Here is a 72,089-nt window from a genome sequence, read left to right as displayed (position 1 = left end):
TATATCTATATATATATATATACCCGCCAATGGGCACTATTAATTCATTGATTTGGAATTCAATGCTACATGCATTCAGATACAGAACTTTAATTTTGATTTTGTTTGCTACCAATTTGTTCCCAGCCTAAAACTCTAAATTCCTTCAGCCAGAAGCATTTATTGCAGATGTGACTGCCCTGGACCATTATCTCTATTATCTGTTAACTAATTAAATAATTCGCTTTTTAACTAATTATTTTTAATTACTACAGGCTACACCATCTAAACTTTTTTTGCATTGTTAAGTAAACTTTGCAATACTGACAAAACGCTACAATATTTACAACACTGATAAAGCTTATTGTTCTCAATAATTCCGAATTACCCAATACATCTGCTGCTCAAATCAGAAATTTAAAAAAACCTTTCTCTCCAACCTTCACAGAAGTCTTCACTCAGCATATTTTAAATTTGACAGTAAACCTTACTTAAGGCACCTCTTTTCTCGATGGACTGAATTCCCACTTTGAATGCAAATTCCCAGATATTCTCTCTTGGCTGCTGTCTCACTCGGGCAAAGTTTCCCTTACAGAAACCATGCCCTCTTACCCATATGTTGTCCTGTAATATTGCACTTGACAGTGTTTATAACACGCACTGGAAATTTTGAGAAGCGTAGAGGTCGTACAGTCAGGTCATACGTGTGCAAGAGTTATCTAGCATCTAACAGTCGATTGAAAATTAATCTTAAGTAATCTGTATTAATCAAGGAGGCCTTCAGCTAACGGAGATAATTTTTGTATTTAGAAGAGTAAATTCACTAATCTGCTACAGGGTTTACCTCAAAGAGAAAACAGATCAGACAAAGAAAATAAAACAAAGAAATGGGGATGCTGGATGTGCATGAATCATAATGTGTTAATATGCTGGTACAGCACATAATCAGGAACGCTAATGTGAAGCTAACTTTTGCTACATTAAAGTAAGGATGTTATGCTTCAGTAGAGCATTGGTAGGACACATCTTGAATATTATGTGCAATTTTGGTCTCCTATTTATGGAAAGATATAAATTTGTTGCTGGTGGAAGTGATTTATTGATACTCAGAATGAGTGAGCTACATTATGAGGGAAGATTGGACAGGCTTGACTTATTTTCACTAGAATTCAAAAGATCTGGATTTGTTGGCAAAGTTTATAAGATCCTGAATGGTCTGATAGGGTAGACAAGGGCAGAATATTTACTCATGTGGGTGGGTCCAGAGTCTGTGGACACTGTCTCAAAGGGAGGGACTGCCCTTTTACAATCAGGACGAGGGGAATCTATTTCTCTCCAGAGGTTGTGTGACTTTGTAACTCTAGACAAAAGTGAGGACTGCAGATGCTGGAGATCAGAGACAAGATCAGAGGAGCAGGAAAATCGATGTTTCGGCAGTAGTCCTGAGAAGGCAATGAAGGTGGGGCCACTGAATACCTTTACAGTGGCAGTAGATGGATTGTTGTTAGATAGGGGGAATCGAGGATCACTGGAAGCAGATGAGAAAGCAGAATTGGGACACAAACCTATCAGCCATGATATTAGTGAAGGGTGAAGCAGGTTTGAAGGGCTGTTGGCCTATTTCTAATTCATATTTTCATAGATACGTAGAAAATTAGGAGCAGGATTAGAATATGTAGCTCTTTGACCTGCTCCATATGATCATGACTGATCTTCCAAATCAATTCCCTGATCCCAATTTCTCCCCATATCCTTTGATTCCTTTAGTCCTATATCTATTTGTGGGCGGCACGGTGGCACAGTGGTTAGCACTGCTGCCTCACAGCGCCAGAGACCCGGGTTCAATTCCCGCCTCAGGTGACTAACTGTGTGGAGTTTGCACGTTCTCCCCGTGTCTGCGTGGGTTTCCTCCGGGTGCTCCGGTTTCCTCCCACAGTCCAAAGATGTGCAGGTCAGGTGAATTGGCCATGCTAAAGTTGCCCGTAGTGTTAGGTAAGGGGTAAATGTAGGGGTATGGGTGGGTTGCGCTTCGGCGGGGCGGTGTGGACTTGTTGGGCCGAAGGGCCTGTTTCCACACTGTAAGTAATCTAATCATATCTATGTCTTTCTTTAAAATCTTCAATGTTTTGGGGAGACTTCCACATCCTCACCACTGTCTGGGTGAAGAAATTTCTATTCACCTCTGTCCTTAAAGGCCTACCCCAAATCCTTAGACTGTAATCCAGTCATTGGGAAGATCCTGCCTACGTTTACACTGTCTGGTCCTGTTTGAATTTTATAGGTTTCTATGAGATTCCTCCTAATTCTTCTAAATTCCAGTGAACATAGTCCTTAACTGATATGGTCTTTTCCTTAAGTCAGTCCCTCCACCAGGAATCAGTCTGGTAAACCTTCTTTGCAAGCCCCTCAATAATTGGAACGTCCTTCATCAAATAAGGAGACCATCACTGCACAAAAAACTCCAGATGTGGTCTTACCAAGGCCCTGTTCAACTGCAGCAAGACATCCCTGCTCCTGTAGTCAAATCCCCTCACTATGAAGACCAAAATATTTGTATGAATTAGTGAAAGAACTTCATTATTAGAAACACTGGAACAAGACCAGGCCATTCAGCTATAGGTCATTCTGCTATAAAGTAACAGTTGTGACCCTCCGCAATCTTGCACAATCGAAGATTGTGCTCTGCAAAGCTGCTGCAGAAAATCACATTGTAGAAGATTGCTAATAGAAAATCACCACACCCATTCAGTAGAAAGTTTACGAAGTATCCAAACAATGTCTACAATTCGTCAAACGCGTTATAGCTAATTTGCGCTGATGAAATGTGCATTACAAAAGATTTATAAGGATGCTACCAGGTTTGGAGGGTTTGTGCTACAGGGAGAGGCTGAATAAGCTGGGGCTGTTTTCCCTGGAGCGTCAGATGCTGAAGGGTGACATTATAGGGGTTTATAAAATCCTGAGGGCCATGGATAGGGTGAATAGACAAGGTCTTTTCCCTGGGGTGGGGGAATCCAGAACTAGAGGGCATTGGGTTAGGGTGAAAAGGGAAAGATTTAAAAGGGACCTAAGGGCCAACATTTTCACGTAGAGGGTGTTGTGTGTATGAATGAGCTGCCAGAGGAAGTGGTGGAGGCTGGTACAATTACAACATTTAAGAGGCATTTGGATGGGTATATGAATAGGAAGGGTTTAGAGGGATATGGGACAAATGCTGGCAAATGGGATTAGATATATTTAGGATATCTACATTAGAGTGGTGCTGGAAAAGCACAGCAGGTCAGGCAGCATCCAAGGTGCAGGAAAATTGATGTTTCGGGCAAAAGCCCTTCATCTGGAAAAGATGAAGGGCTTTTGCCCGAAACATCGATTTTCCTGCTCCTCGAATGCAGCCTGAACTGCTGTGCTTTTCCAGTACCACTCTAATCTAGAATCTGGTTTCCAGCATCTGCAGTCCTTCTTTTTACCTATTTAGGGCATCTGGTCGGCATGGACAAGTTGGACTGAAGGGTCTGTTTCCATGCTGTATATCTCTATGACTCCCTGACCTGTACCCATATCTACTCCACTACTTAATTTGATCATGGCTGACTTGTACATCAAATCCATTCAACTTCATATCCTTCAGCATCAAAGGCTCAGTCTTGAAAACTCTAATTGACAGCCTTCTGGAAGAGCTATTTCCAAATTTTGACAAAATCAGTCCATGCTTCATTTTTTTGTAATAGTGTGCTTCTTAACTTCACCTTTGAAGGATTCAGCTCTAATGTCATGCATGTGTCACCTCATCCTTCACTATGCACTAGAAAGAATCATTTTGCTCTCTGCCTACCCTGTCAAATGCTCATAAACATTTTAAACATCTCCACTCAATCTCCTACACTCAACAATCTGTCCTCATTACTGAACCTGCTAATCTCCAGTATAGTTTTGATGAATATCCATGGCTTGTACTTTGTACTAATGTATCTTTTAAAACGGGACACCTCCAAGCAGAGGGCACAATAATCCTATTGTGTGGGAGTAATAGTAATTGCTTGTTGTGTGCAAGTGTACTTGTGCGAAAGCTGAACTGTGAGGCTGGTTGCTTTGCGAGGGAATCTGATACCCTCACATCCATTTTGTTTGGAACTAAGTGCAGGCTATCATTTTGAAGCTATGCAAATATTATTGAGCTTTAACCCACAAAGTACTTCTAAAAATATATATATGCTGCTACACGGATTAAATAATTTTCAAAAATCTCCCTCAGCAATGGCCACTTAAAGAGGTTTAGGAAAAAAAGGACGGTTTTGCTTGTTTATGTATCTAGATCACTGTTGATGCAGTCAATCCATTAACACCATTATGTTTCAATGTGAGAGATGTCACACAGGGCAATTACAGCACCAGCACAAAACAGCTTAACTGTCAACATAACAATGAGGTAGAATACGCTCAAGTGAGAGCTGGGGATAGAACTGAGATCATTGCAGTCAATGTCCATGCTGGTGCAAAGTTTAATTTCCCATGGAAACCTCTGACACACTTTTCGATTGCAAAAAAAAAGACTAATTATGGAGCCATTATCTCTCATCCTGTTTGTTTGCTAACAGAGATTGTTTGTTTTGAAACGGAGTAATTCCAGTCAGCGCATGGCCTTAATGTGAGGCTTGTAATGTATGTCTGATTTATGACCAAACGAGAAATCAAACAGAATTGGCTTCCCAGATGCCAGGTACTTCAGTCATCTCTGTTCACTTGAACCTCATTTCCATAGTGACGAGAATCTGATGCTAAGGACCTTTCAGCAATAATAATATAACTGAGAAATCTCAACGCTGAGCGGCACACACTGTGACTGCAACTGTTCCACAAATCTAAAAGCAACAGAGGCATCACCCAGGTGTATGTGCTCCTTTGTGTTCACTGCGCTTCAAAACTGCCACAATATCGAGAGATCCTGTGAAAGAAGCCATGAAAAATAATCATCGGCTTTTACTGGAGGAATTGGTCTCGAGTGTGAGTTTGTGTTAGTTATCACTGATTATTTGTCATTAATCATTAAGTATCATCATGTGTAAATTTAGCAAAAAGCTTATGTCCACATGACTATTTTCTTTTGGACATCTGACTGTTTCCTGGCAACCAGGTGGTGCTATGAATTCAGAAAATGCAGATTTACAGTAATATGACTGACAAGGGCATTTGTGTTATCTGCTACATGTCTGCAGGCATACAACTGTAATTGGAGGTCAAAGATCTAGACTGACGCTGCAGTGCATGACTGAAAGAATGCTGCGCAGTTGGAGTCACCTTCTTTAGGAAGAAGGGACATTAAACTGAGGCCTTGACTGCTCTCTGAGATAAACATTCTATGGCAATATTTTGAACAAGTACAGTAATTTTACGTCTAGTGCGCTTGTCAACATTAATCCCCCAATCAACATCACTGAAACAAACTATCATATACTGTCTTTGGGGGTTAGCTATATGTGAACTGTCAGTTGTGATTTGTATGTTAAAACAGTGACTGCATTTCAACAGTCCTTTGTTGGCAAAAAGATTTTCAGGATGTTCTGAAGTGGCGAAAGGTGCTGCATATGCAATATTTTCTTTCCTTTATTATTGTTGTACTTGAAGGGTCTGTTTCCATTTGGTATGACTCTATGAACTGTTCTGTCCAAACACCTTTTCTTGTGACCAGCTGTGTGAACTCTTATAGTTAACAAGCCTTGCTTCCAAAGGCTCCCTGTATGTAGGTCAGTTTTCATGCACACTGTAAATGAGACCAAGGGATTATGAAAGGTAGATAGGCCTTTGATCCCATTGCTATGGAATATACAAAGGGAACAGTCTCTCTACATTTCTTGGCTGTCTTTATGAAGCCATTGCTTGGCTGTTCCTTGACCTAGGAACATAGGAAATGGAGTAGGCCCATCAGGAGTCTGTTCCACCATCCAATGAAATTATGGCCGATATGTGACCTAACTCCGTATATCTGCCTTTGACAATTAAAATTGTATGTCAATTTGTGAGATAGTGAATGTTGCAGCAACTGCTTTCATGAAGTTTGTACCACCATCTCAAAAGATCTCCTGCTTTTAATCCCAAAGAGACCTTCTATCTGGATCTTATTTCTGTTAGGAGGGTATGCATAGAATCATCAGTAAAATTCAAAGACCTTCCTTCTGTTTCTTCCCCTACTGCATGCTCCATGTTCCTGGACAGTTCAGCCAAGGATAACTATATGTTTTTATTTTAATCAGTGAAACCGCAGTTCCATCGATCCCATCAGCTCAAGAGAAACAGTGGTTTTATTACAGTGATCTCATCCCATATAAAAGATGGAGGCCAGTCCAGCAAATTTGATCAAAATGGGGGTAAACTGGTGAATGGACATATTGACTGCCCTCTTACTAACCAGCTAATAGTAGCATACAGTGCTGGGTATTCCCAAGACAAAGGGTGATTGTCACCCACTCCAAGTGAACCTGAAAAGAAATGTAAAGGAAAGTTTACAATTTGTGATGATACAGCTCTCACAACCCACAAACCGTGACTTCTCACTTCTCATTGAGGCAGTCACAGCAATTTTCAAGACTCCAATTGGAGTCACACTGGGAAGGCATGTCCAATTCCACCCCCAAAAAACTCAAATTGTAGCCTAGAGGAGAGGCAAAAATAGGCTCCAAAATAGTTCAGAGGAATAAGCTTATGAGTGATGTGTCACGAGGTGAGAGCTGAGTTAATTTGCTGGCCCAAAATTTCCAGGATCCAATAGGGATTTGTTTGTGAGTGACGAACATTTGGCATGGCTGCTGAATGTAACCGAGGCAGTGCTGCAGTGTCATAGGTGCGTTAAAGTAATAACCCTTCTATCTTCTCAGGTGGATGTAACAAAGCGCATGAAATCACTTACAGTTAAAAGGAGAAGGCAAACTGAGCATTGGGAAACTCCAATGGAAGAGAATGGAATGAAAGTAATTTCAATGAGGAACATATGTCTGGCAAATTTTTTGTCACACAAAGAATTCCTTTACTGGTTTCTGAGAATTTTGTGCTAAGTAAATTTGCTTATTTCACCCTGATGACTCAGTAGTTGGCACTGCTGCCTCACAGCGCAGGGATTTAGGTTTGATTCCACCCGCTGTCTGTGTGGAGTTTGCACATTCTCCCTGTGCCTGCCTGGTTTTCCTCCAGCTGCTCCGGTTTCCTCCCACAGTCCAAAGAATGCAGGTCAGGTGGATTGGCCGTGCTAAATTGCCCTTCATATCCGAGGATGTGCAGGCTACATGGATTTGCTGTGGGAAGTATAGGGTGGGAGAGTGGGTCTGGGTGGGATGCTCTCAGAGGGTCAGTGTGGACTCAATGGGCAGAATAGTCTGCTTCCACACTGAGGGGATTCTATGAGAAAACCTGGTGCGGTTTCTTTCCAAGTCCTTTTTTTTTAACCAGCGTCTCATCCAATTGTAACCCTCGTGCATCAGCACATCCCCTGATCGGCCATGAGTTTATCCACAATGAGGGAAGTGTTCCATCTGCCAGCTTGTACATCTCTTTCCGTAACAACTCGGTACAAATTAAAACTCTTCAGTAGGCCAAGCATCTTGGGATAGGCGATCAGATTACTATGGTGATCACTTAAAAAGCTGGAGTGGTTTGTAGTGGCTGTGTGAAGGAAATCAGCTGACAATTGTGAAATACCTCAAAGATTCAGTAGCTGCTGATATAAAACGACATAATCAAGATGACAGTGAAGTGAAATTAAACGCCTGAGTCCCTGAATCCCTTACAGTGACTGCAATTATAATTGCGGGCTGACTAACAATTGTGAAGCTCAAAAGGAACCAGGGCAAAATAATACGGCTGGAAATTGAGACTGTGACAAATGTCTGTGAAGCTATTTAGTCCTTAACTCGGCAGAGACAGAAATACTAACAGCAATCCCGCAGCACACCCCACCCCAATTTACCCAATGGACTGCAATAATTGCACGGTGACTCTGTTTTTTGCTGTGAATTTGTTTGAAGGTAAGTATGATAATATCCCTAGCATGTATACCAGTAATAATAATATCAGCCCTGCTGTATAAATTGGATTGTAAGCCTTTGCTGATTAAAATGTATTTTTGTTGGGTATTTTCTTCATATAAATATTTTCATTTTAGAAAATTCGCAATAGGCGGTCATAAATTGTTGAGAATTCATTTGAAGGCAGTCTTGAGAAAACCCTACTAAATTTGGAATCATTCCAGTATAACTGATCTGAGCTGACTATACTTTCTAATGGTACTGGCTCGTGGGTCATGTTAGATTGAGCTGCTACAACATTCATTAGTCCCTGTCTTTTACCCTGGACTTGACCACTCAAACATTCTCTTGGCTGAGTTCCCATCTTCGATCCTCCATGAACTGGACCTCATCCAAAGTTCAATTTCTCATCTCCTTACACAAATCTAGTTCACCCATCGAGTTTGCGCTTGTTGGCTCCCAGTCCATCAATGCTTTGTTTTAAAAAAAGTTTTAGCCTTATGCTCAAATTCATTCATAACTTTATGGCTCAATATTTCTCCAGACCTGCCTGCCCTGCAAATCTCCAAGATGTCTGAGATCCACCAACTCTGACCGGTTGTACATCCATCCTTGTCTATGCTGGTCATGCCTTCAGCCCTTTCTGCTATAAGCTTTGGAATTCCCTCTTAAACTACAGAATTTATAGAGGTTTACAGCATGGAGAGAGGGCCCTCAGATCAACATGTCTATGCCACAATTCACAAGTAGCCACGTCCCATTTACTGGCATTTGGTCCATATCCCACCATACTTATCCCATCCATGTACCTGTCCAAATGTTTCTTAAAAGACAAAATTGTACTCACCTCCACCACGACCTCTGGCAGCCCTTTCCAGGCACTCACCATTCCCTGTGTGAAAAAGGTCCCATTCTGTACCCTTTTGTAACTCTCCTCTCTCATCTTAAACCTATGCCCTCTAGTTTTAGTCTTCCCTACCATGGGGAAAAGCTGTCAGCTATCTACCTTATTTATGCCTCTCGTGATTTTATAGCCATCTTTAGGTTAACCCCTCTGTCTCCACGCTCCAGAGAAAAAAGTCCCAGCCTATCCAGCCTCTCCTTATAGCTCAACCTTCCAGTCAAGGCAATATCCTAGTAAATCTTTTCTCCACTCTTTAATTATGCTCTCGAGTTTAATTAGGCCCTGTCTATAGTAGGGTGACCAGATCTGCAAGCATTACTCCAAATGTGGTCTTACCAACATCTTATACAGCTGCAAAAAGACATCCCAACTCCTGTACTCAGTGCTGTGACCAATGAAAGCAAGCATGCTGAAAGCCTTCTTCACTACTCAATCTACCTGTGACTGCACTTTCAACGAACTTGTACCCTTGGATCTCTTGTTCTATAATCCTCCCCAGAGCCTACCATTGATTGACTTACCCTGGTTTGACCTACCAAAATGCAACACCTTGTGTTTATCTAAATTAAACTCCATCTGCCATTCCTCAGCCCGATGGCCCAGTTGATCAAGAACCACCTCACCTTTATTTAAGACACAGCTTAAAGCCTTTTTTTGACGAATCCAGGGGTATGGGTTCATACACAGAACTGTTTTAAGATCTCCTTCCTTGAATTTTTTTGTCTGATAATGCTCATGTGCAGTGTCTCGCAATGTTTCACTATTTGAAATCATGGAATAAGTGTGAGTTGCTGTTGTCGATCGTTTCTCCCACTGAAGATGATGCCCTTGGCGGTTGCGTTTCTACTTTGAAAAACATATGACAAACTGATGTTGTACGACTGAAATCTTATTTGTTAACCAACCCCACTATCACCCACATGTCAAAACAGCAATCAAATTGTTTATAGTCTTGTTGCTCCAAAATGACTGTAAATTCAGAACAGTTGTTTTACTTTATGTGTCAACATATCTATTAATGTCTCATATTAAAATATTAAACTCTTCTGTTTGTGCTGACTCCCAGTATAAATTCCTCTGTCCATATTTATAATGGAAATACCTTGCCATGCTTTAATTGCTTGACAATTTTTGCACTCTGATGAAGGCATCTCCTGTATCCTCAGCCTATACTGTACCCTCAGTCCCCAACAAACTGTACTTTGGTCTCTTTCTTTTGAAATGCTAAGCATTTTGTTTCTTGGTTTTGAGTTCTCAGCCCGAAGACAGGTCCAACTTATAGGATCGCCACATCCACCAGATATAGGGCAAGGAGGCAAGTTCCATATCCAACCAAGCAAGAACAAGAATCAAATCCTGTTCTGTTGGTACGAACCTGATCCAGACCACCTGACCAGCCAACTGACCATCTCCTCTCCAAGGGGTCCAAGTCACATTGTAGTTTGGAGCTATTATTAATGTTGGTAGTGGTACCAACCTTTGCTCCATTGCATGGTCAACCAAGAATCTCTCCTACCCTTGTCGCCTGCCATTGACAGAACACTCTCGATGATCCGAACATCAATTGTCCAAATTTCGGATTATCCGAACAAGATCTCAAGGTGCCGTTTAAATACTATCCATTATCTGAACAATCCATTATCCAAACTCTCAGTTATCCAAACAAAATACTCCCCGCCCGTCTCATTTGGATAATCGAGATTGTTCTGTATATATTTTGGAAGGAATTGCAAGTTGATGGCCACACTGTTTGCTTGCCTTATGAATGCACTTCTTTGAGCTGGAGTAGGACTTGAATGCCAGAGCAACTGACCCAGAGGCAGGGGCACTACCTCATAAACCGCAAGGTCTCTTAAGAGTTTTCCCATTTAATCATATCTAATAGTATAAAATCAAAACACCATTTAAGAATAGAAACAGAATGCCTGACGTTAAAATATGGTTTGAATTATGTCTACATATCCCTTTCTATTTAATCCACTTAAAACTCTTAAGGGCAGCAGATGCTTGGGAATCTGATTGAATTAAAAATATATGCAAACATAGCACGGGAATTTATGTCTCGGAGTGGAGACTCGAACCCCCTGGCAAAATATATTTGAAGTACTGTCAGCATGTTTTGTCTCTATACCGCAAAGAAGAACGAGGCACAGCGGAAAGTACAAACAAAGTTCTCGAGGTTGATGCCAGCAATGAGATTGCAGCAAGTGGAAGTGACTGGTCAAGTTGAGGAGATTTTGAAGGGGCCTGACATCAGTCTTTAAAATTGTAAATGGGTTTGGACAGACTAGCTGTGGAGACAAGCCAAAACCATGGCATGTAAATACAAGATATTTGCTAAGAAGTCCAATAGAGAAATAAGGAGAATTCAGAGCTTAGAACAAGGAGCTTGCTAGAACAGGAAGTGGTTGGCACTTAGCTACTTTAAAAAGGAAGCTCGATGAGTACATGAGAGAATGCCTTAGAAGAGGTAGATCAAATAAGAGAATACTTATGCTAGTATAAATACTTTGCATGCCCTTGTTGGGTCAAATGGTCCATTTCAAGGTTGTATATTATCTGTGATTTTTAAATACTTCTCCTCAAAGACGCCCAACTCCCTGACTTGGAAGTAGATTGTCATGTTTTTATTATCACGGGGTCAAAATTCTGGAACTTCACACCCAACAGCACTCCAAAGGTTTTGTTATCTTGTGGAAAACAGTGGTTGAAGGCCAATTAGGAACATGCAATGAATTCTGAAAATGGACAATCAGACAACGTACATATTAAGTTGGATTTTCATTTATGGAGTCAGAAGTTCAACATCAAGAGCAATTTTGGATCCAAGATCACATCATCTCAGTATCTTAATAGCCAGATGGCACCCCCACTAACCAATTAGATGTGGAAAGTATCCCAATTTAAAGGGAGTTTCGTTAATTTGTATTGGAAAGAAGAAGAGATAAGCAACTAGGTAGGAGGACAGACACCCCGTGCAAGAGCAATACCACAATTTATTGATATTTCTCTTCAGATCTTGTTTAGAGGCATTAATATCTTCAATTTCTGACCTCTTCTGTTTTGCCTAATAATGGAACCCCCTTTGTAAGCTCACTCCCTCCACTGTGTACTAATGTATGGGTAGTTGCCAGACTCTGTTCCCTCTTACACAGTGTTCTGAGTAGCATCTGTTCAAATGACTTGCACCCCACTGTGATTCAGCCTCCTTGATAGGCAAGCTGGAGGCCCTGCATGTTTTCCATGGCTTTTTTCAAGAATTGCAAACTGCTGTTCAAACGATACTCTGCATGTTTAATTCCCCAACCACCATTTCCCGAAAAGCTACGGCTTCCAACTTCCCGACTCGGCTTAAAAGTTTGTAGTGTGTCAGATTTGGTCCCAATGAACTTGTCCACTTCCATTTCCACCTTAACCATGTTGTGAAATTTGATCCATTCAGTCCACTCTAGCCTTGGATTGTGTGTCAGGATTTGGATTCTATACCGAACCACAAAGCAAGAAAGTTGATGAACAACCCTATTAGTGAAAAGGGCAATCATTCGTTTAGAATGCAAACTATCAAGATATGTTGAGTAATAAAAACTGATACTTCATATTTTACTCATCAAGGTGTGACACAATTCACAAGTTCAACATGCTTGAGTCTGCCTTTCCTGAATCGGGAGCCTTTCCTTGGTTCTCTTGATTCATCAGATTTTAGCTTCAGTCTGACAAACATACAAATGCTTTTGTAGCTTTAAGATTTCAATTCTGGTAGATTCTGCTTTAACACACAATTTATCAGTCTACGTTCACTGTTGGATCTGCACACCAGTCCTCTTCAAGTTACATGACAGTATTTAGCACTTAAAGAAATGGCAAATTGATGAGCTTGTTAACAGTATTCAAATACTACATACAGATTAAGACTTTTTGCCACAAAGCTTATGTACAAATGGATGATTTAAACATTATTAATTTCTCAAATATGCCAATGAGATGAAGTCTAATAGCAGATAAATGGAGTTGAGGTTCAGCTCAGTCATTGTCTATTTTAGCATCCTTACTGGATGGTCTAGTTGTCAGTCTCTATCATTTGCCTGATGTCAGGGGTAGGGGAATGTAGCCTTTAATTTCCACTGTTTTGCAACTCTTTCCTGGCTGCATTAGGTGGGAAGTCAACTTGTAAGCATTTAAATTGGTCTTGGAGTGAAAACTAAATCTGAGTGGTTCAAAATCTCTCTTGCGGGAATCTGGTATGTTGTTAAAATCGAGCCCTAATGCAGCAAAACTCGACATTTGTGACTTAAATATGCTTTAAATCCATGTGCACAAGTGCTCAATGTTCATTGGAAAAGCAATTATTGCTGAGGTTTTATTTGACCCATCAAAAAAAAACACTTGAGAGTGAATGATGCTACATAAATGTGTAAAAGTAATTGCTGCAGCTCCATTTATCTTTAATAATCACCTGTCACTGATGACACCGATTGTGGGACTGACGCAGTGGATGGTTAATGTATTTATTTTTCTCTATGAGAGGTATTTTGCTTATATAAGGTTTGCTTTGTGTGAACAAGGCTTGACAAGATGATGGGCTGTATCATTCTTTAACAGTGCTGGCTTGATGTTGCTGCTTGAACTGTTGCCGTTATAATTGTCTGTTTGCTCTGACCTTGTCTGTGCTTTCAGTTCTCAGGATTTAGTGCTTCCTCCTAATAATGAGTCACTTGCTTATTCCTCACCTTGTGTTCCCTGTATATTTGTAAAGAGGAATTGTTGGGGTCTCGCTGCGCCAATAGGCAATAGGTCACTATTTGTTGCAATATTTCACAAATATGGTGTTATTTATTAAACAGACGTCACTGAGATAAATTATACCCTACAAAATTGTTGGCAGCACAGCTCAGTAAGTGAAGGGAAAAAAAATTATATGGCCCTCTGACCACTGAGATGCAATGAATCTTTGCAAAGCTCCATAGCAACAACATATGTTTGACCGAATAATGGGACTTTGTTGGATACAGAGTGTCAGCATTGAGGAAATATCAACACTAAATCTTCAGTTTTATAAGTAAACATTGGGACAAAGGATTGCTTTCATGTAGTGAACCTGTTGACATATTTCATCACATTCATTGCGTAAATAGTGTAGGCTGTGACTGAAAGATGTCTCACCCTTATATTTATACAACAGGGATGTAATGCAGACCATATTTTAATGTGGTACAATAGGGATCACACACTCCTTGAATCTCATGTCACATCACTAAGTCATAAGATAGAAAATACAATGTAAAATCCCAAAGAAAGTATTCAGTAAACATTATGGAATTCTCATTTTAAATAATGGGTACGTTGAATATCTCTGGTTTTCTTAACTGCTGATATTCAATGAACAAATCACATTCTCATTAGGTGTTAAGGAGGTCTTCAGTGGGTAACTAAGCCAAATGGGTTTTGTGGTTTCTTGCTATGCAAATATATAATGTATGGTTAGTTTTCCAAAACAATTTGCAATCGGACACCAAGTATGAGGCGAGGGAACACTCAAGCACTGGTTGAAGTCATAGCTTTGGAAAAAGGATTTTTACAGCTGGAGAGAAAAAAATTAAAAAGCATTGAAGGAAGTTCCAAAGAAACGTGTAGGATATCTGAAGGCCTTGCCACTCCGGGTATGCAGAACATATCAACATTGACAGAGCGTTGCAGATTGGTAAAGGTCAAGGAGCTTTTAAAACAAGGACAAATATGAGACAGGATAAATGCTGTAAAGTTAGAGTGGGTTTCTGAGGAGATACGACCCAGGCCCTCTGATCAGAGTTGGAAACTCCATTTCAGATGCTGACAGGAAAATGAACTGCACACTTCCCTTTGGGGGTGTTCATGCAAACTGCTGAGCTAGAAGCCAGTTCAGGCCCGGAACCCACACAGGCAGCAGCAGAATAGATCAACCACACCCCTTTTCCTGACACTGGTTGGCATACGCTAAGATTTAAAGTTTCTGTGGACACTTTAGAGATGCTGCACGTATCAGAATTGGAAGAGGGAATGGATTGGGTGGCAGTTGGGTGTGGTGAAGTGCGCCAGGTCAGTGGGTGAGAGTATACAGTAGGTTGGGGTGGGGTCTGGTCAGAGGTGATCTTGGGGTCATGAAGTGGGTCTCAGGGTGACTCAGGAGGCTGTGGTTGATCTGAGAGGGAGTAGATGCTGGACATCCATGGGGGAGGGGTCAGAGGTTTTTGCAGGTGCCAGTTTAATAGCTATCTATGGTTAAAGTAAGTTTTAATCTCTGCAATTTTTCCTTGGTAAATATTAAGTAAGGCAAAAGCTCCTTAAATCTTTAACTCAAACTCAGCAGTGGAGACTTTTCCTGTGTTTCTAGATGCTGGGTAATTGCCCATTGGAAGTTTCAAATACCAGGGTGATTCCCACAACTCCTATCTTCATCGCTGTGATGATTATCTTCCAAACGACAAGATCATGCTCATCATTTACTCAAATATTATAAAGTCCTTTGCTCGCTGAAAAGTCAAGTTCTTTTTTTTTAAGACTAACCCCAAGCTCAAAGCTGAGGGGGTCCTTGGAAATTGTACCCATGTTAATATCACATACTTCCTTCCTCAGTAAAGGTTTTGATAAGCCAACTCTTAACTCAGACTTACAGGGGACAATTTTTGGAAATTCCAGGGTTGCATGCACATTGATCCTGGATATTTGATCACGGAAAGCAAAGTTCCCGACCAGGCCAAAGGATCAAAGAATTCATTTCAGAAATGAAGCAGAACCAATTCTACTCTAACAGTGTCTGAAACTAATGATTCACAAGCAAGATACTTTTGATTCTTCCTCAATGCTGCAATGATAACTGTAAGTTTCGGGGTAGCTTAGTGCAGCTCTGCTGATTCCGAGGATATCGCGTGCGTATGCAATAGAGATACTGTCAGGGTTGATGAGCCAAGCTTCAAGTACCACTATCAGTCTGGAGTGTCCTCCTTTGCAGCTTGTTCAGAGCTGAATATGACATACTTTTGCACAGAGAGGAGTTTTGTTCATGGAGGTTGATGAGGAAAAGGACCTTTAAGGCTCAACAGTTGGACCAGCAAGAGGAATTTGAGGAAGATGCAGAAATGGGAAGAGAATCCTTTACTGACAGTTCAAGAGATTGTGCTGCTTGCGTCCAGGAGACTCCTCAAATTTTTAATATGACCACCATCTTAACAACACTTGCTACATCTTCCCCAAACCAATGCTTCTCCAACACTCAAATCCCCTTAACAATAGAATCCTGAATCTCAGTGAATCCTTTTACAGGCAATATTATTGCAGCCCTACTGTAAATACATGAATTTTTAAAAAGTTACATGTTTAAAAGTAATAATTTATTTTTAATATTTTAATGCACAAATTTGTGGCCTATATCCTCCCAGATTTTTGTGGTTTTTCTAACTGAGAATTATGGTCCAATTCGACTTTTCTCACACCACCTTCAGCTGTGCAGCTCATTAATCATGTAACCAGCGTCTCTAGCACACAACTCACAAACACATGTGGTAGGAGAGACAGAAGTGCTTACCATGATTGGGACTTTGCAATGCTCATGCCTCAGGCGCTATGTTTCAACCCGACTCCACAGCACTACGAACACTACAAGGCAGGACCTGGCTTTTCACACACTGCTGGTCCACCATTATTAGCAAGTGAACTTCCCCGGAAAGGGAGCTCGGCACCCCAATTAGCCAAACAAATCCCCAAACAGAGATTTGAAGTCGCTGGTGAATGGGGGTGGTGGGAAGGAGGGCAGACTGCCAAATGAGGCAAGACCAGTGTACACGGCCAGCCTGATGGCAATAGCACTCTGGATCGGGGCAGTCTCCAGGGTGAAAATGCAATGCCCAACAGTGCCAGAAGAAGGTGATTGATCTTGTGTGTTGCCCAAGAGTGTGTCACGATTTTCTCTCTGCTCATACATACACACAGGGCGATCACTCACTCTAAATCTCCCACTACACAAATTTCACACTAAAACTAATAGATAGCAATTCTTATCATGATCTTCACTCACTGGCTGTCACCCATCCAATCCTCCAAAACTCTTCATCCTTCCTGTGCTTCCCACTCCCCTGTTGAGAACATCTCACCACCTGGCCTACCCCTGCATCACAACAAATACTCTTCATTTCACCTCCATCACTGTCAATTCCACACTTTGACGCACAGAGTCATAGAGATGTACAGCACAGAAACAGATACTTCTGTCCAACTCGTTCATGTCAACCAGATATTAATCTAGCTCCATTTGCCAGCTCCCATATCCCTCCAAATCCTTCCTATTCGTGTACCCATCCAGATGCCTTTTTAGTGTTGTAATTGTACCAGCCTCCACCACTTCCTCTGCCAGCTCATTTCATACATGGGTGAAAACATTACCCCTTAGGTTCCTTTTAAATCTTTCCCCTCTCACCTTAAACCTATGCCAGCTAGTTTTGGACTCCTCTACCCTGGGAAAAGATAGGGTAGTGGAGTTTCTTATATATTTGCCCTATCCATGCCACTCATGATTTTATAAACTTCTATAAAGTCACCCCTTGGCCTCTGTCACTCCAGAGAAAATAGTCCCAGCCTATTCAGCCTCTCCCTACAGCACAAACCCTCCAACCCTGGCAATATTTCCTGCACCCTTTCAAGTTTCACAACATCTTTCCTATAGCAGGGAATCCAGAATTTGAACGTAATATTTCAAAAGTGGCCTAACCAATGTCCTGTACTGCTGCACCATAATCCTCCAACTTGTTAGAGCCAGCCATTTCAATTCCCCCTCTCTCTCACCTGACGACACCATCAAAATAAGGCCACATGCAGACTGGAGGAAGAACACCTCATCTTCTGCCACGGGAGCTTACAACCATACAGCCTGATCACGTAATTCACCAGCTTCCAAATCTCCCCACACGCCCCCCCAACCTCATCCCAGGTCCAGCCCTCCCTCTCCGCCCCTCTCCCTTGACCTGACCTAACCTGTCCATCTTTATTCCCACCCATCTGCTCCAGCCTTCCCACTGACCAATCACAATCACCTCCTACCTGGATCCACCAGTTGCCATTCCACCTACTTTTCCCCCAACCCCAGCCCCTCTCTCCATTTATTCCTCAGCCCCCTTCCCCTCGCCCATTTCTGATGACAGCTTCTGACCTGAAATGTAAACTCCCCTGATACTGCTTGACCTGCAGTGCTTTTTCCAACTCCATGCTTTATCGACTCTAACTTTCCAGCATCTACAGTCCCCACTACCTCCAAGAGGAACAACTGCCCCAACCAGGTGGAGACAGTGAAGTTATCAGTTGGATGACAGACATCCCAAATGAGGAGAAAAACTGGATTTGATTGGAGAATGCCTCTGTTCAAGTGGGAACAGAGAGACATCAATGAGCAATCGAAGGTGTGATGCTGGAAAAGCACATCAGGTCAGGCAGCATCTGAGGAGCAGGAGAATCGACGTTTCAGGCATAAGCCCTTCATGAGGAATCATGCCCGAAACATCAATTCTCCTGCTCCTTGGATGCTGCCTGACCTGCTGTGCTTTTCCAGTACAACACTCTCGACTCTGATCTCCAGCATCTGCAGTCCTCACTTTCTCCTAGACCTCAACGAGCATCCAACCTTCTAATCTTCATTTGACAAAATGGCCCTGTTCTTCTATTAATGCCAGTGTTATCTCTATCTTGACCTGCACTAGCTCTTAGACCTTTTATACTACTAATCCCCTCTCTTCTCTTATTCAGGCACCACTGAGATTTAGCGAACTATTACAAAAGTGAGGAGAAAGTGAGGTCTGCAGATGCTGGAGATCAGAGCTGAAAATGTGTTGCTGGAAAAGCGCAGCAGGTCAGGCAGCATCCAGGGAACAGGAGAATCGACGTTTCAGGCATAAGCCCTTCTTCAGGAATCCTGAAGAAGGGCTTATGCCCGAAACGTCGATTCTCCTGTTCCCTGGATGCTGCCTGACCTGCTGCGCTTTTCCAGCAACATATTACAAAAGTGAGACAAGCACCACCAACCTGCAGTGATTGTGGCAGCTCTTGGCCAGCACATAGGACTCCATACTTTCACCCACCTTGTGAAAGCAAGTATGGAATCAGCAAGCCAGCTAGTACACTGTACACAACTGAATTTTTCCAAACATCTGCTTTTTGTTAAAATGCGAAGTAAAATGCTGGTACTATCACTGGCAGCTGCAAATTAGCCAGTGGATATGGACAACATAGACAAATGACCATTCATGAACAAAATCGTGATAATTCTAGTCTGTGCCACTTTCATCAGTGTCTACATGTGCATTTCATCCATTGTTTCTAAAACATTGAAGTGTTTTAATCGTATGTACACAAGTTGTTGTTGCTGTCTGTTCACCTGGACCAATGGCCAGTGTCTTTTAAAATCAATGGTTTGAACGTCCCAGCCCCTGAATGACATGGGCCAAGTGTGAGTCAGTTGAGGATAAAATGGGAAGTTTGGAAAAACGAGATTCTCAACGTTGGGAGATTAAAGTTCAATTTACCACCAAAGCCTCAAAAAGTGAAATGTCAATCTTGCTGGTGAATGGTGAAAGGCCTTTTGGATGTATTGACATCTTATTGTTACGTTCCAGTTCAGCAGAGGTAAACCTGACAGCGATAACTTCCCTATAAACGTCCGAGTGGGTACCTGGCAGCACTAACTTGCCATTTACTCCTCCTGCCCCCACCCTGAACAACAGTCCCCGTGCATGGGCCCATCCACAGAGGCTGACTCATTCAGAAAACACCTCATTACTTCAATGCTACACTTCAGAGCACATTGTTGCCTTTCATTGCAATGCTGCTGCTGCCAGGCTCCTTCGCACACTGGGACAAGTCCCCATCTGAAGTATCAGAACATGGTGCAACTCAGGGTTCCCAGACTGCTCCCTTAGAGTTCACTCTACTTTGTACTTACTTGAACGCTCTGGCCGGAACTGATTCTCCTTGACAGTTTTCCTCTTTGCGGCATCATTCAAAACTTCAAGACCTCCTACACTTCTGCCTTGCCTGACTGTTTAGCACAGACAGGCAGCTTGTCATGGTCATCAGCCCTGAGCAGTCAAGGAGGTGTAGGTGTTGCAATATGGCACATGCTCCATCAATGTTATACCTACACCATGTGCCAGCAGCTCACACACTAAATATACTGCACATGTTTTAGCCAATGACCAAGTCTCAAAATCTAAGGGAAATTGCTTTCAGATGGCACAGTGGCTCAGTGATTAGCACTGCTGCCTCACAACTCCAGGGATCTGGGTTCAGTTCCACTCTTGAGTGACTGCCTGTGTGGAATTTGCGCATTCTCCCCGTGTCTGCCTGGGATTCCTCCTGGTGGTCTGGTTTACTCCCACAATCCCAAGTTGTGCAGGATATGTGGATTGGCCCATAGTATCTGGGGATGTGCAGGTTAGCTGGGTTAGAGATGGGAAATGCAAGGAATAGGGTATGGGGTTGAGCTTGGGTGGGAGCAGTCTTTGGAGGGTTCTGTGTGGACTCAATGGGCTGAATGGCCCACTTCCACACTGTAGAGATTCTATGAAGACAAGGGAGACTGTTGTAAGAGGGTATTGCCACAGTCAGTCAAGTGCAGCATCTGATCTTAGTCTAAGGGATTGGACTTGGTCAGTCATGCATTTGAGGTGGTCAGGGTCAGCAGTTCAACATCACTGTGATAGGGAAGTTGAGGATGTCAGTTGTAGGGATTAGAAGCAGCATGCGGGGATGTAGAGGGGACAATATCTCTGAAGGGCAGTACCCCAGCGTATAAGGAAACAGTGCACTAGAGGGCCTGGGTAAGACCAGTGGGCAGGGGCAGGGTCGGGGTATGTGGGTGGGTTGAAAGGCAGTGGTGGTGGGCCCATGAGAAGGGGAAAATGCAGCATGGTGGTTGGCATGGATAAGCCTTAGGACTGGAGATTGGCAGGGACGTTGGGGATTCAAGACATAAAGGGAAGAGTTGGACGTGAATGTGTTGAAGCTCAGAACTGATGGGATCAACAGGGAAGGCAAGGAAGGAAGGATACAAATGATTGTCAGTGTCCTTTGAGCCTTTAAATCACTCTACAGGACAAGTTCGTGTGTTATCTTCCCACCTGTGTTATCAATGCACGAGAAAGAGAAAATAGTTACAACCACGTTGGAGAACAAGGAATAAAAGATTCTTTTTGCTGCCTGAGCATACAGGTTCAACTTGGGAGTGACATGAGGCCTTCCAGGGGGATTTGAATAAATCAAGCACTTCAGGTCAAAAATATCTATAATCATAGCCCCATACAAATGGACATAAGCAGTGTTCAGCCATGTGGGATACAAATCCTGGCCATTAACAATCTTTGTCATATCATTTGTCATTGCAGATTGATCATAGTCAGCTTTGTGAAGGGGAAATTGTTACAGGCGATGTTAAAAGTGTAAGCTGCGGACCACAGTCTATAGACAACCCAATATCACAAGGATGCACAGGGGCATGAACTGATTTCCTCTCACCTTAAACGGTGAGTATCTGCCAACATGCTGTGATATGCAAGGCTGTCTTTCTTGGGGATGGGGTGTGGAGTTGGGGCTTTGTGGAAAAACAAAGTTTCAACAACCTTGCCAAACTTACAATCTCCTCCTGCAACTTGGCTTGTACTGCATACAGTGCAGGACAAGTTTGTGTGTTATCTTCCCATCTTTGGTCATCAATGCACAAGAAAGAGAAAATAGTTACAACCACGTTGGAGCACAAGGAACAAGAGATTTTTTTTTGCTGCCTGAGCACACAGGTTCAACTTATATCAAAGGTCTATGCATAGACTTTCTAGTGGTCCCCTTTGTCAGAGTCCAACATGTCCCATTGTAACAAGGACAGATTATATGTGCACCTACTATGACTGTTGATTAGACAAGTGATGATATAAAATCTTTATGGAAGTGAGTTTTTATTTGCAATGTATCACCCTTGTGTACCCTCAGAAGCCTGCTCTCCCACTATATGTACTGTGAAGGACTCACAGCAACTAGCTGGTACGGAGCTGGTGATGAAAGATAATGATGGCAGTGAAAATCCAGAAGGTCCTAACAGAAATGAATACTTTCACATTGCTGAGTGAAAGATAACACAAACGCAATGCCGTGGGGTTGACATGAAGTGATCAGTGTAAAATTGCTCGAGACAACTCACGAGAGCTCATAAAGAATTAATCTCCAAGGCACTCCTCAAAATTCGACCCTGAGTCAATCTTTGGTAAAATTCCACTCCATGTCTCTGCTGGGTGGCTGATTGCATAGCTTGTCAAACTGTTGCATAGAAGTTGGTTCTTATTCTATGCTCAAGTATTATTCTTCCAGGAAGATACTCTAATGGATGATTAGCAACCTCAGAGCTTCTGCAAATGATGATATCTTCCTTGAGAGTATGTGTCTCCTCTCTCAGGTGACATGCTCTCATGGCAAGATCTCTTACCCCCTAAGACAATCCTATGTTTAATTAGGCATCTAGTGATCAAACCTCACAGGATTTTGCTAGTTGTGTCAGTGCTATTACATATGAATCAATCACTTTTCTCACTCACTGACCCCACCCCCACCACCAAACATTGGTTTTAAACACACAAATTGGTCGGAGACAAAAGATAGTGGTGGAGAGTTGCCTTTCAGACTGGAGGGATGTGTATAGCAGTATGCCGCTGGGTTTGGTGCTGGGTCCGCTGCTTTTTATCATTTATATAAATGTTTTGAATATGAATGTAAGAGGAATGGTTAGTAAGTTTGTAGATGACATCAAAATTGGAGGTGTTGTGGACAGTGAAGAATGTCATCCCGGAGTACAATGGGATCTTGATCAAATGGGCCAAAGGGCATTGGAGTGGCAGATGGAGTTTATATAAATGTGAGGTGTTGCATTTTGGTAAGGCAAATCAAGTTCTGAGGAGTGTTGCCAAACAAAGAGACCTTGGAGTACAGGTTCATAGTTCCTTGAAAGTGGAATTGCGGGTAGACAGAGACTTGAAGGAGGCGTTTGGTATGCTTGCCTTTATTGCTCAGAGCATCGCATATTAGAGTTGGGAGTTCATGTTGCGATTGTACAGGACATTGGTTAGGCCACTGTTGGAATGCTGCACAGCAATTCTGGTCTCCCTGCTATAGGAAGGATGATGTTAAACTTGAAAGGATTCTGAAAACATTTACAAGGATGTTGCCAGGGTTGGAGGGTTTCAGCTACAAAGAGAGGCTGAATAGACTGGGGCTGTTTTCCCCGGAGCAATGGAGGTTGAGGGATGACTTTATAGAAGTTTGTAAAATCATGAGGGGCTTGGATAGGATAAACCTGGGGTAGGGTGGGGGTCGGGGGAAGGTGGTGTGGGAGTCCGGCACTAGAGGTTATAGGTTTAAGGTGAGAGGGGCAAGATATAAAAGGGACCTAAAGGGAAACATTTTCATGCAGAGGTTGGTGCGTAAGTGATGGAGGCTGGTACAATTATAACATTTAAAAGACATCTGGATGGGTATATGAATAGAAAGGGCTTAGAGGGATGTGAGCCAAGTGCTGGCAAATGGGACTAGATTAGGTTATGTATCTGGTCGGCATGGACAAGTTCGACTGAGGAGTCTGTTTCCGGGCTGTACATCTGTGTGACTTTATGACTAAATTCACAGTAACAGTAATGTGATTATAAAGTGTGTCTTCGAAATCTTCAAAATCTCTCCTGTCTGGGTTTCCTCAGTGAGATTTAGGCTATAATGGGTTTATAGCACTCTTGATCCAGCAACTTATTTGCTGAGTCTTTTTTATTTAATTCCACAACTATTTTCTGGCTTTCCAATGAAAGTGTCTTAGCCCGTTTCATTTCTACAGCAACACAGAGTCAAATATTCACAGCCATTCTGACTTATACAGCACTTTCAAGCTGCAGACTGTGATTTTTAACCCTCTTGTATTATCTCCTTCCTGTACTTGGCTCTCTTGTGGCTGTGAACATGCACTCAATTTTAGCTTCTCAGTTCTGACACCATATTTTTCAATTAATGTGTTTACTGTCTGTCACAAACTAAAGTGGTTACAAGTCTTAGCAAAGATAAAGATCAAATGACTGCAGCAATTCAGCTAATACATCATGTACAATTGCATTTCTTCACACAGATATGGTTTCAAAAGCCTTAAGTTTTTCAATGTTTAGTGGTGTCAGAGATATTAAGCAATGGGATACCTATTGAAATTATTTACTGCGCCCTAGAACTGTTGAGGTTGATTCAGATATGAAACATTAAACTGAAATAGAAAAATCTTTGGTTTGGTAAGATTGTTAAGAGATGTGCGTTGTTTAACCATGATCTTACTGACTGCTAGAACAGACTTGAGGGGCTGAATGGTCTCCTTCTGTTCTTACGTTCCGATTCAATATTTATGGAAATAACTTCCAAAGACTCTTGTATCTAAAAGAAATTCAGGACATTGCCAGGGACTCCCTGAATGAGTGAGTCATTTTGATGTGGATTCTGAATTCTTTCAGTGTTAAAACAGGAAAGCAAAGAAAAATTTGCAGCACAGTGGGGGGCCATCATATCTATTTTGTTTCTGATTCCTGAGGATGAATTAATAACTCAAACATGATGTGGCTATCTACTTAAAGCTTTAGTTAGGATATTAACATATAAATTTGATAAAGAAAGTGACATATAATATGTTGATATTAACATGTCTTTACCTTTTTTCTTGAAGATAATGAGATAGCTGCATGCGAGATAATATGTAGGTTTCTATTATGAAAAGATTAAGGTACCTTTATCAGAAACAAAACCCAAAGAGCTCTTGCCAGCATGTTTTATAATGCCTCCCAGCACTATAAAGGCTGATGTGTTGTCACCTTCCTTTCTGTAATATTCGGTTCATAAAAGTTTCACTAGTGAAGTGTCTTGGGCTGGTAATGTTGGATTATAGCAGGGATTTCATTTTGTATTTTCATAGAATGTGCAAGGCCAGCATTTGTCACCCATCCATTGACCTGAGTGATTAGCTCAGCCAACACAGAGGGCAGTCAAAGGTCAAACACATAGATGTGGGCCTGGAGTCACATGTATGTCAGAGCAGGTGAAGTTGGCAGATTTCCTTCCCTAATGGGCATTTGTGAATCAGCTGAGTTTTTCAATTGATCAATTAAAGTTTCAGGGTGACTGTTACTGGTGGCATGGTGCCTCAGTTGTTAGCACTGCTGCCTCGCAGTACCAGGGACCCAGATTCAGTTCCAGCCTTAGGCAACTGTCTGTGTGTAGTTTGCACATTCTCTCTGGGTGATCCGGTTTCCTCCCACAATCCAAATGTAGGTTAGGTGAATTGGCCAGCTAAATTGCCTACGGTGTTTGGGGATGTGTTAGTTTGGTGCATTAGTGTTTTAAAAAAAATTCTCAAGGTCAGGTTCGTAGGAGAGTAGTCTGACACAGAACAAACGACCAAGAGGCGAGTCTGCTAGAATATGAGCATTTTATTCCCCGCAGCGTCGCCACAACCAGGTCTCATACTTACAACGGGTCTGGCTTATACTCACTCTACATGTTACCGGAACTGGGAGCCGTCAGTTCTCGTAGAGCGGTTGCCAACAACCCACGCTCGGCGGTTAAACGTAACCCCGGAGCAGACTCACCGAACTGGAGACTTTTCCAGCTGATATACTCTTTTCCAGATATAAACATTCATGTGAACAGCAGAGCAAGGCTAAAAAACACATTCCATTCTGGTTACATACAGATAAGAAGATTCACACGGGGAGGTGTGTAATAAGATTCACACGGGACTAAGCAACACCTCCATTCCGGTTAGATTCACACATGTATTGGGACATAATTTTTAACCGTTTCACCACATTCCACTGCTTGGCCCAATACATGTGTTACATTATGCTTAATTCAGTTCAATTCGTTTCAGTTAATTTCAGTTCAGTCAATTCAGTGTAGTTCAATTCAGCTCAGTTCAGGTCTGTTCAGTTCAATTCAATTGTGTTCAATTCAGTTCCGTCCATTTCAATTCAATTTAGCTCAGTTCCATTTTGTTCCGTTCAATTTGATTCACTTCAGTTCCACTCAGTTCAGTTCAGTTCAATCCCATTCAATTCTGTTAACTCCGCTTCAGCTTTTTGGACATGCCCACATCCTCCGCTGTACCCCAGGCAAGGGGTTCTTCGGCAGGACTGGGATCCTCTCAAGGGTGGACAGCAGCGACCCTGGGGTTCCTCCGGTCGCCCCCCACCATTTCTCAAACAAACTGCCACGTACATGCCCACATCCATGCCATCCCGGGACGGTCGGGACCTCCACAGTTTGTTCTTCTGGTTTCTTAGTCTTTTTCCAAAACATTGTTCTGTATCAAAATCTCTCCTCAATTGCGATTGACCCTGCTCGCAGCGCCAAATGTTTTAAAAAAAATTCTCAAGGTCAGGTTCGTAGGAGAGTAGTCTGACACAGAACAAACGACCAAGAGGCGAGTCTGCTAGAATATGAGCATTTTATTCCCCGCAGCGTCGCCACAACCAGGTCTCATACTTACAACGGGTCTGGCTTATACTCACTCTACATGTTACCGGAACTGGGAGCCGTCAGTTCTCGTAGAGCGGTTGCCAACAACCCACGCTCGGCGGTTAAACGTAACCCCGGAGCAGACTCACCGAACTGGAGACTTTTCCAGCTGATATACTCTTTTCCAGATATAAACATTCATGTGAACAGCAGAGCAAGGCTAAAAAACACATTCCATTCTGGTTACATACAGATAAGAAGATTCACACGGGGAGGTGTGTAATAAGATTCACACGGGACTAAGCAACACCTCCATTCCGGTTAGATTCACACATGTATTGGGACATAATTTTTAACCGTTTCACCACAATTAGTCAGGGGTAAATGTAGGGGAATGGGTTTGAGTTCAGTTACTCTTCGAAGGGTCAGTATGGACTTGTTGGTCCGAAGAGCCTGTTTCCATGTTGTAGGGATTCTAAAACCAAAAGAGAAAATGCTGGAAAATCTCAGCAAGTCTGGCAGCATCTGTAAGGAGAGAAAAGAGCTGACGTTTTGAGTCTAACTGACCTTTGTCAAAGCCAAATTCCAGATTTTCAAAAATTAAATTTAAATTTCACCCGCTTCAGTGGTGGGATGCGAGCCCATGTCCCTGTAGCATTGACCTGGGACCACAGGTCTACTTGTCTAGTAACAACACCAATGTGCCACCTTCTCCTCAACTCAGAGAATCAGTTGAAGGCCAACCTCCCTCAGCCTGCTCCCATTCCATGTGCCATATCATCTGTAACCTTTAACGGCAAGCTTAGGTTCACACTGTCGTTTAATATCAGAATCATTTTAATATTGTTAGTTGTGACCTTGCGAAAACTAGTCTCATGCTACATTTTCATTTTGCGCAAACATAAAAGATGATAGAGTAGAAGAATATTCTTCCATTGACATTTAAGTTGAGACTGTGTTTTTCAAATAACAGCACATGCAGAATTGGACTGTATCAGTGGGTTTGTGAGAGAGGAATGAGATTATATTGATTGGATTACACTGATTACATTGACTTAAAAAAGATCCCATTGTGCTTTTCAAATTCCAGCAGGTTGATGTAAACCAAGCCATCACAACCAAAACAAAGTCTTATGTTTGTTTGGATGGGTTCGCTTGCTCTACCTTACCAAAATACCATGCCCTGTGGTCCGATTTCAGCTTCATCTTAACACGCAACATTCCCAGAGTAACTCGCTGCTCACAAGATACCTCTGAATTCACCAGCAATCTGTGCACCCACACCATCTTTAAAAGCCTGTTGTTCACCCAAACAAGTATTGTCAGTCTGGAGGTGGACTGCACAGCTCCTGACATCTGTCTCATACATGGGAGGCAGGGGGAAATTGACACCACATTTTGTGGTCAGGGTTTTGGGGGTCCTGCTGGATAGGGTGGTATCAATGTGGAACTTTTTTCTCCTCCAAAGACCAGCAGCCATGACACTAGACCATTCCAGGCTAGCCTGAAGTTGGCACCTGGTTTAAAACAATCTGAGCCATCTAGAGGAATGGCTTTCTCCACATTATCAGGATTAGAGCAACCATCTTCTATCTAACATCCATAACTTATCTTATCGCTGCTATTGTCCCCACTTTACATATATCAGGAAAATTAAAATAAAAAACACACACTAAACCTGGATAAGTGAGATTCACTAAATCATCTGCACAGACTTGGTAATGATTTACACATATTTCCATAATGGACAGCAACATCCCATGACCTATAGACACTGGCGACATGTACCCCACATCCACAGACATTGGCATCCAATATGTGCCAGTCTCTAGGAACACTCACGGCACATCTCCAATTCACTTTCAGGATGCTTTTGCCCTTCCAGTGCTGCATCTCAGGCTGCACTGAGAACTCTCATTGTAATACTGCAGCAAGGATACTGTGTGCTCAGGGGCGAAGTTAACAGTCAAAAGTCTCTAATGGGATCTTAAAAAATGGAACAAATCTAGCACACCTTATACAAGGCAATGTTAGCGTGGAGAAAGATACCTCTGAAAGCATGGAAAGCAATCCAGGCCATTGAGTAATGTAAATGTGCACCCAAACTACCCTTCTAATAGAGAAAAAACCTGTTGAAGTCAGACAAATTAACAGACTTAAACAACAGAATTAAGGTTAAATGATAGCAAGGAGAAAGTGAGGTCTGCAGATGCTGGAGATCAAAGTTGAAACTTTATTGATGGAACAGCACAGCAGGTCAGGCAGCATCCAGGGAACAGGAGATTCGACGTTTCGGGCACAGGCCCTTCTTCAGGAATGAGCAGAGAGTGTTCAGCAGGAGAAGATAAAAGGTAGGGAGGAGGGACTTGGAGGAGGGGCGTTGGACATGTGATAGGTTGGAAATGATAGCAAGCCAGGTATCACTTCAGTCAACCAGCCAAATGTTTGCCAGGACTGATGACTAAGGAGCCAATCAGAGGGCAAATGTTCAATACTCTCAACAAGGTACAGCCCATGTGGCTACTTGCTGAGCAGTTGTCATTTCAATTGTATGTAGTGAACTTTAATGATGAGTTATATTGTCACAAACATATATGTACAACTGGAAAAAAATGCTCTTTCATTGCAAGCAGTTGATATGAAGACATAATATCACCAAGTGTACTCAGTACAGAACAGCCATCAACCCCAGCAGTTCACCATTTTCCAACCAGTGAACGGATAATCACCCTCAGTTATCAGGCATCTACATTTGTCATGAGAATAATATTCTCTGGAGATGGAACATCACCTCAGGAATGGCCAGATACCAAATTAACTGTACAAAAAAAGCTGCTTGAAGATCGTTACAGTGATTTAAAGGTGAAAAAATCAGAAACTGCTGGAAAAATGTACCAGGCCTGGCAGCGTCTGGGGAGAGAAAACAGAGTTAATATTTTGCATCCAGTGACTTTTCTTCTGAACCCATGTTATATATGCTTATAGGTCATATATGTACTGAGTATGCAGATAAAAGTGAAACTGACTGGAACTAACCAGTTTTGTTAATGAATTGTAATTGCCTTTGTTGAAAACTGAGAGGTACAAATGGTAGTGCATGCATTTTTCTTAATGAAAAGGGGGAATAATTGGAGGAATGCACTTTTATACAGTTTGCTAGCTGGCTTGCCGTAGCCATTTGAGCTGTAGCTCTGCTGTAAATTGTTTTTTATTTAACTTTGCGGGAGCCACTAAACATATTAATTTGTGCTTACTCCTCATCAGCATTTGAAAATCATACTAAATAGATCAACCTCTCAAAATCAACAATTTTTTTTTGACAAAACTATCAACGGCTCAATTTTTTCTCTGTGGCATTTGGAATTATGCCACAATGAAGACATGTCTGATAGTCTTTCAGTATTACCATTGCAAGATGAAATAATCAGAGTTTTGTTTATGGGGAGGGCCTGTGGACCATTTATTACCTACTATTTATTATTTCTGTGTCTTTAAGTAGGAAGGGTATTTCCCAGTAGTGATAAGGGCAATCAGAAAGCACTTAAGAGTAATTTGTATTACAATAACTCTCATCATTACTTTATTCACATCTAATTTCCAGATCTGTCCAACAGATAATGGAAGACATCCAAACAGTGCCAGCAATTTTAAAGCAAATGCAATTCTTTGCATTGCCATTAACACTAGTGAGAAAATATGCAGGAAAGATTAATTAATCTATCAGGGTAAAATATGAATTCTTCATATTACAAAGCACATTTTCTCATTATATTGATTAATTACTTGCAAGCACTTTAACCTAGTCTTTCATTTTACCATTGTACATCAGACAATTTCTTTGCCTTGTAAGACAAGTGAATTGGAGGAGCTAATTTCTTCATTCAAAATTAGAAGGCCAATTTCTAATCAGGAATACGAATGAATGTGTTATTTTAGAGTTGGATGTGAGCAGCATTAAGTGCTGGGCTTTGAAATAGTGTGTGCAAAAATTATTGCACAACTTGACATGCAAAGCATATGCTGTTAACAGTGACAAGTTCAGTTCTGTGTGGGATGGAACAAATACTGCAGGGTTGGATTTTCAAAGTCATTCTGGCTCCACACGAAGATGTGCAGTTTTGTACTGATATGAATCATAGTATTCCACGTTTATTTCTTTCTACCAGCCAGCCTCACAGCATTCCACAGTTTACTGAGTTTGAGTGAATTGATGTGAAACTATGATATGCGCAGTACCCCAGTGGTTATAACATGGGACTTGCAACACCAACGGTTGTGAGTAAAACCCTAGTGCAGAAAGTTGTCAAAATTCATTCAATAATCTGTGTAACAAAAAAAGACTGTGAAATGTGTTGATTGTTGTGATATCCCAATTGGTTCAATTTGGTGAATGTTTAATAGCTTGAAGATAACTTAAAACAGAAAATAAAGGCAGTTTTGTTGCATCAATTTGTTATTAGCTACTTAAAGCTATATAACCCTGGGAGCTGAATCATTTTCCTTACATTAACTAATTAGTATCACTGAGGTACAATTGATAGAATCTTCACCTCCCCATCAGAGTGCTTAAAACCTCTGGTCAGGAAAGACCATTCCTTTTCATTCACATGACAATGAGGTACAAAGGAAGTTTCAGAGATGCTGACTTTGAAAGGGGATGATGAACCAAAGGTCAGAGTTCAGGTGCTTGTGGAATCCTGTCAGATGCTATGAAGGACGAGGCATCCTCCTGGTTTCCTGACTAACATTTCTTCAAAAGTCATTTATTGACTGTGGGAGTGCCTTGCAGTTTGTAAGAATTCAGGGGTGAAAGGATATAATAACATGAATGTTTCTCATCAATATGCAGCAACCCCCAACTGAAAATGGGCGTAGAACATTTTGAGCTGAGTCTGAAAATTGGAATTGTGCACTCACAACCATTTGGTAAATCAGGGCTCAGAAAGGAGCCAAAGTTCACCACTTGCAAGCCTGAAGCCTGTGAAGTTAAAGTATCTCAGAAATTTGAAGCAAGTGGTTTCATGCAGTGGTGACGGAGGTGGTGTTGCTCTCTGACGGGAGGTTGCAGTTGGTTCACAAGGAAGTTTGGCCTACCACATAATTTAGCATCACTGCACATGAATTTCAGTGCTGGTGCAATGCCAGCTACCTAAATTGTATAATCCAATGACTGATTGATTGAATCAAGCATCATGTTCTTCCAGCTGTTTGCAATAGGCAGAATATCAAACATACTCAACGAGTTTGCTCTTGAAAGATTAAAAATAGAATACCTCTTGTTAGATGTGACTCGATGATTTACCAGCACTTGCTAAACAATCTAAAGCACACCAACAGCTAAATTCATAACCCGTTTAAGATAATCATTAAAAATGCATTGAGGCTTATTTGTCATTGGAATTGTCATACATTCATATGCAAGCACTTATTTTTCTGCAAATGAAAGGAAAATGTTCAGCCTTCGTTCATTTAAAAAAATTATTATCTGAAAGCACAAAGATCCAATAATTCTTTGTTGTTTTATCCATTGGCAAAACCTTGGCTCATCAAAGTTAATTTTCAAAGCAATCAGCAGCTCTTTTCTTCTGTGGTGCATTCAATCGAATCATTTAAAATTTAGCTTTCTAGCATTTGTCCTCATTAATACAAAAAAATGCTTTTGCAACGTACCTTCCGTTTTAATAAGAAACTTGAGTACAAAGACATTTAGTGCTGATAGAGTGCTGCATTGCCAGAGATGCCAGCTTTTGGGTGAGTTGTTGAACTGAAGCCCATTTTGCCCTATCAGATGGATGTAGAGGATACCACAACACCTTTTCGAAGAGAAGTAGGCAAATTCACCAGTGTCCTGGTCAATATACCTCTCCCTCATACCTCTCTCAACTGACATTGTTAAGAGAGATCCGGTTCCAGATCGCAAATTACGATGTCAAGATTACTTTGGAAATTTCTAAGCTTCTGAAAACGTCCTTATGAATGTGAGTTGGCTTTTTTCCTTCTGTGATGAGGTCGGGGCAGGGGTAGGTGTTGAGAACTTGAGAGTAATACCTGCAACATCAGCAAAGAGAAAAACTGCCATGAAACATTGGGGATAAAGCAACTGGCATTGGACCATGGTTTATGTTTCTAAATAAGCCCCCAGTTGGTTGAAAGTGAGAAAATTGCTTAGGAAGAGGCAGTACTGTAGTGGTAAAGTCAATGAACCTGTCATCTAGCATTTCAGACTAATGTACTGGGAACATGGGTTCAATTCCTGCCATAGGCAGATGGGAAAATTTGAATTCTATAGAGCCTGGAAAGGGAAAAGTAGTCTGACAGTAACCATTGCTTTCTGTCTTAAATACTGATTCACTAATGTTCTTTCGGGAATAAATCTGCCATCCCTCCATTGTCTGTCCTACATGTGACTCCAGACCCACAGCTACACGATTAACTCTTAAGGGCCCTTTGAAATTGTTTGGTGAGCCAATCAGTTCAAGGACAATTAGGGATGGACTATAAATATGGGCCACCCAACAATGCTCACATCCCATGTAGACATGTTTAAAAAGTCAATATTGTTCCATTATTTATGATTTATTTTTGATATCCAGATCAATTACTTCAATGTGTGTCCCAGTAGCCCATTAGATTTCCCTGTGCTGCTTGTCTGTTTTTGTAGGTGACGATTGATATCCTTTCCCCTCTCTGTTCCTTTTCCTGTGTGAGGGGGATCTGGACCTGAAATGACAGCATTTTATTGCGTCACATCAAGCAATGCAATTTAGCAGTAATTCAGATGACTTTGGGAAATGTCAGAAATAATTGTTTGCCAATTTATCACACAGACTGTGGGGGGAAAGAAATGAACTCAGATGAAATGCATTAATGTGGTCTGCAAATTCTTGAGTGATAGACTTCGCATTTAATTGTTTGTTATTCACCGATCTCAGTCACAATTGCTGACTGTTCACCAGTTAGGAACATAAATGGGAACAGGCCATTCAGCCCTTTGAACCTCGTCTGCTGTTCAATTTTATTTTGGCTAATCTATAATTGAATTTGTTTCGCTCTCTTAACTTTACAGCCCTAGAGGCTTTAGTCAATTGAAATTTATTGACTGCTGTCCTGGAAACTCCAAACGTCTGAATATCTTCAGGATTTTCAGTCGAGAATACTAGATTTCTCCCACTCCTTGTATGATTTGTAATTTCCCTCTGAAATAGCCTAGCTGTGATTTAAAGTGATGTCCAGGTACTGTTCACACCTTTCCAAGAATAATTACTTTCTCTATAGTTAGTTTACAAATCTGGACGAAAATGGAATAGTGTTGGTTAGATGGGTTTCAGATTGGTTTTACAGATTGGTGCAACATCGAGGGCCAAAGGGCCTGTACTGCATTGTAATGGTCTATGTTCTATGTTCCAAGTTTATTTTACCATTTTCAGTTTCACAATAAGCTCACCCCTTTGCCTTCAATCAAGGGGAATACAAAAAAAACCTTCAAGTGGTTATGGGCTGCCACAACCCCACAGACACGGTGTTCCTCCTGGCATGTGCTGTGAAAACCTTAACGGTGTTCCTGACGGAGTCTAGAGAGGGCTCCACTTAGTTGAAGCACCAATTTCTTCACTTTCTGATGTAAAGGCTTTGGTATAGCTCTGAATCCACTGAAAGGTAAGAAAATGATCTGGTATGAAGAACCAACTGGGAAGAAATCTTCCAAATAACTTCATCAAGAGGTGAGGGTACACCCTCCATTTGGTGGCTGGGTCACTTCTGGTTAGGACTGGTTACCTCTTACAAATGATTTACCAGAGGAGACATGCAAGTCACAACAAAAGTTCAAAGTTCAGTGCTGACTTTCTTTTGAATTTTTCTTTGGGTAAATGACATGGAAGCTGTTTTTTTGTTTACATAATGATAGACTTGATGGCAATTCAAAACCCTGAGGTATTATGGACAAGTTTTAACTTTTAGTTTCAAAAACGTTTTTTGTTTTGGAAAGAGGACTGGTACAGACAAAACTAACTGGGAATTCATTTCCTCTCAAGCAGTTATATGGGAGACCCATGGAACATTACACATGTAGAGTGTCAGGCAAACTTCAAACTGTGTGAGAGGGATAATGAAAAAGGCTGAACAATGTGGCCATGATTAAACAAAAGCCACCTCTTGCAGACTTTCTTTTGCGTTTTGTCCTTCAGATATATACAAAGCATGAGTTAAAAGCCAGCAGCAAGTGTCTGCATTAGCGGGAGAAGTTGGGTTAATGGAATAAAATGTATTAATTGTTTAAAACACTGGTGTGTTGTGTTATGCACAATTAAATAAACACCTAGTACTCACCCTTGCATTACAGGGAAAAAGTTTTGAAATAAATCACTACTGTATTGGTTCAAATGCGACTGCGCTGTATATACTGCGAGTTTGTCACACCAAGCTTTTGTGTGAGCAAGTTTTGTTGGGACAGCATGGTGGATTAGTAGTGAGCCCTGCTGCCTATAATGCCAGTGACCCAGGTTCAAATCCAGCCTCGGGCAACTGTCTATGTCGAGTTTGCGCATTCTCCCAGTGTCTACATGGGTTTCCTCTGGGTGTTCCAGTTTCCTTCCACAGTCCAAAAATGAGTAGGTTAGGTAGATTGGCCATGCTAAGTTGCCCATAGTGTTCAGGGATGTGTGGGCTAGATGGATTGACCATGGGAAATGTAGGCTTGCAGGGATAGGGAAGGTGGGACTGGGTGGAATGCTCTGTGGAGAGTTGGTGTGAATTCGCTGGGTGAAACAGCCTACTTCCACACTGTAGAGATTCTATAATTCAATTAACTTCACACAGGCCAGGATCTTGTTACCCTTTATTTACATGTGGAGAGTCCTTGACACCTCCCTCAGAGCCAGCTCTCAGAGTGAACAGAAACTTTGACACTCCTGTTTATACCTGTCAGCCAGGGCTCCCTGATTGGATCAGGCTAACAGCACCAATCAGGGAACTCATATCCTATGGACCTCGGTCCAATCACTGCAGGATTGTTTTTCTGAGTACAAGAAGTCAACTAGTCAGCCAACCAACCAGAAGCAAATAAGGCAAGAAAGTCTCTCTTACTCTGAACGCTGCCAACAAACCATCATCAAAAGGAAATAGGAAAGAAAGATTTCAGCAAACCAGCAAAAGCTGAGAATCCTGAAAATAACTATCGACGAGCAACCAAGAGGGAAGGACCCATATACATTTTTACTTGTTTTTAACTCACTTCTTATTCCTAATCTATGTGTATGTGTTGCATTATTAATACATGTCACATTTAGTTACTAGAAACCCTCTCTTTTGTTATCCCAAGAAGTTAAATTGACAACTTTTAAAAACTTAAATTCATTGTTCTACAAACAGAGCATCCACAAGGGAGGGATTCTTTATAAATTAACCCTATTGTGACTAACCATAGAGGCAGGTAAATAATCTAGTTCTTCCCTTCTCACCCAAGAGTTTAACAAATTGGAATATCCATATGGAATGATAATGACTTCGGGAATCTTGGTTGGGGCTTCATTGTATCAACATGTACAGGTAAAGCACAGAAATGGAGCAACTCGTGGTGACACTGAAATATGGTTTCAGATCTCTCCAGTTAAATCATTGGCTGTGTTGTATAGATGTGAACTCTCGGTATGAAATATGCAGGCAATGCGCAAAACACCTATTCATCCCCCTCCATCATTTCATCCCATCCCAGTTCACTGGCTCCAAGCCAGCCGAATACTATGCAAGTTGGCTGATATTTCTGGGGGTGACAGTTGCCAATTCCACTTGGACATGTTCCTGGAGTTTTCTTCACATGACCTATTATCGCTACAAACCGTCCCCCCAACTGCCACATGGCAACTCCACACCTCGAATTGAAATTATGTCCAAACTCAGTCGGGTGGAAAGTGGGCAGATCTCTCATTATGTGATTGGTGATTCAAACCTGTCAGTTCCGTGTTTTTATAACTCAGAAGGTGTTTAAAGGAAAGATTAGTTTTTTGAATGGTTTTTGCAATGTGTTGGGGATTAATGTTAAATCCTTTGAAAAGTGTTGGTGAGGTATATGAGTTGCAGCTGTGAGTGAAATGGTTGTGAAGTGAATAAATTATCCTCGTGGGGTTATCAGATCACTTGTCAACTTGACCCCAACCAAATCATTTTGAAAGGACCTGCTTGAGTGATTTTTGCTTCATTTTATACCTTCTTAGGACAACACATGCTAATTACATTCCACTTAGTCCTATGCACTACACCTACATTTGCATAGTGAGTCTCCTGCTTGATGAAATAAATGGTTGCTAGGTACCTAGTGGAGCTCCTGCAAGATATGGCAGTGAGTGGAAGTCCAATGGGGTTGGTATAGCTATGTGGTGCATCTGAGTCAAGGACAACTACTAATCTGACTTCTGCTCGGTCATCACACATGGATGTGGTTGAATGTGGGATGAGCCCAAAATCCCTGAGCAAATTATTTTTCGATAGGAGCAGGAGAGGGAGGCAAAGGTCTGGGGACGGTGCCTGAGAGGTCCCACAAAACAGGCGTTGGGAGCCCATCAGCAATTACCCTAAAGGCAAACTCCTCACCACTCATCGAAGGGCCGGAGAGAAAGAGAGAGAAGCAGCTGCTGCTGAAGAATGCAGGAGACCTCAGGCCAAATGCAGGCAGGTAAAACAAGAATGGGCAGAATGGTGAAGTGGGAGTCAGAGGGTGAGCCCATTCTGTTGAATGTTTGAGGTTGTAGGGGTGTCTTCCCTGTCCAGAGTCTCTTTATCTTAAACAGCTCACCCTTCTTCAAATGCTGTGAGGAGGCCCGGTCCACACAGGCAGTATCCACTCCACTTCACCGCTGGTAAAGTTCTGCCCCTTTCATGGAGCTGTTAATTCCCTGAATTGGCTGTCTGCCTCTCTTTGTGGGCTGTGTTCAATCCCCTGCCACTTCTCTTCCAGGTATGTCCACTTTGAAGAAGTTCTGTTCTTCTTTCCAACGGGAGTTCCACTTCTGTCTTCCAGCTTGTTCACTCTCGTTGCATTCCATCGTCTTCCGAGAGTTCTGAAGAAGATTCAGATCAGACTCAAAATGTTAAGAACATTAGAACTAGGAGCAGGAATATTCCATTCAACCCCTCGAGTTTGCTACACCATTTAATATGATCGTGGCCGATCTCATCTGGGTCTCAACTCCTGTTTTCCGTCTACTCTCGATCAGCCTTCAACCCACAACTAATTAATAATCTGTTCACATCCTCCTTAAATTTATTCAGTGTCCCAGCACTCACTACACTCTGGGGTAGTGCCTTCCACAGATTCATGATCCTTTGAGTGAAGGTTTGAGTTATAAAGGAAAGCTAGATAGGCTGGGACTATTTTTTCACTGGAGTATAGGAGGTTGAGAGGCGACTTTATAAAATCACGAGAGGTATAGGTAGGGTCCATGGTGCATGTCTTTTCCCTAGAGTGGGGATTTCAAGACTAATGGGCACATTTTTAAGGTGAGAGGAGACAGATTGAAAAAAGCTGTGAGGGACAAATATTTTACATGAAGGGTGATTTGCATGTGGAATGAACTTCCTGAGGAAGTGGTGGATGTGAGTACAGTTTAAAAGACGCCGAGCTAAGTACATGTAGAAGAAACATTTGGAAGGATATGGGCCAGGAGCAGGAAAGTGGGACTAGTTTAGTTTGTGATTATGTTTGGCTTGGACTGGTCAGACTGGAGGGTCTGTTTCCATGCTGTATGACCCTATGACTCCATGACTAAGTAATTTCTCATCCATTTTAAATCTGCTGCACCTTTCCTCGAAAACGATGACCTGTATTTCTCTCTCCATAGTAGCTGCTAGACCTGCTGAGTTTCTCTATCATTTTCTGTTTATTCCAGTGCTCAGACCATCTCAGTGCCATCATCAACCACAAGACTACTGTGCCTTCAACACAGTAAAAGGTTGCCGTGGCAGCAACTGTAGTCTTATTTTCCTTTGTAAAACATCAAGGATCTTACTTCACGGGGAAGTTCATTGATTGCAGCACTTTGGTGTCAATCAAGCTTTTCTGACAGCTCTAAGTACAGTGGAATTATTACCATGCACACTGAGTAATAAAACGGATCATTGACTATATAGCAGCGTGGTGATTATATGGTGTACATATGCTCTCCTGTTTGTGCAACGGTCCGATGAAACTTTACCCGCACTGCACCTTTCCTCTTCAATGCCCATTTTGAGTGAGTTAATTGCCAATAAATGCATCCTTGGGTAAATATGATTCAAAAGAAAAGGATAAAAGTCAAAATGATATACATCACTTGTCTGATCTGCCTCCTCACTACAATGTTGTCTAATAAAACTGCAGGTTGTTGACTTAGTTTTGTTTTGCTGTTTGTGAATCATTGGGGTTTAGATTTTCCATGTGCATTGCACAGTGTATTTAATGTACTTGAATTTCTGTCCGACTGCCTCCTGTAAAGAGCGGCCTGTATTTTATAACTTCCTTTTGAAATTTTACCAGGAGCTGAAGTTAGATCCTGCATGAAAAGAAAAGCATTTTCGGCTGAGCTGGAAGTTCACCTCATGTTTGATCTTTCTTGCTTCACTCGTTTTCCAGATGGAAAATGCGAAGGTCAACAGCCCCAAGCGAGCAAACAGAACTGAGTGAAATGCCATTTCTGAAGGAAATTTCTTTTAAAAATTTAGATCGGAGAGTGTGAAGGCGATGTGTTTCAATGAGTTCTGTGCTAGTTTTTGACTATTATATAACTCAAACTTGCAAGATTCCAGATGGTACACTTTCTTCTTTTTAAAACCAAAGTTTCATTATGTTAACCAAGTGTTGCTGTTAAAACATAGACTTAGGTTCCAACTGCATTCCCTCTGGCAAGTAAAACATTGGTCTTCTGTCTCCAATTGAGTCTCATACTGAGAGAACCTCTCAGATTTTTCTTTCCCTTCTTACAAAGTGCAGTAGAGGACATTAAATGGTGGGAAGCCAGTAACTAGAGCTGAAATGCCTCATCTGACTTTCACTTCAGCTATTAACTGAAAATAATTAATTAAAAGGAATTTTTCTTCACTGACAGAAACCCATTTATCTGCTGGTTCCAACAACTAGTTCAATGTAACAGGCTCTGAGTTGATAACGAATCATGCCACAATATCCAGTGGGCCAAATTGCCTGTACACTCTTGCCACGTCAAGGGTTTGAATCATGAGAATCATTCTGAGGCTGTATAAAATAAGATATAGGGTCGAACTTGAGAGTTTGGTGTTTCTAAATTATTTTTCAGCTTTCAGAAGCAGTTGTGTGTTCAAGGATTTAATTAGATAAGCAGGTAGGTGATTGATTGATGAGGTTCCCTCTAAACATGGGTAATAGCTTAAACCAGCATTGTGGGTTATAAGTAGTACTGCAAATTTATAGCCAAGCTAATTAAACCACTTGATACAACCACGGGCAGCAGCTGAGTGATATTTTTAAGCATGAAACTTATTTATTTCAACTAAACAAAATATAAAATGGCAAGGCAGGTGATGTGTTGTGGCTGTAGCATGTGGGAGCTGATGGTCACCAGCTTGATCCATGACATGAAATATTTAAGAATCTGCAGCTCAAGGAATTTCAACTCCAAGGTCTGAGTTTTGGACAGTACAATGTAAGGAAATGGGAATATACCTGGACACACCTTGTGGTAGTTACTGTCCATGGCCAGGGACTGGAGGGAGTGAGCATTGTGAGGGGGGATTACAGATGGTAGTGAAGAGGAGCCTCAGCACTTGCAATTGCCCAACAGATTTGAGATTCTTACAATTTGCCAAGATAAGAACTGGATTTGCAATGAGGATGCACAAACCAGGTGTGAAGACATCTCTTCAGCTGCAGAAGAATTTGGAGAGGAAGGGAAAGGATCTAGCTGTTGTGGTACATGTGGATAAAAGTGAAATAGGATGGACTGAGAAAGCAGGTCTGCCAAGTGTGTATGAGCAGCCAGTGATTAAATTAGAAAGCAGGACAAAGACAAAATCTAATGGAACCATGAGCAAATTCATAGATTCATTAAGATTAGGGAGATCAACGGATGGCTCAAAGACTAATAAGTGAGAAATGCATTTTGATACTTGGAACACTCAGTACTGGAGAAAGTGGGAACTGTACCACTAGGATGCTCTTCATGTAACCTCACTGTTTCAATGTTCAGGTAAGTCCCATAGCTAAGGCAAGAAAATGGATTTTAATCTAAATTTCAGGAGGAAGAGTTCACGTGTGAGAAACTGGGAAAGTTCAAGAGAGTAAAGAAGGTAATAAATGGGTCATTTCGGACTGGTACACTGTGACTAGTACAGTGTCTTAGGTCAACGCTGGGGTTTCAACTATTCATAATCGATGTTAATGGTTTGAATGAAGGGATTTAAAAAATGGTGATTTGCACATGATACATACAAGAAATTTTTAAAAATACTGAGGAGGATGCACAAAAGTCTGCAAGGGAATCTTGTGAGGTTAAGTTAATAAGTACAATATTTGTGGATGGAATATAATGTGGTGAAAGACAAGATTGCACACTTTTGTGGCAAGAATAAAAAAACTAAATATTTTTCAAATGGAGAGTTACTGAATAATGCCCCATACAAGGGGCAGAATATTATGGTCATTGCTGTCTGGTTTGCTGGTGTGTGGCCCACAAAGTTCCCTATCCGGCCACAGTTCCATCAGCCACACACTAATCTGTGAAGGACAAGGTCCAGGGAACTCAATCCACCTTCATTCCAACTGAGGCAGTAAGCTAATACCGACTTCCTTTTTATTCACTCGTGGGACATGGACAACACTGGCTGGGCCAGAATTTATTTTCTGTCCGTAGCTGCCCTTGAGAAAGTGGTGCCTTCTTGAACCGCTGCTGTCCACATGCTGTGGGTAGTCCCACAATGCCCTTTGGGAGGGAATTCCAGGATTCTGACCCAACAATAGCGAAGAAATGACAATATATTTCCACGTCAGCTTTGGTGTGTTTGCTTTAAAGGAACTTGCAGCTAGTGGTGGTCCCAAATATCTGCTGCCCTTGTTCTTCTAAATGGAAGTGGTCCTGAGTTTGGAAGATGCCGTCTAAAGGTCTTTGGGGAATTTGAGCAGAGCATCTTGTAGGTAGTACACGTTGCTGCTCCAAGCATCAGTTGTGGAGGGATGTCTGTATATGTGATGCCAATTAACCAGGTTGCTTTGTTCCTGGATGGTGTCAAGCTTGCCATTGAAGCTACACCTAACCAGGCAAGTGGGAAATATCCCATCCCATTCTTGACATCTGCTTTGTAGATGATGGACAGGCTTTGGGGAGTCAGGATGTGAGCTCCTCCATCACAGTATTCCTAGCCTCTAATCTGCTCTTGTAGCTACTGTATTTATATGGCAAGCCCAGTTGCGTTTCTGGTCAATGGTAACCCCACAGATGTTGATAGTAAGGGATTCAGTGATGGTAACATGCCAAGGGACAATGGTTAGATTGTCTCCTACTGGAGATGGTCATTGCCTGGCAGTTGTGTGATGCAAATGCTACTTTCCACTTGTTAGCACGAGCCTGGATATTTTCAAGATATTGCAGTATTTAATATGGAAGCTTCAGAATCTGAGGAGTTGCGAATGGTGCTGAATATTGTGAAATCATGAGCGAACATTCCCAATTCTTACCTTATGAAGCTCATTGATGATGCAGCTGAAAATGTTTGGGTCTAGGACTCTACCCTGAGGAACCCCTGCAGAGATGTTCTGGAGCTGCGATGACTGATTTCCAACAACCACCACTATTTTCTCATGCGTCAGGTGTGACTCCAACCACTAGAGAGTTTGCCCTGATACCCATTTTTGCTGGGGCAACTTGATGCCACACTCAGTCAAATATAATCTTGATATCAACTATGACCTCACCTCTGGAATTCAGCTCTTTTGTCCATGTTTGAACCAAGGCTGTAATGAGGTCAGGAGTTGAATAACCCTGGTAGAACCCAAACTGGGCGTCACTGTGCAGGTTATTACTGAGCAGGTGCTGCTTGATAGTGCCATTGATGACACTTTCCATCAATTGGCTAGGTTGGATTTGAACTGTGTTTCATGTACAGGACATACCTGGGCAATTTTCCACATTGTTGGGAAGATGCCAGTGTTGTAGTTTTACTTGAAGAGTTTGGCTAGGGAAGCGGCAAGTTCTGGAACAGTTCTTCAGTACTATTCTCAAAAGGTTGTTAGGGTCCACGGCATTTGACGTTTCTAGTGCCTCCAACCATTTCTTGGAGGACTGAATCGAGCTGGCTGAAGACTAGTATCTGTAATGCTGAAGCCCACTGGAAGAGGCCAAGATAGATCATCCACTTCTGGCTGAAGAATGCTGCGAAAGCTTCAGCCTTACCTTTTGCACTGATGTGCTGGGCTCTTCCATCATTGAGGATGGAGATACTTATGGAGCCTCCTCCCTCAGTGAGTTGTTAAACTGTCCACCACCATTCACAACTGGACATGGGAAGACTGCAGAACTTAGATCTGATCCCTGGGATCGCTTAGCTCTGCCAATCAATTGCTGCTCATGCTGTTTGGTCTGTAGGTAGTCCTGTCTGGTAGTTTCACCAGCTTGAAACCTCACTGAAGAGTGAGACTCTTCCTGCCTGCTCTTATTTTTTTTTGCCAGTGAGAGGAGTTGAGAGCAGTGAACACAGAGTTTGGGGAGGTGGAGAGGGCGTGGCTCTGTGTTTCAGCCTGAAGGAGAAAGTTGAGCACCTCCTTCTCAGGCCACTTCTCCGCGTCAGGTGCCCAGATTTCAAGACTTCAATAGTTAATGAATAGTAATTGTAGCACGTTATCCTCCCCAGTTTCAGGCTGCCCTCACCCTGTGATCTGCTGTCACTGGCTGCCAATTTCTGTTGCGTAGTTTGGAAAATTCAAGCGTATGAGTCATGGACACCTGCAGGAAGTTACCACTAAAGCCTTAGACATCACAGTGTTTAAAGATTGCAGATCAAAGCCTTAGAAACTCACACGCACACAGATATACACACAAAATAGTTACAGGCATCAGTGGTAGAATCAAAACTAGAGCACGGAGAGCTATATAGTGAAGCATTAAAGAATGATTCAGCACAGAAATATTGAATTCTAATTTAAATAATTAGAATTCTAATTTAAATAATTGGCCCACAAAATATTGCAGCTTTTCCCCTTTGTGTTAAACAGCAAAGGTTCATTTATTACTGCAATATTTTGAAGATGGGAAGATTTCTGACATAGCTTATAACTCTTTACTTCCCATTAGTTTGCCTGATCAGTGAAAGTAAATGGAAATTGTCTGATCTTGCTACATTCGGTCTGTGTGGAGTAAAACTAATCCAAGATTTATTCTTTTGTAGGTGTGTCTGCCACTGCTTACATGGTTAATGTACAGATTTATCCATTGCATGTTAACTTGCCAAACTCTGAATGTCTGTTTTAATGTATTTCTTGATGAAAAGTCCTTTTCCTCCCCCCATTTTTATCTCATGAAGGTTTATTGCCCCTTAAACAGTCCTCAACATGCAAATTTCCACTGTACAACATGCAAATTTCCACTGTACCTCTGGAAGAAAAATCTACCTATGTAATTAGCGGGATATGTCTGTTTGATATTAGTTAAATGGCTGCACTGAACTGTGAAAATCATGTTGAATATACCATGTTAAATGCAACAAGCATAAAGGGCAATGTTTTTCATCTGACTAAAAAAAAAACATGCTTGGGAAATAAAATCATGTCATCTGTAGTTGGTAAATAATTATTAGATTCTAATCATTGTCAAAGATCTTTTTGAACTGTGAATTTGTTTTTGTAAATGTGACTTTTAAAACATTATTCCCATGTCTTCAAATTCGTGCATTAAAAATAGCAACCTGGTTTTAGAAGTGGGGCTTTAAGTCCAAGGATAAATGAGTGTAAGCCTTTGGTTCATCCTTGGTTAGAACACTATGTGTAGTTTGGGTGCCTCTATACATATGGACATGCAAATTATAGCTTATCATAGATTCATCAGAATAGTACCAGGGATAGGAAGTTTCAGATACTGGAAGTAGTGTTGGTTTTGGTAATTGTAGTCTAAGTTCGGACCCTGGAGTAACCTTGCAATGATATCATGGGGCTGTTCCCCATCTGGGATAAATAGCATAGGGTTTACAGACTCACCTTAGAGTCTGGCATACCTCAGATTACCATGTGTAAGAGTATTTAGTGTTAATGTGTAACAACTAGAGTGCCAAGGGAGACTAAGTCTGGAGACCAGTTCTTGATCTTACCTCTTCCCTGAGCAGTTTGTCCTGAACCTAAACACTGGATATAAAACCAATTGTGGCTGGCTTTTGTCTGAATAAGATCCCTGAGCAATTCATCCACAAGGACCACACTGTTAAAGAATTAAGTGGAGGTGCATCTACTATGCAGTGGGAACTCTACAGAGTGTGAAGATGATAGAGTCATACGGCACAGAAGCAGACCCTTTGGTCCAACTAGTCCATGATCAACATCATCCCAAACTAAACTAGTTCCACCTGCCTGCTACTGGCCCATAACCCTCCAAACATTTCCTATTCATGTCCTTAGCTAAGTCCCTTTTAACTGTCATATCTATGCCCATATCCATCACATCCTCTGGAAGTTCATTCCACATGTGAACCACCCTCTGAGTAAACGATTTGCCCCTCATATCTTTTAAATCTCTCTGCTCTCACTTTAACAATATGCCCCCGGTCTTGAAATCCCTCATCCTAGGGAAAAGACACTTACCACTAACCCTGTCTATACCCCTCATGATTTTATAAACTTCTATCAGGTCACCTCTCATCCTCCTATGCTCCAGTGAAAAATGTCCCAGCTTTCTTTATAACTTCAAACCTCCAAACCTGGCAACATCCTGGTAAATCTCTTCTGAACTCTCCCCAGCTTAATAATATCCATTATGATCAATGTGCAATGCTGTCTGTATGTCAATTCACTCAGTTTGGAGCTCAATGCTCCAACTTGCTCTCTTTTAATCCTGTAGCTCAACTCACGTTTGACAGCGTGAAGGACATCCACTGCAACCGTGACTTAAAGGGATTGTCAACTACTTACCAGTTAGAGAGTTTATTTTCTCTAGCTGTTGCCATACTTGTATGAGTTTCTATTGATTAGTGTTTCAATTATTGCAGAAAATGGTGTAGCAGGCAGGCAAGTGGATCTTTGCTGATTTAAACTTTTTAGTATAAATCAGTCTCTCCCAAACATGGGTGAGCCAGTAGCTGTCCAATGTGTATCCTAGAATCCCTACAGTGTGGAAACAGGCCCTCTGGCCCAACAGGTCCACACCAAACCTCTGAAGAGTAACCCACCGTACCATATTACTCTGTATTTCCCCCTGACTACTGCTCCTCACCTTAACATCCCTGAACAATATGGACAGTTTAGCTTGGCCAATTCACCCTGACCTGCACATCTTTGGACTGTGGGAGGAAACTGGAGGACCTGGAGGAAACCCATGCAGACACGGGGAGAATGTTCAAACTCCACACAGATGGTCGCCCGAGGCTGGAATCGAACCCTGGTCCTTGGCGACCATTAAGCCACTGTGCTAACAAAAATGGAGCTGGACTGTGAGAATGATTAGAGACAAGAGAGGAGAAGGAGAAAGCAAAAGGTTTTTGGCAGGAATCCATACATGCAGAGTCTTTGGGGAAGAGATGGATTGGCTTGGGAAGCTGGAAGCACTCTAATATCTACGTGGCAATGATTACAGCAATCTTAGCGTTCATGGAAACACTGAGCTGTTGGGTAAATGCTACCTGCAACTTAGTGGAAGCTGAGACGTTAGCCATCAAATGCTGTTCATGACTGCCTTCACAAACACGGTGGTTATTCTTAGAACACCTCCATGTTAGAATGGATGGGTGCTTTAACAGGAGATGTTTTAGCTACAGCCAAGTTGTACTCCAATACAGGAAAAGTTAGATTCCCTACATTATGGAAACAGGCCCTTCGGCCCAACCAGTCCACCCTGACCCTCCAAAGAGTAACCCACCCAGACCCATTTCCCTCTGACTAACGCACCTAACACTATGGGCAATTTAGCATGGCCAATTCACCTGACCTGCACATCTTTGGACTGTGGGAGGAAACTGGAGCACACCCACACAGACACGAGGAGAATGTGCAAACTCCACACAGACAGTCACCCGAGGCTGGAATTGAACCTGGGACCCTGGTGCTGTGAGGCAGCAGTGCTAATCACTGAGCCATCGTGGAGCCAGGAAGGATAGTGAAAGAGGTAGAGAAAATAATAACCCTAAAATAAAAGGAGCATGATCCGTTTCAGATGAAATCTTCAGTTGACAACCAAGCTAAATTCGATCAATTGTAAGGGCAAGTATGGAGGAAAATGAGACTGACAAGAAGAGAATATGTGAACAGAATAACCATTAATATAAAAGGGAACCCAAAAATCCTCTATTGGCATCTAAGTTAGCAAGTGGATGCTCAGAGGAAGAATGGGGATTATTAGGGATAAACAGAGTAATACTTGCATAGAAACTCAGGGCAAGTGTTCAATGTTGAATGAGTATTTTGTCTTAGTGTTTGTGAATGAACAGGACACAGACAAAAGGGGATACTGTGGAGGACATGATGGAGTCAAAATTGATAGGAAGGATGTAGCGGCAGCGTTGGAGTGGATGCAATGACTTGTTCAGTAGCTTGTATCTCAGCCTCAGTACAAGAAATATATATTTTCTCCAAATGGGGAATCAGTGAGGAGGAGTCAACACTTCAAAACGTCACTGAGTTTGCAAAGAGAGAATTGGGAGAAATTGTTTCATACAAATTGCAACGAAACCTTTCACCACAACAGGCAGTTTGATCCAATCACAACTACTTGGCATATCAGAGGAGACTAGCATTTGTCACCTAGATTCAACATGGGAGAACTTACATAATCCTGACCTTCTCACAGCAACCAGCGCAGAGACCTCTCTGACCTTTGCTGTTGAAGGTCACCACCGAATCGAACTACGTTGCTGTGGCTCATTTCAAGCTCTCATTTGCAGAAAGGTCAATTGTTCTGACACCAATGCTTCAAGCAAGGCTCCTCCTGCCTTCTTTACCAGGGGCTAAAGTGTTTGAAACTTGAAAAGGACGATTCAACTAGAAAGGCAACAACAGTTTTAATATGAGCCCAAGTTGTGAGGGTACTGCAATATTATGAGGGTAAAACTAAAATACAGCGGATGTTGGGGATTTAAAATTTTTTAAAAATCAGAAAGCACTGGAGTTCCTCAACATGAGGAAAGCATCTGCAAAGAGAAAATGTTTGATGTTTCAGGTTTCCTACGATTTCTTTGGAAATATTAAGGGGCTGTCAAAATGTAGGACATGCAATCAAAGAGTTGCAAAGGATTCTGTCTGCTCCACACTTCACTGGGTTGTGACAGAGTTGGAACCAACAATGCTAAGGAAATCCATGGTGCCACAATGATTTCAGGGAATCGGAAGTGATACATGGGGTGCTTCAGGGGTCACTGCTGGGCCTATTGCTGTTTGTTATCTACATCAATGATTTGGATGAGAATGGACAAGGCTTGATTAGGAAGTTTCCTGATGACACTAAAATAGGTGGCATCACAGACAGTGAGGAAAGTTATCAGAAATTGCAGCAGGATCTTAATCAGTTGGGGAAGTGGGCCGAGAAATAGACAAGTGTGAGGTCTTGCATTTTGGAAAGTCAAATCAAGGTAAGAGTTTAATGGTGAATGATAGGGCCTTAAGGATTTAGGTGAACACAGGGACCTTGGAGTTCAGGTGCATGGTTCTCTGAAAGTGGAGTCACAGGCAGGCAGGGCAGTGAAGAAGGCTTTTTACACACTGGCCTTCATCAATCAGGGCATTGAGTGTAGAAGTTGGGAAGTTGCGTTGTAGTAGTGCATGACGTTGGTGAGGCTGCACTAGGAGTACAGTGTTCAGTTTTGGTCACCTTGTTATAGGAAGGATGTCATTAAACTGGAGAGAGTGCAAAAGAAATTTACAAGAATGTGACCAGTGGAGTGCCACAAGGATTGGTGCTGGGTCCTCTACTTTTTGTCATTTATATAAATGATTTGGACATGAGCTTAAGAGGTATAATTAGTAAGTTTGCAGATGACACCAAAATTGGCAGTGTAGTGGACAGCGAAGAAGGTAACCTCAGATTACAACAGGATCTTGACCAGATGGGCCAATGGGCTGAGAAGTGGCAGATGGAGTTTAATTCAGATAAATGGGAGGTGCTGCATTTTAGGAAAGCAAATCTTACCGGGACTTACACACTTAATGGTAAGGTCCTAGGGAGTGTTGCTGAACAAAGAGATCTTGGAGTGCAGGTTCATAGCTCCTTGAAAGTGGAATCACAGGTAGATAGGATAGTGAAGAAGGCATTTAGTATGCTTTCTTTTATTGGTCAGACTGTTGAGTACAGGACATTGGTTCAGTCACTGTTGGAATATTGCATGCAATTCTGGTCTCCTTCCTATCGAAAAGATGTTGTGAAACTTGAAAGGGTTCAGAAAAGATTTACAGGGATGTTGCCAGGGTTGGAGGATTTGAGTTATCAGGAGAGGCTGAACAGGCTGGGGCTGTTTTCCCTGGAGCATCGGAAGCTGAGGGGTGACCTTATAGAGGTTTATAAAATTATGAGGGGCATGGATAGGGTCTTTTCCCTGGGGTTGGGGAGTCCAGAACTAGAGGGCATAGGTTTAGGGTGAGGGGGAAAGATATAAAAGGGACTTTTCTACGCAGAGGGTGGTATGTGTATGGAATGAGCTGCCAGAAGAAGTGGTGGAGGCTGGTACAATTGTAACATTTAAATGGCATGTGGATGGGTATATGAATAGGAAGGATTTGGAAGGATATAGGATGGGTGCTGGCAAGTGGGACTAGATTGGGTTGGGATATCTGGTCAGCATGGACGGGTTGGACTAATGGGTCTGTTTCCATATTGTACATCTTTATGACTCTGTGTTACCTGTGCTCAATGGTTTGAATTATCGAAAAAGGTTGGACAAGCCAGGAACTTTTTCTTTAGAATGTAGGAGACTGAGGGGGGATCCTATAGAGGTGTATAAGATCATGAAAGACAAGGATAGGATGAATGCACTTAGTCTTTTCCCCAGGGTTGGGGAATCGCACACTAGAGGGAATCCGTTTAAGGTTAGAGGGGGAAGAATAAAAGGGAACCTGAGGGGCAGGGTTTTTACACAGAGGGTGGTACACATATGGAATGAGCTGCCAGTAGAAGTGATTGAGTCAGGTACATTAACAACATTTAAAAGGAATTTAGACAAATACATGGATAGGAAACGTTTAGTAGAATATGGGCCAAGTGCAGGGAAATGGGGTTAGTGTGGATGGACATTTTGGTCAGCATGGACCAGTTTGGGCCACAGGGCCTGTCTCTGTGCTGTAAGACTCTATGACTCTATGACTCAAAGAATGGACAGATGCATATAGGAGGGCCAGGGTCATTTGTGTTGGTTAACATCAATCAGAATGTCCCAGACTAACAAAAGAGTGAAAGCACAATGCTGGCCACCCACTGCAAAAATCTGGGAGCACACAGAATTATATTAGTAAAGTACATTGTGTTGGGTTCCTCCTCTATAAGCCTGGGAAAGTATTAAAGCTTTCCTGCAATCCTCTCACAAAGAATAGGGACCCTAGGTAGCCAGGGGTCTCAAGGGGAAGCCTCTGGATTAGAGAGGAGGAAGCAGAAGTGACATTTGGGCAGGAAAGGACAGTCACTGAGTCTGATGCTGGCGAGGCAGGCTGCTGTACTGAAAACTGTGTAGCATGACTTTCTACCAAAGATAGTCCTTGAGTTGTAGAGTACAGGGAATTGCACCTTTGCTTTAAGCATTGCTACTGCCCATGAGTGATAGGGAGCGAAGTCATAATGACATCAGATCACATAGAACTCATGTCTGGGTGAAAGGAGCTTCAGGTAAAATCTCCTCTCTAAATATCCTCTGTATAGAGGAACCTCAATTATCCGAACGAGATGGGCGGGCACTATTTCGTTCAGATAATTGATTATTTGGTTAATTGATTCAATGCCTTTCCTCTCAGGCTCAGAGTTTTCCGTTGAATCTGCTCCCCGTTCAGGAGATGAGACATCAGCACACCGCACACGAGCCCCCACACTCCCGTCCATCCCTGCCCACTCCCAACCCCGTCTAACACCGCCTCCCCATCCGCCATCACCCCTTGCCCCCCACCATCCGCCCCCCCCCGCCAACCCTGTGCAACCCCCTTCCCCGGCCAGCTCACAACCCCGTCCAACACCATTAACCAATGTTAGCAAGTTTTGAGAAGATTTGTAAGGACAACACATCCATCCTAGAACAAGCCAAACAGAGACATGCCTAAGAATTCCTAGAAGCATGGCATTCCAACCAGAACTTTATCAACAACCACATTGACTTGGATCCCATTTACCACCCCCAGAGAAAAAGAACAGGAAATGACATCACCATAGGAAAAGATATCACTACAGGAAATGACACCACCAACCCAAGGAAACCCAAACATATAACTAGAAATCAAGAAATACCAGTAGTGCTTCATCCAGAGTCTCGGTGAAGATGTTCCATAGTATGGTGATGAAACATCTGAAAATGAACCTTCCAGCTCAGCGAGCAAACCTACATCCATTAACAAATGTTGTTAATGTACCTGCCTCAACCACTCCTGCTGGCAGCTCATTCCATGTATGTACCACCCTCTGTGTAAAAAGTAGACCCTTAGGTTCCCTTTTATCTTTCCCCTCTAACCTTAAACTGATGCCCTTTAGTCTGTGATTCCCCATACTTGGGAAAAATCCTGAGTGCATTCACCCTATCCGTATCTCTCATGATCTTATACACCTCTATAGGATCCCCCCCCCTTCAGTCTCCTACACTCTAAAGAAAAAAGTCCTAGCTTGTCCAACCTCTCCCTATAACTCAGACCCTCGAGTTCTGGCAACATCCTTGTAAATTGTGACAACCACAGGGAACCAAAAAGGTAGATAGTAAGAGCCAATGTTAGTAAACCACGAGGTCAGCTCAGCAATCTGAACTCAGGGAGAGGGAAAATGCCCACAGAAAAGCTCAGTGCTGTTAAGTAGACGGGCAGGAGGCCGGAAGAACACAGCAAGCCCGGCAGCGTCAGCCAGTGGGTAAGTCGACATTTCGGGTGTGACCCTTCAGCTAGTGAGGCTCTTTGAGGCTGATCTAGGCACTGGACAACAGAATAGTAAAGCGCAGTCAGAAGATGCAGCAACCACAGGAGAAGATGCACCTGCTGAATACGTAACGGGGAGGGTTTGTTAGTGTCAGTGAGAATACTTTCTCTTTGAATCAGAAACCTTGAGACAAAAATTCATAGAAAAGTGGGGCGTTGTAACCCATGAAGTTCTCCAAGTTTCAGTTTCAGATAGGACACCCTAAATTGTTCAGCTCCCTGGTAAGGAGGGATAAACATGCTCCCCTTCTTTATTCCTTGATTAGCCACAGCAAGGTTTATTTAAAAAGTAAACCTCCTTTTCTCCCAGACAAATTCAATTTGTGTTTTAAAAGGAGCCAACGTAACCAGGTTGTCTTGGTTAACAAAAAAAGAGTATTTATTAGTCACTAACTGTGAGAAGAGATAATAACGCAAAAGGAAGTTCTTTGAAGGTTGACTGAAATGCTTTTCTCCTGGTCTCTTTCAACAGTTGCTAGCTTTTTTTTTTAGATTAGATTACTTAGATTAGATTACTTACAGTGTGGAAACAGGCCCTTCGGCCCAACAAGTCCACACCGACCCGCCGAAGCGCAACCCACCCATACCCCTACCCCTACCTTTACCCCTTTAACCTAACACTACGGGCAATTTAGCATGGCCAATTCACCTGACCCGCACATCTTTGGACTGTGGGAGGAAACCGGAGCACCCGGAGGAAACCCACGCAGACACGGGGAGAATGTGCAAACTCCACACAGTCAGTCGCCTGAGTCGGGAATTGAACCCGGGTCTACAGGCGCTGTGAGGCAGCAGTGCTAACCATTGGGCCACCGTGCCGCCCGAGCTAGGAGCATTCAGACAGAGGGTAATATTTCACTTTCTTTTCCTGCAGTGTATGGTCTTTAATAGCTGTTCGCAAACTGTGACATTCATAGCACATTAGTCCACATATTACTATGTCAGTCCACTAGCACACTCAGACCAACAGTTTTAGTTAGTTATTTGCATCTTCACGGAAGGGTAAAACAGAAACAAGCCTGCAGGAGACTCCTTCCTGCTAAGGCAGGAAATGAATAGTCAGTCTCCCATTGTCTCCTCTTTATTTGTCTTTTCGTTTGAGCAAAAAATATGGTAGTTTTCACGGTGAGATAATTCAAGAGCAGGAGCAGCGATGTCTTTCTGCAGTTGGACAGGGCTTTGGTGAGACCGCACTTGGAGTATTGTGTGCAGTGTTGATCTCCTTATCTGAGGAAGGATGTTCTGGCAATGGAGGGAGTGTAATGAAGGTTGAGCAGACTGATTCCTGGGATAGCAGGACTGACATATAAAGAAAGACTGAATCGGTTAGGAATATATTCACTTGAGTTTAGAAAAACGAGGGCGATCTCAGAGAGACCTCTAAAATTCGAACAGGACTAGACAAAGTGAGTGCAGGAAGGATATTCCTGATGATTGGGGAGTCCGGAACAAGGGATCATATCTAAGGATATGGGATAGGAGGTTTAGGACTGAGATGAGGAGAAAGTTCTTTGTCCAGAGTGTGCTGAGCCTATAGACTCCTCGACCACAGAAAGAAGTTGAGGCTAAAACATTGAATGTGTTCAAGAAGGGGATAGATATAGACCATAGGGCGAAAGGGGAGAAAATAAGAATAGGTGTACTTGGTTGGATGGTCAACCATGAACAGGAACAAAAGACTGGATGGTCGACTCCCATTCCCATCTTCTCTGACATTCCATGGGCTTGTGCAGGATCTACCAGACAGAAGCTGAATTTACATCTGCAGATTTTGGTTGTAGCCGTCCTCTGAAAAATCGCAAGTTGGAAAGTTTAATTTGTCCATAAGTACTTTGGAGTTCTGATCTGTCCTTGTGACAGAGGAACCCTGTGCAATGTTAGGAAAAGAGCTTTAATGTTTCCAATAACTCGGTTGCCATAGTCCACACTGTAAGTTCAGTTTTCCCAATGGTGGAAACAACTTTACCTTCACAAGACCCAACAGAAAATGCGGAGGCCCTGACTGGGTGTGTTGTGTGTAAATTAGCATTAACCTTTCAGTAGATACTGTGTGGTGGCAGGCATTAAGAGAAAGTCAGGACTGCAGATAGAGTTGTAGAGTCATAGAGGTGTACAGTATGGAAACAGACCCTGAGGTCCAACTCGTCCACGCAGACCAGATATCCCAACCCAATCTAGTCCCACTTGCCAGTACCCGGCCCATATTCCTCCAACCTCTGCCTATTCACATACCCATCCAGATGCCTTTTAAATGCTGCAATTGTACCAGCCTCCACCACAACCTCTGGCAGCTCATTCCATACACGTACCACCCTCTGCGTGAAAAAATTGTCCCTTTGGTCCTTTTTATATCTTTCCCCTCTCGCCCTAAACCTGTGCCCTCCACTCCTTGACTCCCCACCACAGGGAAAAGAGTTTAGCTATTCACCCTATCCATGCCCCTCATGATTTTATAAACCTCTATGAGGTCACCCCTCAACCTCCTACGTTCCAGGGAAAACAGCCCCAGACCTATTCAGCCTCTCCTTATAGCTCAAATCCTCCAACCCTGGCAACATCTTTGGAAATCTTTTCTGAACACTTTCAAGTTTCACAACATCCTTCCGAAGGAAGGAGACCATGCTGAAGATCCGAGTCAAAGAGTGTGGTGCTGGAAAAGCATAGCCGGTCAGGCAGCATCCAAAGAACAGATGAATCGATGTTTCGGGCATAAGACCTTCTTCAGGAATGAGGGGTGGCCCAGCTGGCTGAGAGATAAATGGGAGGGGGGGTGGGGCTGGGGGATAAGGTAGCTGGGAATGCAATAGGTAGATGAAAATGGGGGGGGGGGCGGGTGATGTTGACAGGTTGGAGATGAGGGTGGTGCAGATAGGTGGGAAGGAATTGGACAGGTGGGACCATTCAAGAGGGCGGTGCTGAGCTGGAAGGTTAGATCTGGGATAAGGTGGGGGAGGAGAAATGAGGAAACTGGTGAAATCCACACTGATCCCATGTGGTTGGAGGGTCCCAAGGCGGAAGATGAGGCATTCTTCCTCCAGGTGTCAGGTGGCTAGACTTTGGAGGCGGAGGAGGCCCAGGACTTGCATGTCCTTGGTGGAGTGGGAGGGGGAGTTAAAGTGTTCGGCCACACGGTGGTGGGGTGATTAAGTGCATGTGTCCCAGAGATATTCTTTGAAATGTTCCTCAAGCAGGTGTCCTCTCTCCCCAGTGTAGGGACACCACATTGAGAGCAACGGACACAGTAGATGAGGTGTTTGAAAGTGCAGGTGAATCTCTGTCAGATGTGGAAGGATCCTTTGAGGCACTGAATGGAGGTGAGGGCAGAGGTGTGGGTGCAGGGTTTGCACTTCTTGCGGTGGAAGGGAAAGGTGTTGGGAATGGAGGGTTGTTTCACGGGGGCCGTGGACCTAACAAGGAAGCCATGGAGGGCACGGTCTCTGTGGAATGCAGATAGAGTGGAGGGAAACATATCCCTGGTAGTGGGGTCTGTTTGTAGGTGATGGCAATGGCAGAAGATGATGTGATGTATCCAGAGATTGGTGGTGTGAAAAGTGAGGACTGTGGGGTTCTGTCCTTGTTGCGACCACCCATTTCCTTCAAAAGAAACATGAGGAATCATAGAAAAAGAATGCATCAACGAAGGTGACAACCAGCCACTACAGGGCTTTTGGAAAAAAGATTCACTCTTTCAGAGCATACAATTGCAGAAAAGGAATTCACTTGAAGTCACCTATTTATGTGGACCTGAAACTTCAGACCTTCCTGTATTTTGGATTTAGAGGACGTTGTTCCTGAAAATGTTTCTTTTGTGGAGAATCATTGTGTTCTCGAAGAAGTGTTGTGGTCCACTATTTCACAGAACGTACACAGGGAGTAGAAGGGCAGCGGGTATCGTCGCAGTTATTTGAAAAAGTTCTTTCTGGCAACCCTGGACAGAACATTGCCCTGAACGAAGTAAACCTATGCTGTTCAATCTGACATAGAGATCGTAGAGGTAGAAACACATCTTCAAACATGCAACAAAGCAGCCTCAGAACTTCAAGATAAAGTCAAGAGCACTGTTTCGGGGGTGGGGGTGGGGGGGGGGGGGGGGGGTGGGAATGGGACCATACTTGCACAGGCAGCAGCCAATACTAAACGACAAAGCTTTGCAATCATGCATGGGGGGGGGGCAAACATCAATATGAACTCAATGGGTTTCGAGAAAAATTGCAACCCTCAACCAGAAAGGAATGCAACAACTCTGAGTGATTAATAAAAATAACTGTACAAGCAGAAAGAGCATTCATATTCAGTGTTCAGCAAAGAGTGTCTGAAGTGCAGAGCAAGTGTCACCACCTCTGGGCCAGAAGATCTGGTTTAAATTCCTACCTGCCGTAGAGACCTGTCATAACAAGTCCGAGAATGTTGATTAGAAAATACTTTAGGTCATCTTGCGGCACACTGGTAGTATCCTACCTCTGGGACAGGTGGTTTAGGTTTAAGCCTTGACTGCCGAGATGTATGCTACAGCAGGTTGTTTCAAAATAATTTATTAAAATTTTGTGGCATTATAGCAATGTTCCTGCCTCTGTGTGAGAAGCTCTGTGTTTACACCTGATCTGCCTGAGAGGGTGACATCATATGTCCAAGCAGATTGATTAACAATTTGGATTTTAATGTGCAGAAGTTATTGATTTGGCAGCTGTAAGCTAAGGGGAAAAGCCCATTGGCAAGCCAGGGAGAGTGCTTTCAGCCCAACAACCAGCTATCATCAAGCTACCTTGTCATTCTATGATGTATTAGCCCTCCACAAAAATGATGGGAGAGTACGTAATGTGAGGCAAGGTATGTCAATTACATTGTTCTCATTTATGGAGTAGGAATTTGGATACTTTGAAAGAAAAAGGATGTGGTTTAGAGCTCTGAAGATTTTTTTTTTGAGCTGAAAGGTCAGAAAGTCATTTTTGAACAGTGAACAAAGTGCACCACTTGCAAGAAGACATATGACTGCAATTTAATAAAACAGGATGTTTATATGTTTGAGTTTAAGGCAGGCAGTGCAAACATACTAAGCCTTTCACTTCATTTTCTGTTCAGTTTGGAAACATCAGAATTTTGAGAAGAATCAAGAGTTAAGTTCAGAAGCAACTTTTTAATTTCCTGTCCTAGCAGCTCTCAGTTCAGTCTAATTCTAAGGAAATCAGTCCCTGCAGTAGCAGTGACTTTTTTCCTCTCTTTAGTTTGTGAAGTCTAGGACAGAAATCTTCATGCTGTTAGAATTGAAAAGGTTTCAACTATTAGACTTGTGGAAGGTTTATGCCATCAGACCTGGGAGAGAAAGTGTAAAATTGTTTCTATAGTTCAAGAAAAAGAAGTGGAAGGAGTTAGCTGAGTAGAAACTTAGAGTTGAAAACAGTATATAATTTAACTGAACTTGAGTCTTTATGAGAGATAATGTTGGGAAATGGGTTAAAACATTGTTTTAGTGTTTGTGTTAAGATCTTTCAGATTTGTACTATACAAATATATAACTTGGTTTATTTGCTTTTCCTGTTGTGTAAAAGACATATGCTCCATTACTAACAAAATATCAGCAGTCTTATTTGAATCTGTTTAAATGATCAACTATCACATTAACAAGCTAATTGAAAACATAAATAAAAGCAACATACTCTGATTGCAAGACATCTAATACAAACATAAATAACGCTGACGTTCTGAGGAAGAGGCATATTCGGCTCAAAACATCAACTCTGATTCTCTCTTCACATTTGCTGCCAGACCTGCTGAGCTTCTCCAGCATTTTTCTGCTTTGCTAAAAAAACACACACAACCTATCAAGCCAAGTTTCTTTCTCGTGCACTTTCATTTGTAATATAGTATTTTTAAATGACAACACTGTGAGGCAGCACATTAAGATGAAAAATAAGAGTGCACTTCGGCACTCAGGATCACGATAAGTAATATTGCAGGACAAAGCAATTGCAAGTGATTTTCTAGGTAGGACTAGATGGCTATTTTTAAAAATTCATTCATGGGACAAGAGTGTCACTGGCTGGACCAGCATTTATTGTCCATCCCAAGTTGCCCAGAGAGCAGTTAAGAGTCACTTACATTGCTGTGCGTTTGAAATTACATGTAGACCAGACAAGGTGAGGACAGCAGTTTCATTCCTTAAAGAACACGAGTGAACCAGATGGATTTTTCCGACAATTGGCAATGTATCCATGGTGCCTATTTACCTCCTCCCTCCTCAGTATCCAAGGGCACAAACACACCTTCCAGCTGAAACAGCACCTTACCTGCACTTCTCACAATCTAGTCCACTGCATTCACTGCTCACAATGTGGTAAAGTCTAGATTGGGTAAACGAAGTGTCGACTGGGTGACCGCTTTGCAGAATATCTATTTTCTGCCCACAAGAAAGACCCTGAGCTTCCAATTGCTTTAACACATCACCCTGTTTCCCTGGCCAACATCTCTGTCTCAGACTTGCAAGCTGGAAGAACGTCACCTAATTTTCTTCTTGGCAATCCTGCAGCCCTCCTGACTCAATATCGAGTACAATAACTTTAGGGCTTAAACTCTCCCATGTCCTCACCCCCCACCCCACATACCGGGTCTTGTTTTCACATCGTCTACCTATTGTTAGCCGCTAACAGATTCCATTAACAGCTATTCACCTTCCCAGCCAGATTGTTGCCTACTCCTTTGTCAGTTGAACAGTACTTCTCTCTCTTTGGGCTCTATCCCGACCTATCATTAACTCCTTACCCCTTCGACATCACCTTATCTTCTGCATAAAACCCGGCATTTTCCTCGCTACCATCAATTCTGAGGGAAGATCACTGGACTTGAAACGTTAACTCTGATTACTCTTTACAGGTTCTGCCAGACCAGCTGAGCTTTGCCAGCAACTTCTGTTTTTGTCCCAGAACATTAGCTGAGTCTCTGAGTTCACCGTCTAGCAATAATATCACTAGGCCATGGCGTCCTGTATGAATCAGGTGAATACAATCCTGACCAACTGGACATTAGCTTTGGAGGAGATTGGCTTGATCAACCATGTCAAAGACTAAACAAAGGTGAGAAGGACGAGAACAAAGAGTTTATCTTTTTCACATTCAGCTTGCATTTCAGTTATGACTTTGATATTAGCCATTTTGTGGCAGAAGCCTAACAAGGGTGACTCAAGCATGGAGCTCTGGGAAAGGTAGGCACCGCTATGCAAACTGATAAGCAAGATCAAAGATCTTGGTAAGGAAAGGGAGGGGAGTGATAATTTATAAGGAAGGCACTTTTTTTGAGGAGAGTAACAACTATGGATAAGTGAAAGAGGGTCAAAGTCTGAGGAAAAGAACAATAATATCAGCTAATGTGAGAGATGTCAGGTGGCCAACAGTTTAACGTGAATAGACTCAAGGAAGCAACAAGTTTGTCATAAAGATATGTTTTGAAAAGATCATTTATTATGGGTGGCACAGTGGCCTGCACTGCTGCCTCACAGCACCAGGGTCCCACATTCAATTCCAGCCTCGGGCAGCTGTCTGTGTGGAGTTTGCACATTCTCCCCGTGTCTGTGTGGGTTTCCTCTGGGTGCTCTGGTTTCGTCCCACCGTCCAAAAATGTGCAGGTCAGGTGAATTGGCCATGCTAACTTGCCCATAGTGTTAGGCGCTCTAGTCAGAGGGAAATGGGTCTGGGTGGGTTACTCTTCGGAGGGTCAGTGTGGACTTGTTGGGCCAAAGGGCCTGTTTCCATACTGTAGGGAATCTTATCTAATATTGGGTGAAATATGTGAGTTTAGAGTTAGGACAAAGATTTTAGAGGATGTTTGCCTCACTGGACGAGGGAGGGTAAGCGGGGGGTTGGGGGGGTGGTGAGGGGAAGGATTGGAAAAGGCAGCTAATTAAATGGTCCCAGTCGTAGTAATGCAGAGGTTCAAGAATGTGTTGCAACCACTTTTGGGTGAAAGTGGAAAAGGGTTTCAGACGACAGTAGGCCAAAGAAGATAGGAATCTTCCAAGAGGATTCTACCCATTTTGCAAACAAGAACGCAACTTATTAGTGTTTGATGTGGTCTTGCCAGATTTTTCAGTGAATGCCTAAATCAATTTTATGTCACATCCATTCAAATCTACATTTCTTGGACTTAAAGTTCTTTTTCCGAAGATGTGAAAATTAGGTCAATTGGCTAAGCTAAATTGCCCACAGCGTTCAGGGATGTGTAGGTTAGGTGCTTTAGCCACAGGAAATGCCACATTACAGGTAGGGGCATGTGTCTGAATGGGATGCTATTCAGAGTGTCAGTGAGGACTTGGGCTGAATAGCCTGCTTCCACTCTGTAAGGATTCTATAATTTTTTGATAAATTGTGGTGATGAGCACCTTACCAGGATAGATGGTAAGAATGAGAAGATAATAATGGTTTTAAAGGGTGTGAGGTCATGAAAGGTCAAAAGGATGTGATTGCAGAGTGTCAAGGCTAATCTATGATAACTGGTAGGCCAAAGACTAAATAGTTGCTATTCAACTGGGAGCTTTTTTTTCCACAGATGAAGACAGAAGTAGCGTTGGGAGGAGAAAGGGAGATGTGGGACGCAGTGAGGAAAGTTCTAATGATATCTGGTCCTATTGTGCGCAGAGTCAACTGGTTCCCTGGAGGGGACAGAGGTGTGTGAGGGACTTTGCATCTCTGCTGTACACCTCAATTAACATTTTGGGAAGGACAGCCAGTGTCTGGCAGACTGAACTGGTTTAAATCATGTCTGGTTTAGCTAGTGCTGACCGTTTAAAAGTTAACGTAATACAGATAGTCGACAGAACCAAAGCAGGATCAGTTTCAAGTTCTCCAGTGCACTTACCCTGCCCACCAAGAAGCAGACTCCCCTCAGTGTGATTGTACCATGGGGAGGTGCTGTTTCCTCTTTTGAGCAGGATGTTTCCCACACTCTTTACTTCTTATGTTCACCCAGTCTCCAAGACGGCATAGAAATCCATGATCACATGACCCAGGGGCACAGATCATACCCTTGTAATCCTAGCTGGCCTGAAAACAGGTCCCCATGTGACAGGATTTTGCAAGAGGAACAGGTGATGGTACAGTTTCCAAGAAAAGGTGAACACTAAGGTTGACTCTGGGAATTGAGATAAAGGAAAAATATCCTTTACTGCCCATGCTTCAATTGTTTTATCGGAACTGATTTTCCAGCACTATCCATACAATGTAGAGAGATGTTACTGAGAGTTCAGGTGCAGATATTTCTGGTAGATCCAGCCATCAAGACCATTATGAACAGAGATGCAGAGCTTCTGAAAAACGTGTGCCATTTTGGTCAAGAACATATGCATGGAATTCAGATTGAAGGTGAGTGATTTTTGAATGAAAACCATTAGTTAAATCCTTGAAGAAAAGGAGATGGATTTCAATCTGATAAAGATCAGTGTCTTGAGGAACTTTATGGCTTACATTGGTTTGATTGTTAAAGTCTTAAAAAATGAAATACTATCTGTTTGTTTACTTGTTTGGATTGTTTGAATTTGGCTATTTTGCTTTGTTGATCTCAATGGAATCCTAACAATGTGATTAGAGATGTCCTTCCCGAGCCTTTGTACTCTCTCTCAACTGATTGTATACAATTCCTGAATCTTACTTCTGACAGAAATACTTCTATCAGTATGTTCTCTATTGTTTCATAGAACTTCTCAAGTTCACTGACCCTCCTCACCACATCTCAATTTTAGCAACAGTTCATTGATGCTGACTCCACCACATCGATGCCAGTTTAATCTCATGGTGGAATGTTCGACTTGAACTCTGCTAATTCCATGTCTGCTACGAAGAACTACATATACCTTATAGTTACAGATCCATGCCTATCTAACTTGAGATTTCTCTGTGTCCACTGAGATGTCTTTGTAATCTATGCTGCCTCACAGCGCCAGAGACCCGGGTTCAGTTCCAGCCTCAGGTGACTGACTGTGCGGAGTTTGCACATTTTCCCCGTGTCTGCGTGGGCTTCCTCCGGGTGCTCCGGTTTCCTCCCACAGTCCAAAAATGTGCAGGTTAGGTGAATTGGCCATGCTAAATTGCCCGTAGTGTTAGATGCAGGGGTAAATGTAGGGGAATGGGTATGGATGGGTGCGCTTCGGCGGGTCGGTGTGGACTTGTTGGGCCGAAGGGCCTATTTCCACACTGTAAGTAATCTAATCTAATCTAATCTAATCTAATCTAATCTTAACCTCACACTGTAATGCTGCTTGACTCCATGGAATTTTCCACTAGGATTCTTTATTTTCAGTTTGATTTCTCCAAACCTTCTCCACAAACTAGATAGGGATTCCTCTTCCTTCCATTTTGCTCTAATGAATAAGACACTCATATCAACATTACATCATCATCATGCCCTCCTGATGTTAATCCATATCAATTTATTCTATTTCTCATCCCAAGTCATTATTCCTACATACATATCCCTATATACATGTTGTCATCTGCCCTCAGTGTCTCTGGCTTCACAGGCTTGGTCTCTCCAGTGCATTGACAATTCTTCATGATCTAGTTCTGAGAATGTTTAACACTTTACCTTCTTTCAGTGTTAGTGTTACATTCTTTGGTAGTGATAGAGTATTTTTCTTCCTCTTCTTCTGAGAAATAATTCCAAATTTCGATATTTTCTTTTTCAATACCATCAATAAATATGCTTTGCTGTTTCCTTACAATTCCATGATTTATTTGAATCTTGTTCGATCTTTTCTTTGCCTTGATCATTTTCACTCTACCTCTGTCCCTTCTCTATACTTTGCCCTTGATTTGTAGCTCCGATCATTCACGCTCTGTACCTCAGCTAATGTTATTACTAAACAAGTCAGATCCTAAACTGAAATCTGGTTTGATAGTTTTTTTTAATTACTTAACATGCTTGTGTTTCTTTCACTGAAACACAAGCATGCAATGCTTGCAGTTTGTTTATAACTATAGAACTAAAGACTACTGTACAAAAGATAAAATAGAACAATCCAAGCTATTTGCATATAACACAATTTGAAAATTTTAAATACGTTGCCAAGCAAAATTCCATCTATTACAACTCCATCACTTTACGTTATTCAAATATGAGGGAGAGCGTTCCCTTTCTATCGCATCTGGAAGTTTAACTTAAATCATTCTTTCAATTCCTGGTCTTCAGATCTTGATAGCCTCTTCCTTGATTATCCACAAAAGTGAGCCTAAACTTTCTTAGTTCCAAAAATCTTCAGTGGATTACTGAACCAAACACTTCTAGCTTCGAATTTTCAAATTCATAAGTTTATACTGAGGTAACGTATTTCCTAACTGTTCTGAATTGACTCTTCCTCTCAGGAAAGCTGTTCTCCCATCTGACCCCAGCTGGATCTTCTGTGAACTGACACCGAGAGCTCTCCATTCTTGGTATTCTTGCCTGCACTTACAATATACCACATTCCTGCCTCTGCCATTTATGACCCTTAGAGAGAAATTTTGGTCCAGGTGGACAAGAATGGCACCAATTGGAATTTCTATCCCCACAGAAACCATAATGAACATCATCGAAGAGACAAAGATATCAGAAGCAACATCACTTAAGGTGTGATTCATCTGTATTGAACAGTCAATGTAAGCCATGGTTTTTTATTATTAATTAATTAATTTTAACTCCATTCCCCTTAAGTTAAAATCACGTAATTTACATTGTCAGATGATGCTTTACTGCACAATGTGATTTGAAATGATCAAAATACCGCATTACTTCTGTCTTTAATACTTTAACACTGTTCCTCTGACTTGTAATATCTTGTGGGAAATCAGGTCAATTTACAATGTGATATTTTGCAGTCAAATCCCTAATTCTATAGCAGAAACTCATTAACATTAAAGCTTTAATCTCAAGCCTCAACACAACCCTCTCTGGTGTAATGTTTAAATGTAAGTAACAGCAAACTATATATACCTTAGTAGCTTGGAAGGATTCCCAGTTCTTCCAATAGTAAAAGTTGAATTGATAAATAATGTACCAGAGAGGAAGCGTTCTGGTTTTGAGCACATCCCTAGGGTCTGGTGATCATGTAAGCACCGAAAACTTCACTCACTTCACCAGTTCATTCAATTAAAGCCCCACCCCAACCTTACTCTAATGCACCCTCCCCCCAATTCCTTGTTATTACATGAGTGAGAGAAGTCTGTGTTTTAAAGAGAAAGAAAGGAACTGCACTTGTTCAGCATTTTTCATTACCTCATGTCCTAATTCACTTTGAATCCCTACAGTGTGAAAGCAGGCCATTCAGCCTATCAAGTCCATACTGATCCTCTGAACAGCAACCCTCCCAATCCCTGTAACCCTGCATTTCCCATGGCTAAACCATCTACTCCGCACATCCCTTGGCGCTATGAGGCAATTTAGCATGGCTAAACTACCTAAACTGTACACTGTTGGACTGTGGGAGGAAATCAAAGCACCCAAAGGGAACCCAAGCAGCCACAGGGAGAACATGCAAACTTCACACAGTCACCTGAGGGTGGAATCAAACTCAGATCCCTGGCACTGTGAGGCAGCAGTGTTAACTACTGAGCTATCATGCTGTATTTGGCAACCACAGGAGTTCTTTTAGACATGTGACCACTGTTAGAACATAGGAAACACTGCAGCCAATGTGTGTGTTGGTAAACAAACAACAATGTTTTAATGATCAGCTCAACTAGTTTTTATGTGTTACTTATGGCATAGTATGGGGTATGGGATTACTTATTGGCCAGGATAACTCCTCTGCTCTTCTTTGAATCTTTTGACTTCACCCCAATGCCTTGATTTATCGATTCATCTGTAAGGTAGACCTTTTTAATGCAGCACTCCCTCTGTACCACACTTGAGTATCAGCATGAATTCTGTCATTAAGCCTCTACAACTTTAACACATGATTCCAAGATGGGAGTGCTACCACTGATCCAGTGCATGTGTCTTCTTTTTTGACAAGCTTCTGAAAGTGTGGCAGGCTTTCTTTTAAAAAATTTTGCAAATGGTTTCCAAATGTATTTTTTTTTCTTAAAATCTGAGTATCATATCGTGATCAGCAGCCTGCTGCTTTTTTCTTTCGGCCTTTTGGGTTGGAGTTGCATGAGACCTACGTGCAAACGATTGTGGTGTATTTGACAGCACTTATCAAATCTTCCCCGATGGCAGACAGCCTGTCTCAGGCTAGAATGGCCAAATGTTCCACATATTGTAATCAAACCATTTGTGTTCAATAATGAAGAAGCCAAAAAAGAAATCTGACAGCTGTGAAATAAAGTTAAAGTAGCCCGAAGCCTTTGGAGCATGTTGATCCAATTATGATGATCTGCTCATATCCTTGTGGTTTTTCAAAATCAATTATAATTTTTTAGCTCAAGGGATTTTTTTTTTGTTACAACAAAAAAAAACTGCTCATACACTGGAACAGCTGTAGACGTTGGGACAAATGCATTGTTTTAAACATAACGCCTGTAACTTTGTTTTTCATGATTTAGACGTATGAAAAATGTCAAAAACTTAAAGTTATAAATTTCTCCTCAGATTGCAAGGCATTTTTAGTGAATGACAATTAGTGTCAAAGCCAGTCAGGAAATATTAGAATCAACATAAAGGCAAAAGATATTTATGTTTCAGATAAGGATGTTAAAATCAAATCTAAATTCAAAATATTTTAGCTCGGTTGGCTAGATCTTTTAAGTTACTGATAAAACTTGAAAAAGGAATCTTATACAATTTCTTTTTAGCTTTTCCAGATTTTTGTAAACTATTTTAATTTTAAAATCTGGTCATATTAAACTTTGATGTTCCACGCTCAAATGTGTCTCTATGTTGAAGATTAAAGCAAAGTTAGTCTGAGTAGCTATCCCTATGACAGATGTAAAAAAAGAGTTCATTATGTAGCATCTTTTCCTGACCATCAGTAACATCCCAAAGATCTTCATACCTTCACATGGAAAGAAATATTTTAAAGGAGTGTTGTTGAAAGCGAGCAACCAGTTTGAACAGATTCTGGGTTCAGAAATGAGAGAAGAGATGTGATGATGAGACTGATTGCAGGAAATGTTTTTGCTAAAGCACAGGGAGTAATCTCTCCTTCTCAGCCAGTACCATGGGAAGCTTAATGTGCACCCTAACTAACACACATGGCAATTTTTTTTTACTCAGTATTAATTCTAATGATATGTACTGAATAAGTACTGAACTTATTCTCCATCACTCGTTAAGCTTTAGAAGGTGGTACGCTGACCTATTATGCAACTGATTAGTTCCACAGTAGTATTGGGATATGAATACCAGAATCTTGACCCAGCAATAATGAGGGAGTGCAAATAAATTTGATTCATGTTCTTGAAACATCACAATCTTATCTGTAAATTGTCACTTTTAATAAGTTAGACCTTTTTTATATGAAATAAGCAACATCTTGTTGCAAACCACAAATGTTCTAACAGTATTATAAAGTGTCGCTTTGATTTTGGATTTTTTACGATGTTTGTGAACTTTATGATTGTTCAATATAATACACAACTTGTGAAATATGAGAAGGTAAGATGTGTTACACACAAAGACTTATTTCCTATTTCATCTCAGTCGGTGCATACCTACTTACCGTGACTAAACCTGACGGATAGTTTCCCATATGCAAGCAACTACATCTTGTTATCTCTAGACATAGTCTATTGTTTTCGCTGAATTGTTTGACACAGAAGAGGGACTTTTGCAAAGCAGGTCTGATCAACTCACACATGTGCATCAGTGTGATCTATAGATTTTGTTTCTTCTTTATTCAGCCAAGAAACTGAGGCCAGTTATGACTGCACAATTCAGCCAACTCCGTGTAAGCTGGTAACTGTATCAGTGAGGGATCTTTACAGTTGGTAGTGTCTTACCAAACCTACTGGGTTCCTGAAATAAATGACCAAGCATCCCTTTATTCTGCTACAAACTTGGCCACAAAGACTTTTACCAAATTAAATGTGCTTCTCACATGCATACCTTGTTAACCCTTTCCTTGTTCTCCATGTCACGTTGAAAAACCTGCAACATTTTTTGCAGAGCTTTCAAAGTGAACTAATTTATACTTTTTTACCTTTGTGATAACTCAGCATGCCAATATGAAAACAAGCCAGGAGGTGAGAGCAAGGACTTCATTAATATTTATTTGATGGCGCAAAAAATGGTATCTTGAGCTGCCGAATAAAAATAATACAGTGCCTCAGGGCACAGGAGAGTCTAGTGCTGGGCCCAACTCTCTGTCAACGAATGAAATTCTGCTGCTCAAAATTGAATTTAAAAAGGTGATGTTTGTGCTCTGACTGTTCAATGGCAATAACATTTATAATTGATTGTATTATACTGCTGCTGAGGTCCCATGAATATGCATTGTCCCTTTTTCTGCCATGTTTTGTCTCCATGTCCATTGGAATTTCTGTGTTTCAGAGCAGGAACAGGGAACGGTGGAAATGAACTAACTTGTTAAGGAAATTTCCCCAGTCTTCACTGTTTAGGTAAGGGAGGGTTGACAGCTGAACAATCGAAGGGGGTGGTCAATTTTATGAATTTCTATACAATTACTTGAGGTACCTCACAAATATGCTTCATTTTAAAGAGTTATCTTATCAGTAATTTGGAGTGCACAAAAACTATAAAGTATTCCAGGTTTTTAATGCTGTGGTTGTGAAGAAAACTGCAATGGAAAATTAGGGTAAACTTGTCTTATATAGTTAATGTCTCTATCAAATTGGGTTATGGTGGTAATTTGTTTTTGCAAGTCTTCATGGAGTTTGTGTTGGAATATTCTTTTCAACCACAATCATTGGTGCATTAACATTCAATTAAAGGAATACAGCCTTATTTTACTCGGGTATAATCCGGAGAACATGAGCTCAAATCCCACCTCGGCAGTATGAAAATTTCCAGGATGCGGGATGACATGGATTGGGACCTGCTTATTGATGGAAACATGAAATGTAGCAATGACAGGCAATTGGGAAAAGAGGTCATTAGTTCTGTTAATTAGTGTTGGTATTAAGACAATCGAGAAGGATGGCTTGGTTCAAGAAAACAGGATGTAGAAATGGCTTGGGTAAAGAGAAGAAATGGTAAAGATAATGAGTAGCTTTTGGGAATGGTATACAAGCCTTTAACAGGAAGCACATGGTAGAATAGAGTATAAAGGAATTAAAAATTATTTGTCAGAAAGGTACAGTGTTGATATGGGGAATTTTAATATATAAGAGCTGGAAAAATCCAATGAGCCTCAGTGAGGATTCACAGAATGTTTCTGGGATAATCTCTTAGGATAGGAAGTTCTGGAGTCAATCAGAGAGCAAACCTGATTTTATGCAAAGCAACAAGTTTAATTAATGACCTCACAGTGAAGGCACCCTTCGATAGCAGCAACCATAAAACGAATAAATTTTGCATTCATTCAGTGGGAGAGAAAAATGGGTCCAGGATCATTATTATAAATTTAAACAATGGCAATTATGAGGGCATGGGAGCAAAGCTAGCTAAAATGTACAGGCAAATTAGGTTAAAAGAGAATCCAGTAAAAAGAGCCATGGCAGACATTTAAACAAATATTTCAGGATACATGGAATGGATACATTCCAATGAGAAATAAAATGATCCAAAGGGAGGACTAACTATGTTGTCTAACTAAAAAGGTTAAAGATTGGATTATGCTTAAACAGAAAACAAATAATTAGACTAAGGTGGATGTCACATCAGAAGATTAGACTTAATGCAAAAACAAACCTAAAAGATTAGCAAGGCAGGAAACATTAGAATATGAAATAAAGGAAGAGTTATAACAAAGAAAAGAGTTTACAAAGTGAGTGTGATGCCATAGAAAGTGAATCTGCAGAATTAATGAGGGAAAATAAGTGATGGCGGTCGAATTGAATACATATTTTACATCAGTCTTCGGTACGGAGGGAGTAAATAATATCACAGAAATACCACAAAAATCAGAAAATAAAATGGAGTTACACAAGAAAATGACAATCCTCAAGGAAGTGGGACTGAGCAAATTGTTAGAACTGCAGACTGACACGGCTTCGGGACCTAATGGACTTCAGCCTAAGGTTCTACAAGCAGGAGCTATTGAAAAAGATGATCGATCGATTTTAATTCCTGCAGACACAGTTTAGATCAGGTAACTGTGAATGTAACATCTTTATTCAGAAAGGGCGTGAGACAGAAAACTGACCAGTTAAAGTAACACTTGTCAGTGGGAAGATGTTGGCTGGTAGTATTAACAATGTGATAACAGGGCATGTGGAAAAACTCAAGGTAATGAGGCAGATTCAACATGAGTCAGTGAAAAGGAAATCTTGTTTAAACAATTTATTGGAGTATTTTGAAGAAGTACAAATGCAGTAGTTAAAGAAAAACAGGTGGATGTAATGTATTTAGATTTCAAGAAACACTTTATAATGTTTCACCTCCTAGGTTACTACAAAAAATAAAAACTCATGATAGCAAGAAGAACCAACAGGAAGCAGAGAACAGCAATAAATGGGTTGGCAAAATGCAATGATCCACTGGGATCAGTGTTGGAACCTCAACTGTCTACAATTTAGCTGAAGAGATGGTAGATATGATTGCCAAATTTTCTGATTGACACAAACACAGATAGGATAATTGGAGGAGGTCACAAGAATATATTTATAGGTTATATCAATGGGCAAAAAATGTGCCAAGTGGAGTACAATATGGGAAAATAGGAATGATCAATTTTGTCAGGAAGCAAAAAACAGAAGCGTATTATCTAAATGATGAGAGGTTGCAGCACTCTGAGAGGAAGAAGGCTGTATGAGCCATCATGCATAAGTTGCACTGGTGAGACCACATCTGGAGTACTGTGCACAGTGTTAGTCACCTTGTTTAAGGGAGATGAAATCGTATTGGAGGCAGTTCAGAGAAGGTTTTACAAGGCTAGTACCTGAAATGAAAGGGTTGTCTTATGAAAATAGTTGTCAGGATAAACGTGTACCCACTGGAGTTCAGAAGCATGAAATGTTACTTGATTGAAATTAAAGGGTTTTGACAGAATAGTTGCTTAGATAGTGATTATGGGATAACTCAGGGTGAATGTTTAAAAATCAGGGTTGCCAACTTAAAACAGGAATTAAATTAATTTCTTTACTTTCAGTGGGTCTCTATCTGTAAAAGTTCACCAGTATAGTTTCCCAGCTTAACCAAACACTTGCACAAATTAAAAGGCTGGAGTCCAGAGCAATTTTGTTAAAGACTAGTTCTGCAATCACTGATACGGCCACAACAGTATTGACCTCCATTAGAACCAAATGCACATTTAATCAGGCATTTATTTTGATTGGTTCTGATTTGGATGTTGCTAAGCAATTTAACTGTTCCAAACTAGATGTAGGTGGACCTTCCAGAATATGAACACTCCTGGACACCCTCCTGCATACCAGCCTATGAGTTATCTTACTCAATTTAGGTTTAGTAGGACTCTTTAGCTGTCTCAAGTCTGTATACTAGCAGTAACTACACTGGATTGCCAGGATCCTTGAAGAAAATTTTAACCATTTGACTGAGACTTGCCTTTGTTTTGCGGTTTTGCTGTGGGTTGACCTAGGTCTAGTCCCTCTGTCCAGGATATGCCCTGAGTGATACTATGAAATTGCCTCCACTCAAGTAACTGGTAAGGGTGTCCAGTTCCATTGGAATATCATTTGCTACCTTTGCTGCATTTTCCAATGATGAAGCCAATTGTAGTGCCTGTTTGAAGTTCAGTTGGGCTTCTGCTTGTAGGCACTTTTGCATAGTTGCATCACTAATATCACATACCAAACAGTCTCGAAGCATCTCATTAAGAGATAACCAAAGTTACATGCTTCTGCTAGTCATCTTAATTTAGTCAAAAATCCCAAAATAGATTCTCCTGGTTCTCAAATTGCTGAGTAAAATCCATAGCATCTCAGAATTAGAGGAGGCTTGGGACCATAATATTCCTTAACTATGTCCGTTACTTTTTGAAATGTTTAGTATCTGGTACATCAGGATAAGTTAGGCTTCCAATAGCAGAAAAAGCTGTGACTCCACATGCTCTCAGGAGAATTATTCATTCATGTCATTTCACCAGAAAAAAATAAGGCATTCTTTCCATGTATGGATCCAGTCCTCGACAGTAAAGTCGAATGACTTAAGCTTCCTAAACAAAGGCGTGACGCAAGGAATTCTTTCCCCAACCCAAAGCTGAACACTGCAAACGGGTTTGTTCAGGAATATGGTTTACTCTCGTCACCACTGAAATAACTCCATAGAGGTTAGTATTCCATCACCAAGTCACTCATTATTTACACATGAACAGTCTTTGACTTTAGTACTGCCTCATCAGAGCCATCTCTCAGAATGCCTGAAACTCTGCTCTCTTAGAGTCATAGAGTCATAGCGATGTACAGCATGGAAACAGACCTTCGGTCCAACCCGTCCATGACCAGCAGATATCCTAACCCAATCTAGTCCCACCTGCCAGCACCCGGCCCATATCCCTCCAAACCCCTCCTATTCATATACCCATCCAAATACCTCTTAAATGTTGCAATTGTACCAGCCTCCACCACTTCCTCTGGCAGCTCATTCCATACATGTACCACCCTCTGCGTGAAAAAGTTGCCCCTTAGGTCTCTTTTATATCTTTCCCCTCTCACCCTAAACCTATGCCCTCTAGTTCTGGACTCCCGACCCCAGGGAAAAGACTTTGTCTATTTATCCTCTCCATGCCCCTCATAATTTTGTAAACCTTTATAAGGTCACCCCTCAGCCTCAGACACTCCTGGGAAAACAGTCCCAGCCTGTTCAGCCTCTCCCTGCAGCTCAAATCCTCCCACCCTGGCAATATCCTTGTAAATCTTTTCTGAACCCTTTCAAGTTTCACAACATCTTTCTGATAGGAGGGAGACCAGAATTACACACAATATTCCAACAGTGGCCTAACCAATGTCCTGTACAGCCGCAACATGACATCCCAACTCCTGTACTCAATACTCTGACCAATAAAGGAAAGCATACCAAATGCCTTCTTCACTATCCTATCTACCTGCGATTCCACTTTCAAGGAGCTATGAACCTGCACTCCAAGGTCTCTTTGTTCAGCAACACTCCCTTGGACCTTATCATTAAGTGTATAAGTCCTGCTAAGATTTGCTTTCCCAAAATGCAGCACCTCACATTTATCTGAATTAAAGTCCATCTGCCACTTCTCAGCCCATTGGCCCATCTGGTCCAGATCCTGTTGTAATCTGAGATAACCATCTTCGCTGTCTACTACGCCTCCAATTTTGGTGTCATCTGCAAACTTACTAACTATACCTCTTATGCTCGAATCCAAATCATTTATCTAAAT

This window comes from Chiloscyllium plagiosum, unplaced genomic scaffold, assembly GCF_037043375.1.
Source record: "Chiloscyllium plagiosum isolate Xiang-an unplaced genomic scaffold, Cpla_swu_hap1 HiC_scaffold_11, whole genome shotgun sequence".
Classification (NCBI taxonomy): domain Eukaryota; kingdom Metazoa; phylum Chordata; class Chondrichthyes; order Orectolobiformes; family Hemiscylliidae; genus Chiloscyllium; species Chiloscyllium plagiosum.
The sequence above is the reverse complement of the archived record's forward strand: the minus strand, read 5'-3'. Positions refer to the sequence as shown.